At 44.6% G+C, this 67,131-nt stretch overlaps 1 long non-coding RNA gene across 1 annotated transcript; it reads right to left on the bottom strand.

The window, feature by feature from the left end:
• Nucleotides 1–20,702: 20,702 nt before the first annotated feature.
• On the bottom strand, nucleotides 20,703–51,703 carry LOC137519612 (uncharacterized). The gene is made up of 3 exons (XR_011021032.1): nucleotides 51,594–51,703; nucleotides 23,086–23,186; nucleotides 20,703–20,866 (listed from the first exon to the last, which is right to left on the bottom strand). It is a non-coding gene; the product is annotated as an uncharacterized lncRNA (long non-coding RNA).
• Nucleotides 51,704–67,131: the final 15,428 nt, after the last annotated feature.

The raw sequence follows: 67,131 nt of genomic DNA, 5'->3' as shown, positions 1-67,131 counted from the left end.
AGTTAGCCAGCTAAACGTGCCCTAGTATAGGTAAGTAAGCTATAAGTTCTCCAGTATAGGTTAGCCAGGTATAGGTTGTCCCAGTATAGGTAAGCCAGCTATAGGTGCCATGCCGCAGTATAGGTTAGCTAGGTATAGGTGTCCCCATTATAGTTACCAAGAGGTGCACCTAAGTTTTTTGTGGCCCCAGGAAGCCCATATGTTGAGGCCCCCCCCCCAAGGGAGCATTGCACCATGGCAAAATATGGGCATGGCCCCGCCACTGAAGAAAGCGGTGTGCAAAAAAGGGAGTGGCAATGATATGATGTGGGTGGAGCTGCATGATATAGGTGGTGCCCCAGTATAGGTATCCAGGTATGGGTGCCCCAGTATAGGTATCCAGGTGTACAGTATAGGTAGCCAAGTATAGGTGGTGCCCAGCATAGGTAGTCTGGTATAAGTGGTGCCGCAGTATAGGTAGCCAGATATTGGTGGAGCCCCAGTATAGGTAGTCTGGAATAGCTGGTGCCCCACTAGAAACGTACATGTCACCAGTGGCATTGCTGACTCCTCACACTGCGCTCCTACCGCCATGGTTACTTCAGGCTCGCACCACTGACGTCATGAGAGGCGTCGTCTTGTGACCATGGCAACAGGACGTGAAGCCAGGCGACAGGAGAGAGCGCGGTGAGAGGAGTCGGCGATGGAACAGAGGTATGTAAGCGCTAAGGGTGGTGCCAAGCACAGGGCAGGACGCCAGCAGAAAACAAGCACTCCTCCAAAGCGAGGCCCGAAGCAGGGACGTGCCTAGCTTGTACGCTGGTGGCACCACTGATGGGTGCAACAGTATAGGTTTGCCAGGTATTAGAGTCCCCAGTCATAGGTGCAACAGTATATGTAGGAGTGTCCCCAGTATAGTTAGCCAGCTATAGGTGCCTTCACCATCCCTTCAGATCCCCTGGCAGCACTGTGAGTAGAGCACGAGGAGTATTAATCACCGTGCCTCTTGCCATCAATGATCGCACATCCTCCTTCGCATCCAGCTCCGGGCTACTGTTCACAGTACCAGGAATGCAGCTTGATGATGTCATCAAGCCACATCCCCAGTACTGTTCACAGTACCCTGGAGCTGGGAGTAATACTCCTCATGCTCTACTCACATTGCCACCAGGGGATCTGGAGGGAGGGAGGGGGGATCAAGAATCCTGCCGGCCCGCAGCCCCGCTGGAAGTAACTGCTCTGCTCCACTGGCTCCATGTGGGCTTCCCTAGGCCTCATGTATGTATGTTGGCACACTGTGGGTAGCACAGATTGCTACCCAATGTACTGACAGGCATCAGTCCTAGGGAAGTCCATACAAGCAGAAAAGGTGGAGCCGGCGGCGCAAAGCAGCTAGAAATCTCCCTGGCAGCATGGACGAGCATGACTCGTCCATACCACTTTCAGCAACTTTTAGCTGGAAGAGTCAGGCTCGTCCTTAACGCTAGTGAAGTTAATGATTACCACTATTCAAAGTGGGTATAGAGGAGATCAATATCGGCATGGCACTAATGAAGAGAAGAGCTAATACTTATGTTAGCTAAAAACTTTGTAATTTATTGTACAAATTACTTTTTCCCTCAACTAAAGTGAAGTGAACAAATGTAAAATCTTGGTTTACTGTGGCCTCCTTCCCCATGATGCCTGACCAGAAGGCAGCCAATCTGTAAACCTAACATAATGTTTCCATCTTACAAGAAAAATGTAATTACCGGGATTATGATAATACGTTCTCTGATTGCAGACATGAAATAAGCTCGATATAGAGTAGATAAAAACAATGACAGAAGGAGACTCTTGGAAAAAAACCGAGATGTAATTACCTGATCTGAAAAGCATATGGGGTGTTCAGCTAAAACAAGCCCACCAAGTATCCATTCTATAAGATAACAGTTCCAACACTCTTTACTATGGTTTGTTTATCAAAACTGTTGTACTGTATTTTTCGGAATATAAGACGCTCCAAACTATAAGACCCACCCACGTTTAGAGGGCAAAATCCAAGGAAAATTCATTCTACTAAACCTGGTGTGTCCATGGTCCAGAAGCGTCTTGTAAATGTTCTCTCCCCAAATATTGTGCCCCCCTTGTACCTCCTGTGTCCCCTTCTGTCCTCCTGTGTCCCCTTCTGTCCTCTGTCCCACTTATGTCATCCCAAGTTGGCGCCCCATGTCTTTCTCTGTCCCTCTTTGTGCCTTGTTTGTCCCCCTCTCTGCCCTCCTGTGTCTTCCTCTGTCCCTCTCTTTGCCCTCCTGTGCCCCCTCCACTCCCCGTGTATAGTTAAGTGCAGCGAGAGCGTGTCTTACCTAATCCATGGTTCCCGCAGTGAACTCAGACCTCTCCTCTCCTGCACGGCTCCCCTAGTGCTGGGTTCTGCTGATCAAGTCATCAGCAGAAGCTGGAACTAAAGGTACAGCAGAATAGGAGAGGTCTGCAATCGCTGTGGGAGCCGCTAGAGGAGGTGAGACATGCTACCTCTGCACTTAACTGTACATGGGGAGTGGAGGGAACACAGGAGCGCAGAGAGGGGAAAAATGCAGGGAGTCCCCGACATTGCGGCGGGTCGGTGGCTTGTATCGGCAGGCCTTTGTAAGTCGGGACTCACATTCTTTGGAATATAAGACGCAGGGACTTGTTCTCCTCATCTTTGGGGGAGAAAAAGTGTGTCATAAAGTCCGAAAAATGCAGTATTTTTAGCCCATGGATTTAGTCATACCATGTGCTTTTTTTAAAGTGAATGTGTACCGCTTTAAAAATAAAAAAGTCAGATCCTCACCTAAGGAGAGGGAAGGCTCGGTCCTAATGAGCCTTCCCTCTCCTCTCCCGGTGCCCGGGCCCGCACAGGATCCCCCGTGGCAGTATTCGACCAGTTCGGTCAAATACTGCCACTTCCGCAGCCGGAGGGAGGTTTCGGGAGCACTCGGGCTCCCGAAGACGGGCCGCTCCATACTACGCATGCGCAAGCGCCCTCTATGATGCAATCGCACGTGCGTAGTATGGAGCGGCCCGTCTTCGGAAGCCCGAGTGCTCCCGAAGACCTCCGAAGTCCCTGCGGCGGCGGACGCGAACGGGGGAGCCAGCTCAGCACCGAGGGCACCGGGAGAGGAGAGGGAAGGCTCATAAGGACCGAGCCTTCCCTCTCCTTAGGTGAGTATCTGACTTTTTTATTTTTACAGCGGTACCCATTGGCTTTAAGTTTTTCTGCAGTTTGAGACGTATTAGCACTAAGGATGATCAATGATATGCACATTTTTCTGAGTTGATGCAAATTATTCTGCAAATATTAGCAGCATCAAAATGGTTCAATTAATTTAAAACTGGGTTTAAATTGATTGGTGCATTTTCAACCTGCATATATTTGCATTGAAATTTGCATAAACTCAGAAACATTTGCATATCATTGATCATCCCTAATTAGGACTAATATCCCATGTTAATCAATGGCCTCACTCACATCTGATGCATTTCTGAGTTCCTGTTTAAAATGACAGCATGGTTCCTTTCTCCAGACTAGTGTTGGTCAAATTACTCATTGTTCGATTCAACACCTATTCAGTCAAGCCAAGATTTTCAAATTGATTGAAATACCACATTTGAATTGCTCTGAATTCAATAGCGTCACAATTTGCAGTTAATAGCAAAGCCCTCATACATGCTAGAATCACCAAATGTGCTGGGTTTGTTAAAGGGATACTGTCTGTAGGGGGGTCGGGGGAAAATGAGCTGAACTTACCCGGGGCTTCTAATGGTCCCCCGCAGACATCCTGTGTTGGCGCAGCCACTCACCAATGCTCCGGCCCCGCCTCCAGTTCACTTCTGGAATTTCTGACTTTAAAGTCAGAAAACCACTGCGCCTGCGTTGCCGTGTCCTCGCTTTCCCTGATGTCACTAGGAGCGTACTGCGCAGGCACAGACCATACTGGGCCTGCGCTGTGCGCTCTTGATGACATCAGCGGGAGCGAGGACACGGCAACGCAGGCGGAGTGGTTTTCTTACTTTAAAGTCAGAAATTCCAGAAGTGAACCGGAGGCGGGGCCGGAGCATTGGGGAGTGGCTGCTCCAACACAGGATGTCTGCGGGGGACCATTAGAAGCCCCGGGTAAGTTCAGCTCATTTTTCCCCGACCCCCCTACAGTATCCCTTTAAGGAAACCATTGGGAACAAGGGAAGACCTTGTTGTTTTGGAGAAAATCCATTTTGAAAATTAAAAGAAAAAATGTTTTTTAAAGGGAACCATAGATGAACATGAACAAGATGTTATACATACCTGGGGCTTCCTCCAGCCCCATACGCTCTGATCGATCCCACGCCGCCGTCCTCCGCTGCCGGCAGCTATGAGAACCGGGACCCCGCTTTGCCGTCAGTCGGAGCCAGTCTAAGCATAAGGGAAGTGCGCTGTTTGCGTATCTCTGCAGCAGCCACTGGTGAGATACGTAGAGGACGCACTTCTCCTGCGTAGCTGGCTCCGATGACGTCGGTGACGGGAGCCGGTTCTCGTAGATGCCGGCAGCGGAGGACGGCGGCGTGGGATCGATCGGAGCGTATGGGGCTGGAGGAAGCCCCAGGTATGTATAACATCTTTTTCATGTCCCCATCTCTGATTCCCTTTAAAGGCTGGAAAATTACATTTGCTGCAGTATAGTTTAATTTATTCTTTTTCATAGCTCTGTATAGACATTTGATACATTTTTAAGAAGTTTTGAATCAGGATGATACCATTTATTGGCTAACTTAGAGATGGATAAACAGTGAGCTTTCGACTTATAAAAAGCCTTCGTCGGACTGGGACAGTTTTGTGTCCCCGTTCCCAAGCTTCTATAATCCCTTACCGGCTGGGATAGCCAGAAGGCGGAGCCCAGACCATGTGGGGTTCCACAGCCTCTCCAGTCCATGGTATGTGGGGGGCTCTGGAAGCGAGGCGGAGTGAAGCCTCCCTACATCCAATCCATGGACAAGTGACTCATCCCCACCTCTGGTGCCCAGGAGGAGAGTTGGGGTAAGTACACTCATACCTGTGGATGAAGACCCTGGGTGGTCCATGGAGGCATCTGGGGATCCCCTTCAACCACTTTGCATCCAGACCTTTTTTCCCACTTATGAACCAGAGCAGTTTTGACAGTTTAGCTATGTCCTTATTTAATCAGAAATAACTTTATCCCTACTTACAACACAGAAATGAAATATACAGTATATTGGGTTTTTTTTCCAAGACAAACTAGGCTTTCATTGTATGCCATTTTCTTCCCTCAAACAAGTTTGTTTTCTATGAATTTTAACGGGAAAACAAAGAAAAAAAATAGAACATTTATTTCTCAGTTTTACCAATTCCAGTTTAAAAATAAAAAGTGCTACTGTAGATAAAAAACACAAATTTTGTTTGGCTATTCTTACTGCTTATCACAAAACTTAGATTATGTTACGGTCACAATTTAAGGTGAAGATATTTGATTCTGAAATAATGCTACAGAGTGTATTTTTCACTATAAAATGGGAAAATAAAAGTATTTTTAATGGTAAAAATCAATCTCATTAGCTCAGGAAACATATATTCATGTTCACCAATTAGTGCTGCAGCAGATAGTGCCAGAAATATGCACAGGATCCCAATCCTGCACAGCAGTGCTTCTGCTACAAGACGTATATCTACTGACTCGTGGCTTAGATGAAGTCACAGAGGACATATATATATCTACTGACTTATGGATAAAATGGTTAACAATGATGCCCGCCTACCCCCAGGTGAAATAAAAACACAACAACGAAAATGTCCTTTATTATTCCAATGAACCATAAATAACATAATCCTACGGCAGTATCCTCGGAAATGTGCGCCAACACCGCCCAACGTCGATCCCCAGCGCCGCCACTAAGAATAGCAAGTCCCAGAGCATCTTTGAAATTGCCTCCAGGGCTTCCCATTTAAAGTATACCGCAGCAAATTTAATTTTACCACCTTCAAAAAAACAAAACTTTTTTTCTTTGAATATTTAATTGCTCTGGGAGGAGAATTCCACACTAGTAAACAGCCTAGGCTGTGACATCACTGAGAGGGCGGGGGTTACATACAGATATATACATATACATACAGGGAGTGCAGAATTATTAGGCAAGTTGAATTTTTGACGAATAATTTTATTATTGAACAACAACCATGTTCTCAATGAACCCAAAAAACTCATTAATATCACAGCTGAATATTTTTGAAAGTAGTTTTTAGTTTGTTTTTAGTTTTTAGGAGGATATCTGTGTGTGCAGGTGACTATTACTGTGCATAATTATTAGGCAACTTAACAAAAAACAAATATATACCCATTTCAATTATTTATTTTTACCAGTGAAACCAATATAACATCTCAACATTCACAAATATACATTTCTGACATTCAAAAACAAATCAGTGACCAATATAGCCACCTTTCTTTGCAAGGACACTCAAAGGCCTGCCATCCATGGATTCTGTCAGTGTTTTGATCTGTTCACCATCAACATTGCGTGCAGCAGCAACCACAGCCTCCCAGACACTGTTCAGAGAGGTGTACTGTTTTCCCTCCTTGTAAATCTCACATTTTATGATGGACCACAGGTTCTCAATGGGGTTCAGATCCGGTGAACAAGGAGGCCATGTCATTAGTTTTTCTTCTTTTATACCCTTTCTTGTCAGCCACGCTGTGGAGTACTTGGACGCGTGTGATGGAGCATTGTCCTGCATGAAAATCATGTTTTTCTTGAAGGATGCAGACTTCTTCCTGTACCACTGCTTGAAGAAGATGTCTTCCAGAAACTGGCAGTAGGACTGGGAGTTGAGCTTGACTCCATCCTCAACCCGAAAAGGCCCCACAAGCTCATCTTTGATGATACCAGCCCAAACCAGTACTCCACCTTGCTGGCGTCTGAGTCGGACTGGAGCTCTCTGCCCTTTACCAATCCAGCCACGGACCCATCCATCTGGCCCATCAAGACTCACTCTCATTTCAACAATCCATAAAACCTTAGAAAAATCAATCTTGAGATATTTCTTGGCCCAGTCTTGACGTTTCAGCTTGTGTGTCTTGTTCAGTGGTGGTCGTCTTTCAGCCTTTCTTACCTTGGCCATGTCAAGTCAAATGAGTATTGCACACCTTGTGCTTTTGGGCACTCCAGTGATGTTGCAGCTCTGAAATATGGCCAAACTGGTGGCAAGTGGCATCTTGGCAGCTGCACGCATGACTTTTCTCAGTTCATGGGCAGTTATTTTGCGCCTTGGTTTTTCCACACGCTTCTTGCGACCCTGTTGACTATTTTGAATGAAACGCTTGATTGTTCGATGATCACGCTTCAGAAGCTTTGCAATTTTAAGAGTGCTGCATCCCTCTGCAAGATATCTCACTATTTTTTACTTTTCTGAGCCTGTCAAGTCCTTCTTTTGACCCATTTTGCCAAAGGAAAGGAAGTTGCCTAATAATTAATTATGCACACCTGATATAGGGTGTTGTCATTAGACCACACCCCTTCTCATTACAGAGATGCACATCACCAAATATGCTTAATTAGTAGTAGGCTTTCGAGCCTATACAGCTTGGAGTAAGACAACATGCATAAAGAGGATGATGTGGTCAAAATACTAATTTGCCTATTAATTCTGCACTCCCTGTATATATGTATATATATATCTATATCTATATCTATCTATCTGTATATATATATATATATATATATATATATATATATATAAAGTTGATCTGATTCAAATGCCCTAAGTATAGATGGACCAATGGGCCCTGGTAAATAATATTATCCAATGAAGTTACATATAGGTATGCCCATTTTAGTCCCGGTTCACATTAGCGTTTTTTTGCGGATCCGACCATACGGATCCGGTCAAACGGTCCATTTTTACACCCAGTGTGCTGTAAACTACCTTTTTCCATTGGTTCCTATTGCGCTTCAAAACCTTCTATTTCCGGTCCGCTGGGCACAACAGTCCAGAAAATTAGGGCCTGCAGCACTGACCCGTACGGCCAGATCCGCTGGTAAAAGCGAGTGTGAACGGGCCTTAGCCCTCATAAAATGCTAATCTTGATATGGGCAAATAGGGCTTTTGGGGACGACCAGCTTCTCAATGTATTCAGAGATATAGAGACGAGTTTTGAGTCAGATCTAATAATTAAAACATATATTTTATTATAAACACACAAAACAAGGAAATTCACATGTAGCTGGGACAGACACACGCGGATATAGACGTCACAGTAATCAGTGTTACACACTGGGGGCTTTTGAATGGAATTTGCTTCCAAGTAGTGACCCCCACTCTATAGAAGCTAAAGTGGGGTCACACTGGGATCAGAGTGTCCGTATGTACTCAAATAGCAACAGATATATAATGGCCAAGATATACTCGATGTCTCGACGCGTTTCGTGAATAAGACAGTTGCATAATTCACTTCTTCGGGAGTAGCGTATTATTCTCGGCTTAAAGTGAATGGGAACCGCATATTTTAAAAAATGAAGCAAATACTTACCTAAGGAGAGGGAAGGCTCTGGGTCGTATAGAGCCTTCCGTCTCCTCTCTCGGTGCTCTCTATCCTGTGCTGGCTCCTCCCCCCCCCCCCCCCCCGTTTCAATCCCCCGCCGAAAGGGTATTTGGAAGTCTTCAGGAGCCGTGTCCTCCCGAAGACGTGCGGCTCCATACTGCACAGGCGTGAGCGCGCGTGCTTGCACAGGTGCAGTACAGGGACGCCCTTCTTCAGGAGCACTCGGGATCCCTGAAGACTTCTGAAGCCTCCTTCAGCCGGGTAAAGCAGTATTTGACTAATTTAGTCAAATACTGCTACCGGGCGAGCCAACACCGGAACAAGGGGACCAGCAGAGAAGCCGGAGGGCTCTATAGGACCCAGAGCCTTCCCTCTCCTTGGGTAAGTATCTGTCGCATTTTTTTAAATGCGGTTCCCATTCACTTTAAAGGCACAAATACACAGTAGGCTGGTCTCCCGTAGATTCAAAAGTAGATCTAATATTTGTATGTCTCTCATTTATACTGCAAGCTCCCAGATGTCAAAACCATCACAATTGGAAGCAAGGTGTTACTTGTCTGTAGCTTTTAGATCAGGGAAACCAGCAGGTCCTGTCTGAGCAGTTATCTGACAAAACCATGTGGAATGGAGGCTTCAGCGTGCGTCTCGGTATATATAAGGAGTTGTTTTCTGGAAAGTTATGGTAGTTACAGTTTGAAGATTTTCAGCATTCAGTTATAAAATAGCTTGGCTGGTGATGACATCTCTGGCAACTCCTTAATCGTATGACCGTTACAGGTTCACTTTAAAGAGAACCTGAACTGAAAATAAAAAGTCAAAATAACGATACACAGGTCATACTTACCTCCTGTGTAGTCTGCTCATCAATCTCTTTCTCCTCTCCTGCATCCCATTTGTCCACTGTGATCAATGGAATTCTGTGTCCTCCATTTTGAAAATGGCCATTACCCCATAACAGCTTCCTGGTCAGCACACTGTTAAACTGTTATATCACCCACTTGAGCCATAGGGAAACATGGACACAGAGCCGGGACAAGGTCCTCCAGCACCCAAGGCTGAGACACCAAAGTGCGCCCCTCCATCCCTGCCACCCCAGCTGTCACACACTGATTGCTATTAGACTAAGAGGGCCACAGGGCCCACAACCTCCCCAACACCTTAATATCTAGTTATCTGGCTTGCAGTCACTGCTATGTATCCCCTTTTTTTATTTCTTTCTGCTTCATACACAATTAGGAATGACAGCTGAATGAATTGTGCGCCCCCTACTACACTGCGCCCTGAGGCTGGAGCCTCTCCAGCCTATGCCTCGGCCCGGCCCTGCATGGACATTACCTAGCACATTCAGTTGCAACTGACAGCTGCTGATATATAACTGACAGCAACTAGTATATTTCAGTTCTGACAAAATCTTGTCAGAACTGGAAGGGATCACTGTAAGAAGAAAATGGTGAGCTTCTGAGAGGAACTGCCGGTGAGGTAAGTATGTAATATTCATTTGCAGGTACAGCATGTGTTTATTTTAAATAATTTTACTCGCTTCAGGTTCCCTTTAAGGCTTATGAACCATCACGCTGTTGCTTCTGTATGGGAAGACTGCCTAATCCTGTCTTTATATATTCCATGTGCAATTATTGCTTTATTTGATGGCTGACCGCAGCCTCCATGACACATGGAAAATGTCACAAAACCTCCATGTGAATGAACTGAATCACAGCTGACGAGAAGTTTCCATAGCCGTCCTATGAACAGAAGACGCGACTCTGAAGCTCGCTGCAACTGACACTTTACATTTCTGTGCTTTATACGACAGCAGTCACAGCATAAATCATAGCTAACCCTTTGTGACCTCAGGTTAGAGAGGAACTTTACACAAAGATAGTAGTGGGGAGAAAAAAAATCAAGACTTCGCAAAGTGAGAAGTCAAAAAATAGAGGATGGATCAAAAAATTATTGATATTCGCCATGTAATTTGTTCAAGTTGTTTGATCCACGGTGAGCCTGTGGGTTACCATCATGGGCGTCCGCACATAGAGCCAGGGGAGGGCCACTGGGGACATATACCTCTGACTACATATACTGGGCACATATACCTCTGGCTACATATACTGGGGACATATACCCCTGACTACATATACTGGGGACATATACCCCTGACTACATATACTGGGGACATATACCTCTGGCTACATAAACTTGGCACATACAGTATACCCCTGACTACATATACTGGGCACATATACCTCTACCTACATATACTGGGGACATATACCCCTGACTACATATACTGGGCACATATACCCCTGACTACATATACTGGGGACATATACCCCTGACTACATATACTGGGCACATATACCCCTGCCTACATATACTGGGCACATATACCGCTGCCTACATATACTGGGCACATACACCCCTGCCTACATATACTGGGCACATATACACCTGACTACATATACTGGGCACATATAGCCCTTACTACATATACTGGGCACATATACCTCTGGCTACATATACTGGGGACATATACCTCTGACTACATATACTGGGCACATATACCTCTGGCTACATATACTGGGGACATATACCCCTGACTACATATACTGGGGACATATACCTCTGGCTACATAAACTTGGCACATACAGTATACCCCTGACTACATATACTGGGCACATATACCCCTGACTACATATACTGGGGACATATACCCCTGACTACATATACTGGGCACATATACCCCTGCCTACATATACTGGGCACATATACCCCTGCCTACATATACTGGGAACATATACACTTTCCTACATATACCCCTGGCTACATGTACTGGGGACATATACCCCTGATTACATAAACTGGGCACATATACCTCTGGCTACATATACTGGGGACATATACCCTGACTACATATAATGGGCACATATACCACTGGCTACCTGTTCTGGGGACATCTCTACCCCTGGCTACCTGTTCTGGGGACATCTATACCGCTGGCCACCTATTCTGGGGGCATCTATACCGCTGGCCACCTATTCTGGGGACATCTATACTACTGGCCACCTATTCTGGGGACATCTATACCCCTGGCCACCTATTCTGGGGACACCTATAGACCTGGGGCTACCTATTTTTAGGGAACCACTGCTGTCAGATTGAGTGTATTTTGGAGAACTGCTGCCAGGTGAGAGGTGTCTACCATATTAAGGGGGCATTCTGCCTATTTATGTGAAATGCTGTCTATTTATGTGCCTCATGGTTACTGAATTTGTCTTGTTGGGCGCCTCATGATTTGTTAGGGCCTAAAGATCGCTGAATTTGTCTTGTTGGGGGCCTCATGATTGCTGAGTTGGTCATGTTGGGGGCCTCATGATTGCTGAATTTGTCTTGTTGGGGGTCACATGATTGCTAACTGCGAGACTATGGAAAAAGCTGAATCATCATCATATGAGACAATAGCATCAAACCTACTTTTTCAGCTTTTTAAAACAGAAAATGAAACTGGGAGGTTCTAAAAAAAATGAATACATTTTTCAGGAGTAGGATGGATGAAATTGTTTATTTTCACAGTTTATTTTCAACTTGGATTTTCCATAATGTTCATGTATGAGTTAAAACATTTGTATTTAGTTTAAATTGCTGTTGCCACTTTGCGATAGATAGATAAAGTGACTTTTGGGTTGCAGTTTGGGCACTCTACCTCCAAAAGGTTCGCCACCACTGTCCTAATCTAATGTCCCACCATTGCTAAATTCATGTAATCTTGTCTCCACCTGCGACCACACCCACATTCTGGTCCATGACCACACCCATTTTTCGGCGCAGCGCGCTTATTACGTAGCCCCATTTTTCAATACCACGCCAAATTATCGGCGCGGCACGCGGCCCCACTCCTTCCTCCCCCCCTTTTTGCCCCCCCCCCCCCCCCCCTTCCTGAAAAAATTTCTGCGGACGCCCATGGTTACCATCTTTACTACTGGACATGAAAAAATGAATGGATAGCATCGACTGCCATTACCGTGTTTCCCATAAAGTAGGACATCCCCTGAGAATAAGCCCTAGCAGGAATTCCTAGCATGCTTGGAATGTAAGACATCCCCCGAATATAAGCCCTAGGAGCAGCCCACATGACACCAGCAAGTCACGCTGAATACAAAGCCTGGATACAGGAGAGCAGTAGTATAATGGGCGTTCTACAGTCCTGTATATGTGTCAGGCAATTTGTGTTTTTGTTGAAGCCAGCCCTCCTGATCTGTCGTGAAAGGGTCAGCAGCACATCACCTCTTCCCAGGACACACAGCTTATCCTATCATAGCTCTGGGGAGCCTAACAGGGTTTATCTGCCTGCAAGAAATAGACTCTAAGGGCTGGTGCACACCGAGCTTTGTCAGCGTTTCTGCAGCCGCTTGCGGCTGCGGATACGCTTAGTCAATGTATCTCAATGGGGTGGTTCACACCAAAGCGGGAGGCGTTTTGCAGAAACGCATACTCCCGGGGTGAGGCATTTTTTGGATTGTGGATGCGTTTCTGCCTCAATGTTAAGTATAGGAAAAACGCAAACCGCTCTGAAAAATGGCAGTTCAGAGCGGTTTTGCAGGCGTTTTTGTTACAGAAGCTGTTCAGTAACAGCTTTACTGTAACAATATCTGAAATCTACTACACCAAAACTGCTACACAAAACCGCGACATGCTAGCTGAAACACTACAGAAAATTAACAACAAGCGTTTTAAAATCTGCTAGCATTTTGCGGATCTGCTTGCGTTTTTTGGTGTGCACCAGGCCTTAAAGTGAACCTCCAGACTAAAATTCTACTCAGCAGCACTGAAAAGGCTTGGTGTTTCTTTAACAGCAAAGCATGATGGGATTGCTGATATTGTTGTTCTCGTTCTGCTGTTTTGGTGCAATTTTCTTTTTTTTTTTAATTTGAGATTTGAAGCCTAGCGTATGCAGCTGGGAAGGGTGATCAGGACACAGGATAGTTGGAACTGTGTCTTATGCTCCCTGTCGCCTTCTTTCAACCAAAAAGATGTCTGCACCCATGAACAAGATGTCTGCCCCCATGAACAAGATGGCTGCCCCCATGAAATCACAAACATTTGCCTGTTCTTTTAGATTATATTACCTATCTATTTTAATTAATAAGGCTAATGTAACTTAATGACAGTATGTTTGTTTAGGCTGAAGTTCCCCTTTAAGGCGCATACACACGCTCAACAAAAGTCTTTTAAATGCACAATTATCAAACAAATTTTGTTGCTGAAACAACCAAGAAAAGTTGTTTGTTATTGTTCAAACAACTGATAAGACGCAGCTCAAGTTAATCCAACTGTTGTCAACAACAACAACTTATCAGTTGTTTGAACAATAGCAAACAACTTTTTTTGGTTGTTTTAACAACAAAACTTGTTTGATAATTGTGCATTTAAAAGACTTTTGTTGAGCGTGTGTATGAGGCTTTACCCACATTATCAGCAGAATTAATTTCTTGTAAGTGAGAGCCAATATCTGGAAACCACAAGCTCGGTGCATGCTGCTTGTGTTTCATCATGGCATGCAGTATATACATTTTGTATAGGAAAACTACCAGTGTTTTCCCCCAAAATAAGACATCCTCTGAAAATAAGCCCTAGCACATCCTTTGGAGCAAAAGGGACGCAGGCGGGGTGCGGCAACACAAAGGTAAACAGCCAGCTAGCGACAAGCTGCATGTTGCTAGCATGGCGTTTTTTTTCTGGGGGGACAGCAGAGCGCAGGGGGTGCCTGTGGGGCACAGTATAGACACGGAGGCTGGTGATAGTATGCAGACCCAACCTCTTTGTCCTAATAGCATTCTTTAAACCCACCTCCTGTTCTCCTTTGAACCACCAGAAAGCAATAAAATACCCTAAATAATTTGAAAGTACTTTTTTTTTACCTACTTTTTGTTTGTTTGTTCTTCTGTTGCAAAGTGCTGAAAAGTTATTTTAAAGAGAAGATGAAAAATTATCTCTTAGTTGAAAAAGTTAATTGCATATGGGACCTTGTATCTATAGTGTCCCGCCCCCCACCGAGGCCTCAATGGTCTCTGTGAATGGACTATTGTCACGATTTGTGAATAAAAAAGGATTGATCCTGCATTGTTTGATTTAATATTTTGGTCCAACATCACAGGAATGGTGTGCTTTCTCTGCTACTTCCTAACCCTAAATAGGATTTTCCAGGATTCCCATAGCCTTATTTTGATTTTAAAGGTTAAAGTAGATCCGAGATGAACCTTTCATATTGTTTATAGGGCATTCCTCAAACCAAATACTTTTTTGTTTTTGTTTTAATACTCTAATTCCCTATAAACTAAACAAGCCTCGCTCACAGTTTTTCAGAGAGCCTTGGCAGTAGCAAGGGCTCATGGGAGCTCAGTCTGGACAGAAGGAGGGGGAGGTATTACTAGCCAGAGATTTCAGAGGCAGAGGGGAGGAGGGAGGAGGAGGGGGGATTTGTTTTTTTTTCACAGTAGTTGCAGATAAGCTTGCCTGTTTGTAATGTTTATAAACAACATGGCTGCTGTCATTGTATCACAGGAAGAAAGAATCATATTCTATTGAAGCTGTTTGCAGCTAGATTTGCTGTGTAAACTATCTAAACTTTAGATAAGATATATAGACAAGTTACTTGTTATAGTTAGTTTTTCATCTCGGATCCGCTTTAAAAAAACGCCACGCACCTCATGGGGCTGGAGGAAGCCCCAGGTAAGTATAAATAAGGCACAGTGTACAATTTCCGGTACACTTTAACCCATACAGTGAAGGTTCCCATCAGTCTTGAAAGAGGGGCGAATGAAGAAAATGGGACAGAGACATTTGGTTTTCAAAGAAGGACTGTCCCTCTAAAAAAGGGACAGTTGGGAGCTATGATGTTGGCACTATATAACTCAGTAACAATAATAATACTTTTTTTTTTTTTAATGGATTTTTTTTTTTGGATCGGAACTGGAGCTTTCAAAGTGCACCATGACTGCTCCAGTACTCAGAGATTAATGTATGAATGACTGAAAGTGCTTGCGAACATCACCAGCGGGTTGTACTAGAACAGTGTCGTGAGCGAGGTCACGTGTGACGTTATTGGTTCCCTGTAAGTATTGCCATGGAATGCGAAGATTGTACGGTCTAGAGGTCACGTGTGACGTGATTGGTCCGCTGTAAGTATTACCTTGGCTCAGGAACAATTATTTGGTCTATAGAAATGTGTACTATGAAAACGCGCTGTGTTCTTTTCAGTTCAGCGATGTGGTGAGCGGTGACTCACTGAGCTCTTCCTCGTCTTTGTCACAACACGGTGCGCTTTTGATGATAAGTACATGAGAAGGTTCCTAAACTCAGCGCAAACGGCATAAAACAAAGGCAAGCGATTTCCGTAATGTGCTGTAATATGTCTCAGCGGTGACTTTCAGCCTCCCTAAAGAGAGAAAAGTGAGGCGGGATGGGAAGCAGAGCGCAATACGGAGAGATGGCGTCACGTGCGTCGCATGGAGTGCGGGAAGAGAAGAGACGTTGGCGATGATAAGATGAACCTGCTGTGATGTATGTTAAAAAGGAACGAGTCTTCGTAAAGCTCAGCGGCTTCCTCTAGCTATCTGCTGCCAGCAGACAATTGGCAATAAACGGCAATTTCAAGAGAAGAAGCCGCCGAAATACCACAATGGAAAAAAGTAATAAAGCTATTTGGAAGTAACATTTAACACAGCTGTATCAAATCAGAACGCATAACTGAAGCAGACACTATGGAAGTGCATAAACTGGAGATCATTCCGGCTTAGACCAAACTGTGTCATATTTGCTAAGTGTGATGCTGCACTGTATTCAGCCTTAGGGCCCGTTTCCACTAGAAGCGGTGCAATGCGGCTACATAGCCGCACCGCGGGTGACCTGAACCCAACGCACGGCAATGGAACAGTTTCCATTGTGTGCGGAGTGGTGCGGAGCATGCTGCAGATTCTTGCACAGCCGTATCTGCACGCTTCCGCCCGCCGTCCCCTCCATACACTTCCGCACCGGGAGATGCGGAAGTGATGCGGACATCAGCAGAAGTGATACCATGCGGCTAGGTAGCCTCACTCATATCACTTGTTAGTGGAAATGGACCCTACTGCCTGTCTACGGATCCAAACAGGAAGTCTGGGAGCCGCCATAGCACCCATGTTAATTGCTGCAATTCGTGGCAATAACAGGAAATTTCGGCCGGGGGGCACCTGCTATTAGCCACTACTCAGGGCTATTATTATGGGCACCAATGGCGGGGGCCATACTTCCCTGATGCCTGATAAAATTCAAACTGTGGTAAAGGCAGTGAGGAATACGGGGAAGGGGTGGTTATGGTTAGGCATTAGTTGGAGGGGGGACATTGGTTAGGGTTAAGCATAGGTTGGGGGGACGGTTAAGAATAATGTGGGGAAGGTTGGTTAATGTTATGCCTTGTTTGTGGATTGGTTAGAGATAGGCATTGATAGAGGAAGGGTTCAAGTGACAGTGGGGTCAGGTCAGGTGATAGCAATATATTGATAAGAATAAGGCTGGGTGCACACATAACAGAGCGGGAAAGGTTGCGTTTTCTGTCATGTGCGTTTATTTTTGTGTGTGTGCGCATTTTCAGTGCATTTGTACTGTGTTTGCGTTTTTTTCCTGCAGATACGTTTTTCAAGCATTTTGCGTGCGTTTTTACACGTTTGTGTTTTGCATATACAAAACACATATGCGTTTTGTATGCGTTTTTCAATTAGCATTTTATGCTAATCACTAGGAAGACAACAGGAAGTGGAAATACATCAGAAAAAAAAAATCCATATAAAAATGCATACCATTGCGTTCCCATTGAATTTCATTATGTGCGTTTTTGAATATTATGCAACAAAAAATGCATAGAAAACGCATATGCGTTTTTTTTTCTTGCGGCTCATAGACTTCTATTAGCGACAAAAATGCAGCGTTTTCCGCAACGCTTGCGTTTCTGCTATGTGTGCACCTAGCCTAACAGATATAATATGCATATAATATCTAATAATATAGTAATTATAAAGAGCATCTACTAGCGGCTATCTTCGGCACCCATTGTTCCAGGTAACATCTGAGGAGAGAAGGTAGGTGGCGGCGGGTTTTAGACTCCAAAAAAGGGGCAGTTGTGAGCTATATGCATGGCTATGATGGGGGGAGGGAAATAAGTTGGCCCCACCCTATGACATCATCAATATCACTGCAAAGGGGTCAGTTTTCTCTGGGCAGGAGTAGGAGGGAGAGCAGGTTGTAGTATACATAGGCTTTCTAATGGACCAGCACATCTGCTCAAAATATCTTCTTCATTACTACGTCAGATAAAAGCTCCTAATAAAGAATAAAACACTGGCTTCTTCACCATATTACAGCTCTCTGTAGAACAGTTCAGTTAGTATTGAAGTAACTTCAAAGCGGGTAGGGCGGGGACAATGTGCCGCTTTAGAAAGCATTTCTTTGTCAAACCGCCCAGCTGGGGTTTCTTCAGTACTAACTCAGCTATTCTGCTAAGATCGCCAATACGCCAATGAAGACAGTATTTTATTCTTTATAAGGCGCTTTTATCTGATGCTACAATAAAAAAAAAGATATTTTAAGCAGATTGCGTTGGACCATTTGGAAGCTATTTCAGTGAATTAACCCCGAAGGTGCTGAAGGGATTGGACTTGAACGCCTCTTGTCTCTGTATTCCACGTGTGCTGTCAGCTACCAATGTTCTCGATCCGCACAGCGGCCTTGGAGATTGCTGGCAGCTTCCAGTCAAAACTTTTTTTTTACAACTGTATTTCAGTGACATACTTAAAAGGACCTTGAGCAGAGGCTGTGGGTATGCATTTAAGCATACCCACATCTATATAGTAATGAGGATACACTCCCTGGCCCCTTTGGTAATCTTTCCTCCTGACGGTTTGCCCGCTATAAGTTACATTGAATTGACAACTCTGAAAGAAAGTCGCTCTGTGGCTCGGAACAGGAAGTATGCGGGTCCTCTATGCACATGTGCAGGCTTCTTTTTCTTCCAGGGGCATAACAATAGACCCTGCGAGGGATGCAGCTGTCAGGGGGCCCAGAAGCCAAAGGGGACCCCATTCTGAGAGACTGACAAGTAAGGGCGCAGAGAGAAAAAATGTTCTGCTCTCTGCACAATTGTTCTAATGACTGCATCTGCTCAGCCACTGATAAATCATACAATGTTTTGTAGACAAACATTTGTAGACAGTCCATATTCAGTGTGCAGCGGGCTCTTCTGTACAGCACCCTGCCCCCAGCCTCTCTACCCCTCCCCATGTACTCTGTACTGTAGTGATGCTGGAGAAGTCTGCAGAGCCAGTTGTGCTTCATTAGAGGTGGACAGAGTGAGTGTTCTGCGCACCTAGGGCTCGATTCACTAAAGTGTAATAACTGCTATCACAGCAGGTATCACGCGAGCTGCCACACGCAAAGGTTTGTGTGCGAACAGCGTTACTTTGCGTGATAAGCGAAGGTTTGCACGTGATCATGTGCACTTTTCATGTGAAACCTTTGCGCGCGGCAGCTCGCATGATAACTGCTGTGATAGCAGTTATCACACTTTAATGAATGGAGCCCCATGTGTGTGTGTATATGTGTGAAAACATGCACGTTTTATCACAGAAACTAATGCAATTGATAGAGAAAATGCATGGAGTGCTTCACTGCTGTCAGTTTTTATCTGCATGGGGAAAACACATTGGAGTACAATAGCCAAATGAATAACATTGGTACATGTCACTTTACCTGTGCAAGGGGGGGGGGGGGCAGTATTGGCGTGAAGGGGCCCCATCCAAAGTTTTGTAGGGGGGGTTCCAGTGATTTCTTGTTACGCCCAGGGCCGGATTTACCATTAGGCACTGTAGGCACGTGCCTGCAGGCGCCTGATGAGGAAAAGGCGGCTCACTCCTCCCTGGTGCCTCCCTTCCTCCTTCCCTACGCAGAGTCCTGAGCAGAGAATAAATGAGAGGTTACTCATCCAGCTCTCGACATTCCACTGATGAGATCTCCTTTCAGTCAAGGACACCATTAGCTACTTAATAAGTAGGGTTCCTCTGGCTACCTAATGCTAAGGGACACCTCTTGCCATGACGAGTAAAACTGGGCTAGTCATCACACTTGTGGTGCAGTTTGGTGGGGGGTTTGTAGGTTCATGGAGGGCGATGTTCAGGGTGCCAGGACATCTGTGCCTATAGGCTCCTGTGATGTAAATCCAGGCCTGGTTACGCCCCTGTCCTCCTCTAATGCCCCCTCTCCTTCTGCCACACGTCATATTGCCGTGCGCACGTGCAGGGGGGAGGAGGAAGCCTGCGCATGCGCATAGAGAACCCGCCGGCTTCCTGTTCCGGGTCACAGCGCACTGCTCCAATGTAATTTATAGTGGGCGGACCAGGAGGAGTAAAGATTACCAAAGGGGCTGGAGAGTGTTTGCTCATTACCAAATAGACGGCGACCAGCCTAGTGGGAACGGACACCGCATCCATTGAGTCTGGCTTGCGGCATTTGTGGCGCAGTTTTGATATGGTGGCGGAACAATGCAGCAGGTCAGGATTTTTCTTTTGGCTGGTCCAGTCCGTGCGTTGGTGTTCTGACTGATAGCATACATGCATGTGTTCTTTGCTTTCTGGAAAATGCTGAGTTTTGTTACTGTGTGTGAATGGCCCCCTACTGTCCCCAAATCGCCGCTCCCAGTTCAGGTTTTTCAATGGCTTTTATAAATCCACCAGGAAAGAGGGGGGGGGGGGCAGTAATCGGAGGAATCTGGATGGATGCTTTATTGCAGACTGGCCAGGGATGAACTACTTAGCTATAGCTCGACCTACAAGTTTTGGACTAGTCCATCTTTTCATGGGGGATTCTCAGCAAGGCTTTTATGCTTTATAAATACATTCCCTGAAAAGGATTTAAACAATGAAGCTGGCCAGCCTCCCTGCTCATTGCACCATTTTTTGGCAGTTGGACAGAGCAACTCCCATTCACTAAGTGCTTTTGAAAATAAACAAAACCCTGAGAATCCTCCATGGGGAGATGGGCTAGTCCAAAACCTGTCGCTTCTGTCAGATTTCTACTATCTACTGTAAGTGACAGCAACATAGGAGAAAAGTAATTTATGGCTCATTTTACTTTGGAAAAAACGCACTTCTTATTTGTATATGTTTGCACATATTTTACATTTTACAATTTTTTCGCCATTGTGCCCCTTTAATACTTCAAAAGAGGGAGGAGGATGACCGGGTCAAGTGATCTACAACATGTGGGTAAGGAACTTCCGCTTTCCTGCCAGTTAGGAGCTACAAAATGCAGCCTGCAAGGTAAAAGAGAAGAGGTGTTAATTAATGCATATTCAGTGCCATTATTTGAAAATGGAGTTAAACTAAGTCTTCAACACTATGGAAATGGAGATGACTTGTGTTATCATTCTGTTATACATCAGACTAGTTCCAAGGTGTAGAGACCACGGACCTCACACCCAGACTACGGAACTTGTTATTCATCAGACTAGTTCCAGGGTGTAGAGACCACGGACCTCACACCCAGACTAGGGAACTTGTTATTTATCAGACTAGTTCCAGGGTGTGGAGACCACGGACCTCACACCCAGACTAGGCATTGTTTGATATCTGTTATGACTTATTGCTTTCCTGACTATTCCTCTGATCACTGATTCGGTACCTTGCATATCTGATAAGAATCTAATAAGAATTCCATAATGCAGTGTGCTGAGAATAGCTATGTGGTCCCCCCTCCTGCAGGTGTCACTCCAGGCATCTGCCTGGTTTGTCTATGCCTAAAAACAGCCCTGCATGCTGGTTTCATCCATGTTTTTTTAAGAATATTGCCATAGCAATAATTTCATTTTATGGAATCCCTTAACTGAGGTGCCTTAAAGCTGGATCGTTGGCCACAAAATCAAATTCCATTTATCTACTGCCCTGTGTTTGTTATGCTGTCTACAACCTGACCCTGCATTGCAAGCATCCCAATTTAATCAGAACATTTTCTGCTGTAATAAATCTTATCTCAGTCAGCCTGGCTCTATTTGGTACATTGCTGACGAGAAGGAAGCTTGTCATCTCCCCTCCTCACTGATTTGCTGAGAGCAGTTCAGTGAGCTGCTGAAATACGATCTATGCTGTGCTCACGTGTTTACAAAGCAAGCTAGAGGCCACAGTGAAGTTTCTAGGAGAAAAAACAGTAAAGGAGGACATGACATCAGGATTGGCTTCAGTTAGAGGGAATGCCTGAAACAGAATTCTCTGTATTTACTATATAAAATCCACTGAAATCAAAACATGGACAGTACAATACATATGTTATGTAAGTAGAGCACAAATTAATCTACTTATATATGTGTTGTATTTCCTGGGATAGTATGGCTGTCCCTGCTGCTTTAATACTTCAAAAAATTACAGATCGCTAAACAAAACCAAGGTCGGGCACCTATACCCATGATAGATTCTCAGTCCAGATGGCGCCAAATGATCGCCTTGGCTGAACATTACCTAGCATGCATATAAAGCTTTATCTCAGCGTCCTAAAGGCCCATAAACACGTTCAACAAAACTGCCCGATTGTCGTCAGACTTTAATCCGTTTTAGACTGTTGGACGACAATCAGGCATGTGTACCCGTGCAAACGGCTTGACGAGCGACTGATAACAGGCGTTGCGCCCAATCCAACTGTCGGATCTATGTTGGCCTACGGTCATCTGATATTGTGCAGTTGATCCGTGTGTACAAGTTGAACGGCTGTTAAATGACTTGTACTTGTTTTCAATGTGTAGTCCGTCGTTCCACTATCGTGCGCAGTATGTAAATGAGTTGGTCGTTTATCCGACTGGACGTGTGGACATACAGGTCGTGCGGTATGTCAGGTCGTGTGGTTCATCGTGGTGTGCGGGTGGTCGTTTGCACGGTGTGCGCTTGTTGAACGTGTGTATGTAGCTAAAGTCAATCCAAAACTATCACCTTTATGAATAGCACCATACATCTTAGTAATTACAGCATCTATAGCTATAGATCCATTCCAGTAGCAATGGTCTTGCTGAAGCCGTACTGCGGATTATAGAGATAAGGTATTCATTGGTTGTTCCATCTATAAAGTCTGGCCAGGCTTTCGGGTAGCCTTGAGTCCAAACAGAAATTCCGCGGCTGCAGCCTGGCGTCGCATAAAGCACGTTCGTCAATTCCGTTTTGTGCGGACACAAGCAGAAAGCAGAGCTACATGTCAGAGGCAGGAACAGTAAACTCCCCCCGTCATTATTTACAGTGCTGTGCCGGAGACTTGGTGCCAGCAATACTGATTTCTAGGCCGCCCGGTAATAAATTGCACGCGGGAGCAGGAAAGCATTGATTACTGCACATCTAGGTAAAGTCATTTTCATTAGTTAGCAATCCCAGGAAAAGACAATGGGAATCCTGGCCTGCATTGCTGCTGGCTAATCTACATTAAGCTGATCAATATTTTATTATCAATATCTTACACATGTAGAAAATAACTGTATTACGGCTCTAACAAGGTTACCGTGTCCAGTGACAAATGGCGCTGTGACCCGCTCTTCTCTTGCAGAGTCCTTTATGAGACATCTCCTCTTATAGCCGTGCTTGGCTGCCGGTCCTCGGCATCTAGGTAAATATAAAAGATTGTTATATACAATATTCACTAAAAAATACGTATTAAAGAGGAACTGTAGTGAAAATAACAATGAATAAAATTGCTTATTGTTTACAATATTCATTTATAGATTATTTAGTCAGTGTTTGCCCATTGTAAGATCTTTCCACTCTCTGATTTACTATCTGAAATTTATCACTGGTGGTGACATCTTTAGTTCTGTCAGGTGATCTGTACGGAATGTTTGTTACTGAGAGTTCTATGCACAGAGGGAGATATTGCTTGTTTGGTAGTTTGAAAAGGCTATTATTTTCCACAATGCAACAAGGTTCACAGACAGCAAACTGTCAGGGCCATGGTCATGACATCATACTGTGGGAGGGGTTTCACCACATAGCAGCCATACAGACCCCCCTGATGATCTATATGAGAAAAGGTAAAGATTTCTCATGGAAAAGGGGGTATCAGCTACGGATTGGGATGAAGTTTAAAACTAGTTTAAAGTTACTCTTTAAATACATTTAGTAACTCAATTGAAACTAAAACTCCCTAAAACACCCAGCACTGCAAATAGACACCCCTCTGTCACCTAGCACAAAAACACAAATGGATAAATGGATTCACAAAAATCAGCACTGAGAAGGTCTAAAGGTGGCTAGACAAGGTACAATCAAATCAATTAATTTCCTGATTTTTCGATAAAAACAATCAAGATGTCAGTGTAAGCTTAGCAAGATGGCTTCTACTTACATAACCGATGTATTGTGCTGTCCACATAATGATTCCTGTGAATTTTATAAAGGAAAAGACAGAAAATCCTTTTCTAGGCAGTGGCCATCTTGCTAAGCTTACACTGACATCATATCCTCCCTGACTCTTGTTTCCCCCCTCCCTTCTCTTGCTCATTGTGTATTTATTAGCTGCCCTCCTCCCAGAGTTTTCAGACACTCCCACTGAGGTGTATACTAGGAACTGCAGTTTTTTTTATCTTTTCTCCTCCAATCGCTGAGTCACCTCAGCTTTGCTTGTAAACACAAGTGAGCAGGGGATCATGTTTCAGATAGGCTAGGCAGGGAAATAAATGGAAGAGGAGGAATATATTTTAGATAAAAAAAAGAACTCCCAGCATGCAACTGAATGGCAATGGCTATTAAAGGGCCAGTGCTCCTAAAGTAGGTGATAACTCCAAACCACAACAGCAGAAAAAAGTTTTGCAAGTTTTGAATGCAGGATTAGCATCTTTATCACTTAATACACTCAGACCAGTTGCTGTTGAAATTTGATTTTTATGATGACAATACAGCTTTAAAGAGGAATTTCAGCCTAAACAAACATACTGTCATTAAGTTACATTAGTTATGTTAATTAAAATAGATAGGTAATATAATCTCTTACCCACCCCGTTTTAAAAGAACAGGCAAATGTTTGTGATTTCATGACGGCAGTTATCTTTTTGGTTGAAAGGAGGTGACAGGGAGCATGAGACACAGTTCCAACTATCCTGTGTCCTGATCACCCCTCACAGTTGCTAGGCAATGAGAACAACATCATCAGAAATCCCGTCAAGCTTTGCACAGCATCAGGGGAAAAATGCCCGGGCAGGAGCTTAGCTTCTGTTCAGCTAAAAATGAGGCTTTGGTAAGAAAAACAAAGTTCTGGTGCTGTGAAAACTGTTAAAGAAACACCAAGCCTTTTCAATGCTGCTGAGTAGATTTTTAGTCTGGAGGTTCACTTTAAGCCTGGTACACACTTTCAATTGTAATTGGCCAATCACTGACCAATTTTACCATCTCCACATAATAGGAGAGTCAACAGATTTTGAATGCTATGAACAGATTGTTTATGCAGTCTCAAATACTACATAAAGGCGGTAAAAATGGCAAATTATAATTGAAAGTATGTACCAGGCTTTAGGACATGGAAAACCTAGAATGACAGCCTAAGGGTGAACACAAACTAGGGGCGTCGCTAGGGCCTTTGATCCTTGTGATGACATCACAGGGGGCGCTGTTACCAATGCAAGGGATGCCGCGGGGAGGAAGTCGGAAGCACATAGAAGCTGTGCCTGCAGTGATCTGAAGACAGGTGAGTTTTTAACTGCCCGCTCCTCCACGACACTCCGCCCAGTGCCCCCTCCTACACTAGGGGAAGCTGCCTATCTAATCTACAATGGGGGAACCTACCTATCTAATCTATACTGGGGGACGCTGCCTATCTAACCTATACTGAGGGAACCTACCTATCTAATCTTTACTGGGGGAACCTACCTTTCTAATCTATACTGGGGAAGCTGCCTATATAATTTATACTGGGGGAAGCTGCCGATCTAACCTACACTGGGGTACGCTCTCTATATAATCTATACTGGGGGAAGCTGCCTATCTAACCTATGCTGGGGGAAGCTACCTATCTACAGCCACGCAAAGACCCATGGCCCCAGCCCAGCAAAGTAGAGCCCTCAGCAAAGCAAACCTCCCAGCCTAGCAAAGCCTCCTGGTCCCAGCCCAGCAAAGTATACAGCCAAGCAAAGCCTAGTAAACCCCACAGCCCAGCAAAGCCCCCCAAAATGCCCCTAGCAGATTGCCCAGCAAAGCCCCCCAAAATGCCCCTAGCAGATTGCCCAGCCCAGCAAAGCCCCAGCAAGTCACTTAGCAAAGCCAGGCCAGCTCAACATCACAGCATCACAGTCACCTAGGTCGCCACAGCATCACCGTCAGCCAGGCCGCCACAGCATCACTGTCAGCCAGGCCGCCACAGCATCACTGTCAGCCAGGCCGCCACAGCATCACCGTCAGCCAGACCGGCACAGTGACACCACCAGTCAGGCCAGCACAGCATCACCACCAGCCGAGTACAGCACACAGGCCAGCCAGCCGAAGGCAAGACAGAAGCCAGGTGAGGGGCTTAAATATGTGAAATACTGCCTATTGAATAAAATTTAAGTTACAACGCTGCTATGTTCAAGTGCATTTGGCCCCACCTATGACCACGCCCAGTTTGCACGGCATGACCACGCCCGTTTTCCGCACACTCGTTCCCTCTTGGTGCCCAGGGGTGCCCCGGATCTCCCAGGAACCTAGAAACGCCCCTGACACAAACATCCCATTTTGACTGGTCACTGATTGGACAATTTTCCATGTAGTATGAGGGCGGACAATGTTGAATACTATGATGGTGCTGGTAAGCTTACACACTACATGAAGATGGTAAAAATAGCCAGTTATTGGCCAGTCAGAACTGGATGTGTGTACCAGGCTTAATTCATGACATTTTATCACTTTCTTCTCTGTGTGTGTGTTTTCTAAACACAATGTAAGCGGGTTTATTAATTGCACCTGGTGAATACCAGATATTCCGTTGTTTCACATGGTGAAGAGTAATTGAGATGTTAAAGGCACCTGATGAGGAAGCAGTGAAGTCAGTTTGGTAGCTGCACATCTCGTCTATAAGTAGCTATTTAGATGACAAGATATAGTAATTACCTAAGTCTGTTGCACAAAAGTCTGTTATTATTGGGACTTTTTCACAAACGAAGCGGAGAGGCTCAGAACAGCGAAACACAATGGCGCTGACATAACAAACACAACAGGCGGCTTAGTTACAAAGAAGCCTTCCTTGCATCCCACCTTTTCACGCTGCAACTTTTGTCTCCTGTTCAAAGAGGGGGATTGTAAGCTGAACGAAGATGACACAAAGGCAAGAGACTGGCGTGCCAGCGGTACTCGCCCTCTCCTGCCTCTTCCTCATGCTAACGGCTGCTCTAATCACATGGACCCCGCTGGAGAAATGGATTATGGCTGCAACGTTTAATTGAAAGCGATTTTTTTGACGTGACTTTCTTTTTTTTTTAGAATATTGTGGAAGGAGCCCAGGAGTAAAATAAATAAAAATAAACAACATATAATAATTGCCTTCAAATATACATAAATGAATACACAAATGCTGTATCAGTACAAATGTCTTTATTAGAACATAGAAGGGTTACAATACTCTATTGGAAACGTGGGGCAGATGGATGTAATGCTTATACAGTAGCAAAAAGTATGTGAACCCTTTGGAATTATATGGATTTCTGCACAAATTGATCATAAAATGTGAGCCGATCTTCATCTAAAGCCCAATCTACACGATACGATTCTTTATACAATTCGATTACGATTCTATTTACGATCCGATTAAATCCGACATGTCCGATCGGGATTCGATTAGATTCAATTCAATTTGCAGTTGTTTTGCAATGGCAAATCGAATTGAATCGAATCAAATCCCGATCAGACATGTCGGATTTAATCGGATAGTAAATAGAATCGTAATCGAATCGTATAAAGAATCGTATCGTGTAGATTGGGCTTAAGTCACAACGATAGACAATCACAGTCTGCTTAAACTAATACCACACAAATAGTTAAATGTTTCCATGTTTTTATTGAGCACACCATGTAAACATTCACAGTGCAGGTAGAAAAGGTATCTGAACCCCTAGACTAATGACATCTCCAAGAGCTTATTGGAGTGAGGTGTCAGCCAGCTGGTGTCCAATCAATGAGATGAGATTAGAGGAGTTGGTTACAGCTGCCCTACCCTATAAAAAACACACATCAGCTTTGGGTTTGCTTTTCCCAAGAAGCATTGCCTGATGTAAATGATGCCTCGCACAAAAGAGCTCTCAGAAGACGTAAAGTTAACAATTGTTGACTTGCATAAAGCTTGTAAGAATTGGGCTGTTTGAAATTCACAGCTTGCTTTGAGCAGCCATTCCACATGTTTCTGTGACAAAAGACTTCACTTCCTGCTAACTGACCTTAAAGAGAACCCGAGGTGGGTTTGAAGAATATTATCTGCATACAGAGGCTGGATCTGCCTATACAGCCCAGCCTCTGTTGCTATCCCAAACCCCCCTAAGGTCCCCCTGCACTCTGCAATCCCTCATAAATCACAACCATGCTGCTGACAAACAGCTTGTCAGAGCTGGCTGTGTTTATCTCTATAGTGTCAGTCTGCTGCTCTTCCCGCCTCCTGTAGAACTCCAGTCCCCGCCTGCATCCCTTCCCTCCCTGCTGATTGGAGGGAAGGGATGGGGGCAGGGACCGGAGCTATGCAGGAGGCGGGGGAGCAGCTGACACTGACACTACAGATGTAAACACAGCCTCACAGCATGGCTGTGATTTATGATGGATTGCAGAGTGCAGGGGGACCTTAGTGGGGTTTGGGATAGCAACAGAGGCTGGGCTGTATAGGCAGATCCAGCCTCTGTATGCAGATAACAATCTTTAAACACACCTCGGGTTCTCTTTAAGGTGGAGATAAAGTTTAAATCTGCTGAAATTGCATTATTTCAGCCAATGACACTGAGGCTACTCAAAGGGAAGTGATGTGTGGTGAGGGGGTGGAGTGAGGGAGAATATAGGCTTTGAGCATGTGGCTTGAAGGGGCTTCTGGGGTCTGCTGCTGAGGTTGCTAGCTGGAATCATGGATGGGTAAGATTGTGTATCTGTAATATGGTATGTACTTTATAAGACCTTGGGAAGCTGCATTCAGCCTAAATATTAATGTATTAATTGTGAGGAGTGTAATCACTCAGTGGTTAATACTTTATACTGGTGAATTGCTCTGTAAATCTTGCTTTTTGTAGCTCATCAATGTCTGTACCTGTATCGCAAATATCACATGCAATATAAACGTTATTTATACTGTTGTTGATGTGTATTCCTTTGCCAAACGACCACCTAGAACTTACGAGAAATAGATATTGTTGTCTTTATTAATATCCCATTGTTGATACAATATTTTCAGCAATATCGGATTTCTTACAAGCTGGAAAGGGGTATGAGGGCCCATTCACACTAGAAGAGCTTTTCTGAGCGTTTTGCAATTGATTAGCGTTTTTAAAATCGCTCCCATTCAGTTCAATTAAAATTGCGGAAAAATTGCTGTGATTTTGCAATCGCGTACGTGAAAATTGCAGTGATTTTTCCGCAATTTTAATGAAGGTGAATGGGAGCGATTTTAAAAAATACTAATCAATCGCAAAACACTCAGAAAAGCGCTTCTATTGTGAATGGCCCCTAAAAGTATCTCCAAAAGCCTTGCTATTCATCAGTCCTCAGTAAGGCAAATTGTCTTGAAATGGAGAAAGTTCAGCACTGCTGCTACTCTCCCCAGGTGTGGCCATCCTGTAAAGATGACTGCAAGAGCACAGCTCAGAATGCTCAATGAGGTGAAGAATCCTAGAGTGTCAGCTAAAGACTTACAAAAGTCTCTGGCATATGCTAACATCTCTGTTAGCATATGCCATGATACGTAAAACACTAAACAAGAATGGAGTTCATGGGAGGATACCACAGAGGAAGCCACTGCTGTACAAAAAAAACCCATTGCTGCACGTTTAAATTTTGCAAAGAGCACCTGGATGTTCCACAGCAGTACTGGCAAAATATTCTGTGGACAGACGAAATCAAAGTTAAGTTGTTTGGAAGAAACACACAACACTATGTGTGGAGAAAACAAGGCACAGCACACCAACATCAAACCCTCATCCCAACTGTGAAGTATGGTGGTGGGGGCTGAGTTGATGCCTGGACAGATTGCTATCATCGGAGGGAAAATTAATTATCAAGACATTTTGCAGGGAAACTTAAGGCCATCTGTCCACCAGCTGAAGCTCAGCAGAAGATGGGTGTTGCAACAGGACAACGACCCAAAGCAAAGAAGAAAATACGCCTTCTCGAGTGGCCCAGTCCTGACCTCAACCCTATTTAGATGCTGTGGCATGACCTCAAGAAAGCGATTTACACCAGAAATCCCAAGAATATTGCTGAACTGAAACAGTTCTCTAAAGAGGAATGGTCAAAAATTACTCCTGACAGTTGTGCACGTCTGATCTGCAACTACAGGAAATGTTTGGTTGAAGTTATTGCTGCCAAAAGAGGTTCAACCAGTCATTAAATCCAAAGGTTCACATACCTTTTCCACCTGCACTGGGAATGTTTACATGGTGTGTTCAATAAAAACATGGAAACATTTAATTACTTTAAGCAGACTGTGATTGTCTATTGTTGTGACTTAGATGAAGATCAGATCACATTTTATGACCAATTTGTGCAGAAATCCATATAATTCCAAAGGGTTCACATACTTTTTATTGCTACGGTACTTTATAAAAGCATATTAGCCTGACAAAATCTTTTTTTCTTGTCAACTCCATTTCTTTGCCTTCTCTCTTTGTTAGGCACCCTGCAGTTTCCTGCTTCACCTGCTGGCAGCATCGAGTTCTGGGACATCCCTCTGGATGGGTACGTATTGTGGTGCGGACACATGAGTTGGGCGCCGTGTGGTGCCTATTTTCACTTTAACCCTCCCCTGTAAGTGCCAAGACAAGAACCTCCCACCTAATGACTAACCCTAACCCCCATCATCAGCTTCCCTTTTTCATGTGTTGCTCCCCATTTTCAGCTTCCTCTTTCATATGTAGCAACCCCACTTTTATATCCAGGTGTCCTCTTGGGCTGCAGCCACCCAAGGCTCAAGCCTTTGTGGCCTGTCCAGAAATCCAGCCATGCTTTTAATATGGAGAGTTTGAATCAAGCAGTTGAAAATAAAAAGTTAAATCTCTTGAACTCAAGCAATTAAACCCTCTAGTGCTGCCCTAGCCTCATCGTGCGAATGGCAGGGTGTCATAGGCTTCAGCCTATGAGAGCCGATCGCTCTCTGGTGCCCCAGGGGGACAGCGGTGTCACACGGCTGTCCCCAGTACAGCACTGCTGCAGATCACAGCGCTGTACTATGTAAATAGACGGCGGTTACGTCGTCTAACAGTCTCCCGAGCGGCGATCACTGCTCTGAGACTGAAGGTGGAGCTTCGCTCCGCCCACCAAGCAGGAGACGCGTGCGCAGCCTGCATGTGATCTGCTGCAAAACAGAGCCCCAGGACTTGACGCCAAATGGCGTTAGGCGGTTCTGGGGCTGCCGTCGCGGCCTCACCCATTGGCGTGGGGCGGTCGGCAGGCTTAATACTCACCTGAAGATAGATTGGGGAACAGCAAAACGACGCCACCTGACAAAGAGCGTTCCCTGATTCATCTTCTTGCCCACAGGAACACGTGATGGCGCACGACGGGTGCGAACGAGAGGTTACACAATTGAGGTACTTTTCGTGGGAGTCATCAAGTATCTTAAAAGATCCATTGTGATGGTTGTAATCACCGTGGGCAGCAAAACATCGTCCATGTAATGGCGCGCATGTACTCTCATTGCAAGATCCTGGAAAAGATCGATTAACACGCAAAAAAATTGCTGGTCGTGGGAAAAATCATGCAAAAGATCGCACTGTGGGTACAATGCTTTAGACTTAGCAACGGTTATCAGTTTGCTAAAGTTGATTAAAGGACATCCAAGGTGAAAATAATCTGATGAGAAAAACAATCGTATCTGTCCTCCTTCTCCTAAAAAATGACTTTTTTAGATATTTCACAATTTTATTTTATATTTAAATCTAGTTTTTAAGTTTTTACGGTTTCATTGTCTCTGCTCAATGACACTTTCATTGAAGTATGCCAGAGCTAAAATCTATGAATTATTGACCCTTTTTATCTCTTTCCTGCTCTCAGAAGCCATTTACTGACAGGAAAGTGTTTTATGGCTGTAATTACTTATCAGTGAGGATTATGCTATAATCTGACCCGGTCCCGACCCGGACAGAAAATATCACTTGCATACCTGATATTTAACTCATTCGGGCAGAGAAAGAAAAAAGAAACACAGCCTAGTTATTTGTGTGTTTGGCAACGTACATACACATGTCTATCTCAGTATGTCACGTCACCTCGGTTGTCTTTTAATGGACGCAGTTAGGGAGGACAGAGGGACACAAGCACTACATCACGGTACAGTGGGAACCTGCCAGACTGTATAAGTTATTCTTGTTCTGCTGCGAGTGACAGCGAATGCTGCGCATACTACATTCCATCGAACCTCCCCTGGCGATGGAATGGTTAATGCTATTAATAATGCACTAGGAAGCCTGCATATTACCGCAATGCTAAGAGTAGCAGTGTCTTCACAGCATGTTATTAATGTAAAACCTCCTGTCATAGGAGATGATGACTATTGTATTCAGGTGCCTCGTATCACATTAGATATTCCTCCTCGCTGCTCTTCCTACAGACTGTGATTATACTGTTCCACTATGCTGAAAGCTGCCGCAGCCCTTGTGGGCATTGCTGCATCTTTTGTATGCAGTACCTGGATGCTGTTTAACCTGTATGCATCCATGTAGTGCTGGCAAGCCACTGATATTGCTATTCTTTACCTAGGTCAGTAGGGAAGATACAGACTCTAGCAGCCTGATTGTCCAGATTGTAACATTAAGAAGCATTTGCTGACTACCCTCTGAGGAAGCAAGGTGGCACCTCACGAAACATGTCAGGTTTACTAATAAGCCCTTGCCATGTTATATATTCATAAATAAATAACAATATCTAAGTCCTGCAGAATGAGTCTTGTCTCATATTCACCAACACCAGTGTGACATTGCATAATTGATCTACAGTGTTGAAAGTTGAACTGACAGCTGACGAATGGTGATCTGCAACCTATTTGGTGCTGAGCAGCAACAAAGCTCTATTCGATGATTTTTTTGTCATATGGAATTATTCGACCATCGGAGAGGTGAGCCGGTCAATAGCTCAGTACAACAGTCACACACAGGGAATGCTTCTTTTTCTTCACCTCCCCTCTTTTGTTTTAAGATTGTAGTATGGTTGGGCCATAGCTTCCATAGAATGGAATGCCCCTCCAGCTATGGTGACCCATGAGAGTGGGGATGCTGTGTGTTTTACTCTATATAGGAAAAGGAGGTGAATAATGGGAAACTCAAAAACCTTTTTTTAGGGGGCATATAACTAATAGCACCTAATGATATTGTGTGACGGGGAGGGATGGATTGGATCGGGCCTTACAGCTAGTTCAGGGGTCCTGGGGGTGATTTCGTTGCAAGGGGGGCATCAGAGGGCCCCCCACATTACTTTTGCCCAAGGGCCCCATTGTATCTAGAACCAGCCCTGAGCATGGTAGTCTTATAGTGCTGGGGTCTTGGCTTCCCCTGGGGGGTACTCACCTGGGGTGGGGGAAGCCTCCGGATCCGATCGAAGCTTCCCCATTCCTCCTCGGTCCCACGGTGGTGGCAAAAAATGCTCCCGGAAGGGCAGGGATGTAAATATTTACCTTCCCGGCTCCAGCGCAGGCGCAGTATCGGCTCTCTGCTTGGAGATAGGCGGAAATAGCCGATCGCTGTCGGGCCGCTCTACTGCGCAGGCGCAAGTCTCCTGTGCCTGCACAGTAGAGCGGACCCGACACAGATTGGCTATTTTTGTCTATCGCCATGCAGAGAGCCGCAACAGCGCCCCCGCTGGAGTCAGGAAAGGTAAATAAATCAGCGCTTATCAGGCTTGTCGAGGGAGGATTCAAGGACACTTCGGAGGAGCCAGCGCTGGACTGCCTGCAGCTACAGCGGAGGGGGAAGCCTCATTGGGACCCTGAGGCTTCCCCCTACCGAGGTGGGTACCCCCCAAGGGATGTTTTTTTTTTGTTACAGGTTCTCTTTAAACAACATTACAGCTATGTTTTTTGAATAATCTCCCTGAGATATGCAGGTTCCCGTTCATAATAATTAGTACTGATAAAATATAATAAAAACTGAACTCAAGGGTTGCAGATCAAAAGTGATGTTTAAAACAGCCCATGCTGAAAGTTTGGTAACTTAACTCAATCAAGTTCATACATTTGCATCACTGGAGTAACCATAGGGGGCAAGGCCCCCCTCCTGTGCTCCCATGGCTCTGCCACTCAGACCTACAGATCGACGAAGTGGCAGTGATGGAGCTTACTTATTCCCCATTGGATCTCTGCTGCCACTAGATATCACTGTACTCTCTGCTCTCTGCCTAATTTCTTTGCACTGCATGTGATGTATGTCAGACCGATGGGGAGGCAGAGAGGACAGTGACACCTAGTGGCTTCAGTGGGAGTGCTGGATAGACCCAACAGGTAAGCTCTGGGCCCCTCCTCCCCACTGGTGACAGGGGTAAGGGTGGGGGGAGGGTCTTGTAGGAAGCTCTTAGGGTGGCCTCGTCGGGTGCAGTTACACTCCTGGTTTGCATATGTAGATCTGATATCAGCAACACAGCGCAAAAGAGACCACGGCAGAACCCACATGATGCCAGCATATATATTGTATATAAACACAGCACCTCCAAATCCATATTAATGGTTGTGAATGTTAGACCAGGAGCCAACATCGGGACCAGTCTTATTTGGGAGTCCTTATGCTGGCAGTGGAGGTGATTTCTTCTTTTGGCACTAGCAGAGCCGGATCATCCACAAGGCAATCCTAGGCAGCTGCTAGGGTATGGAGAGAGTCCAGGGGCCTGGTTGATCTCCCGCAAATCTTACTAAAAAATAAGCCAGGTGGGCAAAAACTGCTATCTTGCCTATGGCCATATTTCATCCATTTTCTAGAGCCCTGTGAGAGCTTTGGCCCCCTCTACAATTTGCCTCCATCCATCTCGAGCTCTCGCTCTAATTCACCATTCTCTTATCCTCATCTTGGATAGGTCTGCCGGTTTTTCATCCAACCACATTGCACATGGTCTTCCTTTCCTCCTTGTTGATTACAACCTTACATTTTTTATAGGCATATTTGCGTCTTCCATTCTGTCCATGTGTAGGATTTGAGCCTTTGACCAAGGTTTGAATCCCGACTCAAGCCAGTGCGTAAAACAGTCTTTGGGTAGGGCACCCTAATGATCCTGGTCCTCCATGGAGTGCAGCCCTGAAGTTCACCAGGAGAAAAGAGCAATATAAATGTTATGTATTTTTGGCTTGTCTATGAGATTGGCATTGATGCTGGCAGAATGGCTCAGCCCACATACCTAAAGGATATGTGGAATCAACCATCTGGATTCTTGGGATGTTGTGCAATCTGCTGGCTTTCTGTGAGTGTGAGCCAAGGCCTCTTTAAAATTCTCCTCTTAACTCATTAGCAGCTTCAATAGAGTTATCAATAGAGTTAGAGATAAGTGCACTGCTTTTGACTTCAGTCGGCAGAACTGGTTGTGCTGTAAATTCTTGGAATGCTTTGATGTGTCTCTTCTAGCAGGAGATGTAGAAACTGAAAGCAGAAGTCCTCTGTTATTGTCTCACACTGCCCTCTAGTGACAAGTGGCCATAAATACACATTGCAGCAGTACTAATTAGTAGCAAACAAATGCAACAAATAAGAAAGAATGTGCAAAAATAAATTGGCCTGGAGCACTTGTAAGCCTCTAAATAAATTGGCTGCTAAAGGGTTAATGCAGTAGCAGATTTCCTCTGTGCTTTTATAATGCTATCCTATGTTTGAACGTTTACCAGTATTTTCCAATTCTTGATGCGCTGGCTTGCCTGGTCAGTTATAGCAGTAAACTCTGTTATAGAACTTTGGCTTCTGACGGACAGACAAACATTATAAACATTTATGAAAATGTTTTATGGTCTTGGTGTGGGAAATAAAGACGCTCTCACTGGCAGTATCCAGGTCCGGCGTGTAAAAAGAAGTCTTGGAGTGGAACTTCTTCACACGTCCTCTGCCAGCTCCTCCATCGCTGATCCCAGGATGGCTCTTAAGAGACCTCTCATATGGAGTTGTATCAGCAGCTGGCTGTCAGGCCCGGTGAAATGCCAGCGTAATGGAGGTGTCCTGATGTGAGCCGTTCTCTGCCAGGTTCCCTCTTCTGAAAGGTGATCTTGTGTTTCATTTCAAAGCAAATTAACATGATCCTCTGCCATATCCAAAATGTACCATATTGCCTGGAAACTTTGGTTAAGTCCTGAGCAATGTAACAGAAGCGCCAACACAGCATAAAATAAGTTCAAACCAGGTTAAAAGGAGGTTGTGGTGGACTTACCTCCAGGAAGTCTAATTGCAACGCGTTTCACGGGCAAACCCGCTTCCTCAGGCAATGGTTTGAGTACCTGGAGGTAAGTTCACCCTGGCCTCCTTTTAACTTCAGCTTATTTTATGCTGCTTTGGCACCTTTGTTACATTGCACAGTTTCTATTTGAGATATACCTTTTTACACTACAGAGAGCGACTTCTTAAACCTGAGTGGAGTCAGGTCTAATCTCCCCACCTGCCTACACAGTGTTTACCTTGTAAGTAACCCATCTTTTGACAGATAGGTGCCCGCAGTATAGGTTAGATAGGTAGGAGCCCCTAGTATAGGTTAGATAGGTAGGTGCCCCCAATATAGATTATATAGGTAGGAGCCCCCAGTGTGTGTTGGATAGGTAGGAGCCCCCAGTATGTGTTGGATAGGTAGGAGCCCCCAGTATGTGTTGGATAGGTAGGCCCCCCCCCCCCCATACGTGATTGAGAGGGGAGCCGTGGCCTCACTGGGACTCAGCCATGGGGAGGGCAGCCCAACCTCTCCCTCCCTCTCCCCGGGGCTGCCCTCTGTGCTCCCCTCTGCTGCAGAGTAAGCGCAGGGAAACCTGGTATTGAGCAACTCACCTCCTTCCCACTCCAATCGGTGCTCACTTTCCAATGGTCTCCTCTGCATAGCCGCATATACACGCTCTACTTCCTGCTAATCAGTAAGTAGAGTGTATACGTGGCTATGCAGAGGAGACCAGCGGTAAGAGAGCAGCGATTGGAGTGTGAAGGAGATGAGTTCCTCTTACCAGGCTTCCCTGCGCTTACTCGGCAGCGGTGAGGGGACCACGGAAGGCAGCCCCGGGGAGTGGAAGGGAGGGAGAAGTCGGGCCGCCCTCCCCGCGGCTGAGTCCCAGTGAGGCCATGGATTTCGGAGCTGGGAAAAAAGGGCGCAGGCGCCGCCATTCACTCCCATAATAAATAACGTTTAATGGGCGCCGAGCAGGAAAAAAGGGCGCCGGAGCTAAATAAACTTTACAAACGGCGCCCGGAGATGTTTAATGATTTATAACTGAGCTTGTGGTGATTTACGTTTATAAAATGCACTAGTGCCAAATAACGTTTATAAAAATACTAAACATGTTTATCTTATTTAACTAATTAAAACATTATTTAAAGTTTTATACCTTACTGTTTTTAAAACATTATTCACAAAATAAAGCGATCAGTACGTAATGTAAATTGCAATATATTTTTTGGAGTCACAATTTGTAAAACATTATTATCCACATAATAAAGCGATGACTAAGGGGGGTGGTTAGGCATCACCAGGGGGGTCTTAGGTTTAGGAACCACCAGGGGGGTCTTAGGTTTAGGCACCACCAGGGGGGTCTTAGGTTTAGGCACCACCAGGGGGGTCTTAGGTTTAGGCACCACCAGGGGGGTCTTAGGTTTAGGCACCACCAGGGGAGTCTTAGGTTTAGGCACCACCAGGGGAGTCTTAGGTTTAGGCACCACCAGGGGAGTCTTAGGTTTAGGCACCAACAGGGGGGTCTTAGGTTTAGGCACCACCAGGGGGGTCTTAGGTTTAGGCACCAACAGGGGGGTCTAGGGGTTAGGGATAGGTACAGGGAGGGTTCTGTGTGAGAGTAGGCTTAGGTATAGTTTTACTACAATTTTAGTAATATTTACTAATGTTTTACAACACTTTTTTACGAACGTAGTTATATTTATATCATCGTTATAAAGAATATTTTCAGGTTTTATTATAAGAACAAACCATAAATGAAGGTTATTCACAATAATATACAATTATAACAATTAATCATAGATTATCGTTATTTTAATAAACGTAATTCTAAGTTTCACGTAATTCTAAGTTTTCACAATTGCCGATTTCATAAACATTATTTAATGATTTATAACTTTGTTAAACATTATTTGTAAACGAAATATAGCACACTATTTTTATAAACGCTATTAATGATTAATTGTTAACTAGCGTTTACACCCCGCGCCCTTTTTGTCTGGGCGCCCTTTTTGTACGTACGCATGGATTTCCCCCTCCATCACGGCGCTCCCTCTCCCTCAGCATTCAGGGCGGTCGCATGGCTGGCATGCCCCTAGAAATTGGGGCTGCATTTAGCATCCAAGATGAGACAGATGATGGGATCTACTACAACGTTTACATAAATGACGCCAACTGCTGTTACAGTCGTTTAACAAAGGCTTCGATTTAACTGAATGGAATGGCAGGACATCCCTTTTGAATGACGCCGGTGAAAATGACGCATTTACCGCCTGTGTGAACCAGCCCTTACATTTCTTTTGAGCAAGGACTAATTTTAATTAGTCCTTTTATAAATGATTCCACATAGTTACAAACAGGAGTCTTTCGCTTTGAAATGTGGTGGTTGGGGGAAGGGGGGGGGGGGGGTATATGCTGGCTGAAGGAACTATCTGTGACATTCAAACAAGTCAGATGGTAATTAATTTAATCACTGCGTTATTGTCATCCAGGGGGTCTTTATTGTACACCCTGATTTATCATGTATTGTGACCTACGTTTGTGCGTAATTGTGCTGAGAATTATGAATAAAATGTCACGCTATCAGTTCCCGCTGGGGACCTGCAATCATGGGTGTGACAAAACGCTGCAATTAAATTACGAGGTATTAGTAAAGCAAAACACATTTTCCATGTTAGGGGACAGAGAATACACATTTCTACATTCAGATAATCATACACTTACTAATGATGGGAGGTGAGAAAAACTCAGACTTCATTTACTGCCTATTTCACCTAATATCAGTTGTTATTAAGTGGGGAGGCATAGAATTTTTTTAATCAGTTTTACTAATTATTTACTTTTGCGTCTATTTTATGTATTCCTTGTTTTTAGCACTATTTCTACTTTTTTACATTTATTATTAGAAATGTATCCACCAATGAAAGAAACCAAAAAAAAACCCAATCCTTTTTCACTGGTAAATATTTTGCAAACAGAAGTGATGCTCGGCAAGAAAATATCCAACCTGACTGACTGAGTTTTCATCCGGGAATGGGCCATTTTTCGGGCTATATGAATAATGGCCATCACCATACCATGTAATCGCTTAGAGAACAGAAAGCTCAAAGTTACCTTTTTGTGTGTGTGTGTGTAAAATGAGTGTGTAAAATGAGGCATCTGCAGTTGAAAGTCCTATCTCAAAGGATACCTTAGCTCTTGTTAATTTTCAAAACGTCATGACTACATAGTACCGCATGCACACTTTCAGTGGCTCACAGCGCAGGAACGGAGCATTGGGGAAGCCTCTGGACTATCTGCTGAGGTAGATATCTAGTTTTTTTTTTAATCAGTTCAGGTACCCTTTACAATTTTGATCACGTGACCAGAAGCAACAGGCTGCAGGGTTTAAAGGTGCGCACACACACAATTACTGTATGACACCCCCCCCCCCCCCCCCGCTGCCTAGTCACAATTGCTGCCCATCTAACATGTAGACCGCACCAATGCTCTGCAGAAGATTCCCAGGACGGATCTACAACACTTGAAAAGTAACCTGGGGGGCACCTGTCACTACCTAAACTGGGGGGCACCCATGTCGGAGGCACTCTCAATCTAATTCCTACTTTAGTCCTATTCTAATGTCCCACCATTGCTAAGTTCATGTACATTTGGCTCCACCCACGACCACACCCACATTCTGATCCATGACCACACCCATTTTTGGCACGGCGCGCTGAGCGCACCGCACATGCCCCCCCCCAATTTTCGCCCCCCCCGAAAAATGTTCAGCGGACGCCCATGACTGTCACCTGCAAGGATCGGGACTTGATCCCTCGAGCAGCAGTGTGGGGCCAAATTCTTTATAGATGCCTTCTGTTGCTATGGGGGGGGGGGGGGGGGAAGTAGGAAGGAAGAATATACTAATAACGAACAATTGGATTTATTGGCACTCAGCTGAGACGATCCACTGTTTAGAAATTCTTGGCGGAGCATTGCAGTGGATCAGGGGCTACCATCCACACACTAGACCTGTTAGAAGTCTTTGTGGGTGCTGCTCTGATTTCATCATCCTATTGTTCACAATGTAACAACAAGAGTAGTGGGCAGGCACACGAAAACAACACACGTGGAGAGGACTACTCAGATTGCGATGTGCAGTCTGTCAATAAGTGACATTCAAGAAGATACTTATTGTGCATATGATGGAGGGGGTGCGCGATGGGCAGTGGGTGCCGACTGGTGCACGGCCTGACTACCGTTTCGCTGCAATAGCTTCTTCTGAGGCTTAGATGTGCACTTATGTGAATATGAACAGCATTTTTTTGACAAGAATTGAATTCAAGTGCATCAGCAATAAATCAATGATAGCAATGCCAAGCTTTTCACTGTCTTTTTTTATACTATTGTTCAGACTGCAAGGGGGAAGGCACAGACTGGATTTCTCTGAGAAAACTGCAGTCTATAGCACAATCAGTCAGTGGTACAGGATGTGTCTAGTGTTTGGGATTCTGACCAGGACCTGTGCAATTTGACATCAGCTGATCAGAGAGTTTCTCGGCAGGCAAAAAAAACAAGCTCTGCAACTAAATGTCAACAGTGACGTAGTGGTTAGCACTCTCGCCTTGTAGAGCTGGGTCCCCGGTTTCAATCCCAACTAGGGCGATATCTGCACGGAGTTTATATGTTCTCCCGTGTCTGTGTGGGTTTCCTCTGTGCACTCCAAATTCCTCCCACATCCCAAAAACATACAAATATGTTAGTTGGCTTCCCCCTAAAAATTGGCCCAAGACTATGATACATACAGTACACAACATGATACATACATACATACAGGGAGTGCAGAATTATTAGGCAAATGAGTATTTTGACCACATCATCCTCTTTATGCATGTTGTCTTACTCCAAGCTGTATAGGCTCGAAAAAGCCTACTACCAATTAAGCATATTAGGTAATGTGCATCTCTGTAATGAGAAGGGGTGTGGTCTAATGACACCAACACCCTATATCAGGTGTACATAATTATTAGGCAACTTCCTTTCCTTTGGCAAAATGGGTCAAAAGAAGGACTTGACAGGCTCAGAAAAGTCAAAAATAGTGCGATATCTTGCAGAGGGATGCAGCACTCTTAAAATTGCAAAGCTTCTGAAGCGTGATCATCGAACAATCAAGCGTTTCATTCAAAATAGTCAACAGGGTCGCAAGAAGTGTGTGATAAAACCAAGGCGCAAAATAACTGCCCATGAACTGAGAAAAGTCAAGCGTGCAGATGCCACTTGCCACCAGTTTGGCCATATTTCAGAGCTGCAACATCACTGGAGTGCCCAAAAGCACAAGGTGTGCAATGCTCAGAGACATGGCCAAGGTAAGAAAGGCTGAAAGACGACCACCACTGAACAAGACACACAAGCTGAAACGTCAAGACTGGGCCAAGAAATATCTCAAGACTGATTTTTCTAAGGTTTTATGGACTGATGAAATGAGAGTGAGTCTTGATGGGCCAGATGGATGGGCCCGTGGCTGGATTGGTAAAGGGCAGAGAGCTCCAGTCCGACTCAGACGCCAGCAAGGTGGAGGTGGAGTACTGGTTTGGGCTGGTATCATCAAAGATGAGCTTGTGGGGCCTTTTCGGGTTGAGGATGGAGTCAAGCTCAACTCCTAGTCCTACTGCCAGTTTCTGGAAGAAACCTTCTTCAAGCAGTGGTACAGGAAGAAGTCTGCATCCTTCAAGAAAAACATGATTTTCATGCAGGACAATGCTCCATCACACGCGTCCAAGTACTCCATAGCGTGGCTGGCAAGAAAGGGTATAAAACAAGAAAAACTAATGACATAGCTTCCTTGTTCACCTGATCTGAACCCCATTGGGAACCTGTGGTACATCATAAAATGTGAGATTTACAAGGAGGGAAAACAGTACACCTCTCTGAACAGTGTCTGGGAGGCTGTGGTTGCTGCTGCACACAATGTTGATAGTGAACAGATCAAAACACTGACAGAATTCATGGATGGCAGGCTTTTGAGTGTCCTTGCAAAGAAAGGTGGCTATATTGGTCACTGATTTGTTTTTGTTTTGTTTTTGAATGTCAGAAATGTATATTTGTGAATGTTGAGATGTTATATAGGTTTCACTGGTAAAAATAAATAATTGAAATGGGTATATATTTGTTTTTTGTTAAGTTGCCCAATAATTATGCACAGTAATAGTCACCTGCACACACAGATATCCCCCTAAAATAGCTAAAACTAAAAACTACTTTCAAAAATATTCAGCTTTGATATTAATGAGTTTTTTGGGTTCATTGAGAACATGGTTCTTGTTGTTCAATAATAAAATTATTCCTCAAAAATACAACTTGCCTAATAATTCTGCACTCCTTGTAGACATATGACTACGGTAGGGATTAGATTGTGAGCCAAGACAATATACACAGTATAGCGCTGCGGAAGATATCGGTGCTATATAAATACTAAATAATAATAATAACATAGATCCAGAGCTTTATCCGTCTGATGACCGTTCAGCTTTATGTCACAGTTTTCTGCTGAATTTCTTCATTTGGAAAGTTCTGTCATACGCGGTTCCGCGCTCCGCTCCATCGTAGGAGGCTCACACTCACAGAACTATGGGGTATTATTCCTGACACAAACCACAAAGAAAAACAAACAATGCCTGAAACGCGTAAACAGCTGCCGTAATTACGGAAATTCAGCCAGGGATAATTTTCAGCGCTGATTCTTCCATTTTAACACCTGGAAATTTTAATTGCCATCTTTTGTCTAGGTGAGTGCTTTATTTTATTAAGAAAACCATGGAAACATGCGGCGGCAAGCTGTGAAACGATCGCACCTCGCACATCCGCACCGCGTGCGCACACCTCCTTTTATCTGCTCGCCATGTGCGGCCTGTCATGTCAGGAGGCGTCTGTGGCTGCTCTGTGAGGAAGTGGCGGTACAGGGACAGTGCAGAGCATTACCAGAGAGCAGGCGGGAGGCACAGCATACACGGTATGTGGAACACGGTGGTGTGGCTGGAAGGTACCTGCCAGTTGTGCAGAACAATGCTTTATGGACCTGTTAATGGTGGCAATTCCTGAACCAATGCCTATAAAGAGACCCCAGCTCTCTCTCTCTCACACACACAACCAAATTCATTCAGGTGTGCGTGACAGGACACAAGTCCCTTCTTAATGTCAATTCACTCACATTCACATAGCAAACCGGTGAGAAAACTACGCAGAATGGGCTGTCATGTTGTAAGTAAGCTCTTTTGTTTCATAGACCTGGCATATTCATGATGTGTCTTCCTTTATTTGTACCATTTACCTCATGTTCACAGCCCTCAAAAGGCTTGTTCTGATTTTATATTAAACTACTTAGATAGAACTACTGAAACAGAAAAAAGTGATTTAATAAGTTTAATGCATGTACAGAGAATTACTTTATTTACTTTTTCTCCAACGTTTTCTCTTAGGTGATATTTCCACACCTTATCAATAAAATGCCCCAGTGCGAGTTTTACATTGGGCCCCCTCAAGTATATGCAGAACATCTGATATATAGCACCAAACCTGCCAAGGACAGCCGCAGTGGCAGAGAGGTGTAAGCAGGGGAGGGGAACAGTCTATTAACCTCTTGAAGACCGTTGGCTTACACCCCCTGCAGCTTTAAAGAGAATCTGTACTCTAAAATTCTTACAATAAAAAGCATACCATTCTCTTCATTATGTTCTCCTGGGCCCCTCTGTGCTGTTTCTGCCACTCCCCGCTGCAATCCTGGCTTGTAATGAACAGTTTTAGGCAGTGTTTACAAACAAAATACTGGCTTCTAACCAGAGTATCATAGGCTGAGAACAGCTTACTGTGTGACTCATGCAGAGCTTGGAGAGGGTGTGTAAAGCTTCTGCCAATGACAAGCAGTGCTGCACATTCCACACATTCCAGCCTGTGCCAGACAGAGGAAAGAAGATAAGATTTATTACAGAGACAGTGCAACTACAAAAGGCTGCTGTTAGACAGACCACATTAGAACAGGTATATGAACTTATAGGATAGAAGAAATAAGGCTCAAAATTTTGTTAGAGTCTCTTTAAGGCATAGCTGCAGGGCCGTACAAATCAGCACACAAGTGACCCCCTCCCCCCCGCCCCTTTTCTGCCCACCAACAGAGCTTTCTGTTGGTGGGCTCTGATCGCTTCCAGGATGTTTTTTTTTTATAAATATGTATTTTTTTTATTTTTTTTACAATAAATATTACTAATTTTTTTTCCTATCCTCCTCCCCCCCTTCCCCCGCTAGCCAATCACAGCGATCGGCTGTCACAAGCATCAGCCAATGACAGCGGATTTGTTCTCTGCTTCCAGAGGGGACCGCTAAGTGACACGGCTGTCCCCTGTATAGCACTGCCTTAGGTCGCAGTGCTGTACAGTATAAATGGATGTCGGTTTTGCCGTCTAACAGTCTCCTAGCAGCAAATGCCGCTGGGAGACTGATGATGGATGGAGCAGAGCTCCATGATTCAAGCGGAGATGCGCTCGCATCGGCGTGCGCGATCTCCAGCAAAACCCCGCCCCAGGACTTCACGCCGATTGGTGTTAGGAGGTCCTGGGCTGCCGCTGCGTTGGCGTGACGCTGTCATTAGGTAGTTATTGGTTACAAAAGATCAGTGGTGATCATTACTAGCATAGCACCAATAAAGAGCTAATAAAGCAGTTAAAGAAGGGCCCCTAATGGGCCCTCTGGTCCAGGGGCCCTGGTAGGGTCGCTACCTCTGCACCCCCTATAGCTATGCCATTGCTTTTAAGCAAATACCTTCTGTTTTAAGAAGGAAAATTACACTAAGCATTGCATTTTAGCAGGAGAACTTTTACTCTTCTAGTCCCCTATACTTTCCTAGTGGTTCTAGAACACGTGTCCAACTCCAGGCCTGGAGGGCCAGATCCATGCCAGTGTTTAGGATGGAGTGAGAAAGAGAAAAATGTGTTCTACCTGATGGACCACACCTTTCCTCATTCAGACCCATCAATTCATTTGAGCTGTGTCAAAAATGTGTGAGGATCTCGGCCCTCGTAGGACCGTTTTGACATACCTGTTCTAGAATCACCCTGAGCCATTCGGTTATTCTGTTGTACTGGCCCAAGCCTTATCCCACAGAGCCATATCAATCCCTGCCATGCATTGATGAGAACCAACATGTTGGGTTGATGTGGCTCTGCAAAGCCTCTTTCATACCGGCAGCGACGGGCAGCTGACAGGCGGTGAATTCAGCTCCTCTCCTGCATTTGGTACCAGTGCTAGACAGGCGGCCCCCCATGGAGTCAGATCTGGACTCTACTCTGCCACCCTGTAACACCAGCGCTTGACACAGATGGTGTTACTACCGCTCATAACCGGCCTTTGACCTGTGCGACCGGAGCGGTCGCTCAGGGCGCCGGCTTCCAAGGGGGCGCCCATAGCTGGTTATCTATACTGAGGGAACAGGGGTGTAACAATAGGGGGTGCAGAGGTTGCAACCGCATCGGGGCCATTGGGCCAGAGGGGCCCTGAGGGGCTCTCCCCCAACTGCAGTATTAGCTCTCTATTGGTCCTGTGCTGGTAATAATCACTTCTATAGATACTTTGAATAGCCAGGGGCGTAGCAATAGGGGTTGCAGAGGTTGCGACCGCATCGGGGCCCTTGGGCCAGAGGGGCCCCGAAGGGCCCTCCCTCAACTGCAGTATTAGCTCTCTATTGCTCCTGTGCTCATAATAATCACTTCTGTAGATACTTTGAATAGTGGTAATCATTAACAAACTGTTCCCCATCCCATTCTTGCACCTCTGACACTGTAGTTGCCATTGGCAGGTTTTGGTGCGCCATATCAATTGTTATATATAGAGTGTTTGGGGGGGCCCCATTATAAACTTGCATCGGGGCCCACAGCTCCTTGGCTACGCCACTGTGAATAGCAATTATCATTTACAAACTGTTCACCATGCTATCTTGCACCTCTGACACTGCGGTTGTCCTTGGCAGATTATCAATAGTTATGTAAAGAGTGCTTGGGGGCACCATTGTAGAACTTGCAGAGGGGCCCATAGCTCATTAGCTACGCAACTGATCATCTACACCTGATTTCCTATACTGGGGACATCAATACCTGGCTACCTATACTGGAGGCACCTACGCCTGGCTACCTATGGGGCGATGGAAACCTTCAACTGACTACCTATACTGGGGGCACCTGTGATTGGCAACCTATATTAGAGGGCACTTGCACATGAGATGTAATACTGGGGGCACCTATACCTGGCTACCTACCTATACTGACTCTGAGGGCATTTTTTTTTGGGGGGGCGAACCGCGGCTATAACACGTGGTGCAAATTGTCGGTGCTGTGCTATCATTCTATATGGGGGAGAGGCAGGGGGCGGCTAACTATCCCACTGATTGTTTTTAATAATATTCCTGAAAGGTTCTAGCCTTCATTTTTAAGTATATTCAGGACTAGCCACACTATCTCTGAACCCGCCCCCCCCCCAAAAACCCACATATATAAGTAGATAAATACTTGCTCTACTTACATAACATACTAGCTGATTGCCAGGTGTTGCCCGGGTATGTATCTGGCTGGTGTCGGCTCCACCTACTTTTTCTAACCCTAACACACAATTACTCAATGACCAAGTTTGTGAGCTTTGCCGTCTTTGGTATCAATAATTTGCATTGAAATGAAAAAAAAACTGATTGGCTGTTTGTGGCTCCACCCCTTTTCTGAATTTGAACCCCAGTCACCCAATAACCAACTGTACCAGGTTTGAGGCCTGTGCCATTAACAGTGCAAGAATGGTAGCAATTAAATATTCCCCTTGAAAAGCAATAGGTGAAGTTTGATCCACTTTTGTAGGCTCCACCCACTTTTCTGAATATTAATCCCAGTCACCCAGTGACCAACTGTGCAAAGTTTAAAAACCCTGCCATTAACACTGTAGGAATGGCTGCAGTTTACATTTTCCCAGTGAAATTTATATTTGTCTCCACCCACTGATGACCTGGCGTTGCCTGTGTATGCATTTGACTGGTGTTGCCTCCGCCCACTTTTTAACCCTAACACACATACACTCAATGACCAAGTTTGTGAGCTGTGGGGTCCTTGGCAACAATAATTTGTATATTCCCATAGAAATTAAACAAATCAGATTGGCTGTTTGTGGCTTCACCCCCTCTCCAGCATTTGAACCCCAGTCACCCAGTGACCAACTGTAGCAGGTTTGAGGCATCTGCAGTGTAACAATGGCAGCAATTTAAATATTCCACTTAAAAACCAACAGGTGAATTTTGATTGGCTATTATAGGCTCCACCCACTTCCCTGAATATTAATCTCAGTCACTCAGTGACCATCTGGGCAAAGTTTGGGAACCCTGCCATAAACAGTGTAAGAAGGGCTGCAGTTTACACTTTCCCAGTGAAATTTGTTTTTGGCTCCGCCCACTTTTTGTAACCTGGACACAAAGTCACTACTCAATGCCCAAGTTTGTGAGCTTTGGGGTCCTTGTCATCAATAATTTGTATTTTCCCATGAAATGAAACAAATCTGATTCACGGTTTGTGGCTCTGTCCCCTTTTCTGAATTTGAACCCCAGTGACCCAATGACCAACTAACTGTACCAGGTTTGAGGCTTGTTCCATTAACAGGGCAAGAATGACAGCAATTTTAATATTCTCCTTGAAAAGCTACATGTGATTTTTGATTGGCATTTTTAGGCTCCACCCACTTTTGTGAATATTAATCCCAGTCACCCAGTAACCAGCTATGCTAAGTTTGAGAACCCTGCCATTAAAAGTGAAAAAGGGCTGCAGTTTACAATTTCCCTGAAAAATCTGTTTTTAACTCCACCCATTTTTTGTAACCTGGACACACAGTCACTACTCAATGACCAAGTTTGTGAGCTTTTGGGTTCCTGGCATCAAAATTGTGCTAATGGAAGCAGTTTATCCAGCAAAGAAATCTGGCTGTTTTTAGCTCAGCCCCTTTACTGAATTTGAACCGCAGACACTTAACGACCGACTGTAGCAGGTTTGAGGCCTCTGCTATTAACAGTGTAAGAATGGCTGCAGTTTCAATATTCCCCTTGAAAATCAATAGGTGAATTCTGATTGGCTCTTGTAGGCTTCACCCCCTTTTCCGAATATTAATCCTAGTCACCCAGTGACCAACTGTGTGAAATTTGAGAACCCTGCCATTAACAGTGTAAGAAAAGCTGCAGTTTACATTTTCCCATGTAAAAAGTGAGTTGTTTTTGGCTCCGCCCACTATTTCTAACCTTGACATACAGTCACTTAATGACCAAGTTTATGAGCTTTGGGGTCCTTGGCATCAATAAGTTGCATTTTACCATTGAAATTAAACAAATCTGATTGGCTGTTTTTGGCCCGCACCCTTCAGAATTTAAATCCCAGTCTCCCAGTGACTGACTGTAGCAGATTTTAGACCTCTGCCATTTAGTTTAAGAATAGCAGCAATGTAAATATTCCCCTTGAAAATCAAAAGGTGAATTTTGATTGGCTGCTGTAGGCTCCACCCACTTTCCTGAATATTAGTCCCAGTCACCCAGTGGCCAACTGTGTAACATTTGAGAACCCTGCCAATAACAGAATGGCTGAAATCAATCTAACAAATCTGATTGGCTGTTTGTGGCTCTACCCCTTTAGCGAATTTGTACCCCAGTCACCCACTGACTGACTGTATCAGGTTTGAGGCCTCTGCCATTAACAGTGTAAGAATGGTAGCAATGTGAATATTCCCATTTAAAAAATCAATAGGTAAATTTTGATTGGCTGTTGTAGGCTCCACCCACATTTCTGAATATTCATCCAAGTCACCCAGTGGCCAATTGTGTAAAGTTTGGGAACCCTGCCATGTAAAAAATTTAGTTGTTGGCACCGCCCACTTTTTCTACCTTTGACATGCAGTCACTCAATTATCAAGTTTATCAGCTTTGGGGTCCTTGGTATCAATACTTTGTATATTCCCATTGAAAAATAAACAAATCTGGCTGTTTGTGGCTCCGCCCCCTTTCTGAATTTGGACCCTAGTCACCCAGTGACCAACTGTACCAGATTTGAGGCATCTGCTTTTAACAGTATAAGAGAATGGTAGCAGATGAAATATTCCCTTTGAAAATCAAAAGGTGATTTTTTATTGGCTGTTGTAGGCTCCACCCACCTTCCAAAATCTTAATCTCAGTCACCCAATGACCAAGTGTGCAAAGTTTGAGAACTCTACCATTAACGGTGTAAGAATGGCTGCAGTTTATATTTTCCCAGTAAAAATTGTTTTTGGCTCCGCCCACTTTTTGTAACCTTGACACACAGTCACTCAATGACCAAGTTTGTTATCTTTCAGGTTCCTGGCATAAAAAAATGTGTGAATGGAAGCAGTTTATCCACCAAGGAAATCTGATTGGCTGTATGTGGCCCCGCCCCTTTAGTGAATTTGGACCCCAGTCACCCAATGACCGACTGTAGCAAGTTTAAAGCCTCTGCCATTAAAAGTGTATGAATAGCAGTAGTTTCAATATTCCCCCTTGAAAATCAATAGGTGAATTTTGATTGGATGTTGGAGGCTCCACCCATTTTCTTGAATCTTAATCTCATTCACCCAGTGACCAACTGTGGCAAGTTTGAGAACCCTGCATTTAACAGTCTAAGAATGGCTGCAGTTTACATTTTCCCATTTAAAATGAACGACTGAAATTTGATTGGTTGTTTTATGCTCCGCCCACTTTTCCTGGATTTGTAACCTCGGTCACCAAGTGACCAACTGTGCCAAGTGTGGGGACTCTGGCTTGATTACTGTGAGAATGGCAGAATTTTTCATTTTTTCCATTGACTTGAATGGGTGAAATCTGATTTGCTGTTTGTAGCTTCGCCCACGTATGCAGGGGGGACCCGAGACCCCCAGAACATATCATCCCAGGTAGTAAGTGATCTGTATACCAAGTTTCGTTCAAATCGGTCAAGCCGTTTTCACGTGATCGCGGCACACACACACACACACACACACACACACACACACACACACACACACACACACACACACACACACACACACACACACACACACACACACACACACACACACACACACACACGATTTTATATATATAGATAAAGCACTCTTTCCATCCATTTGTGGTTATTAACAGTATTTTTTTAAGTTATACATATGTGATGTTTCACAGAGATCTGAGCATTTGGCGTGATGTGTCACAACGTCAAAAAGGTTGAGAACCACTGTTCTAGGAGATATCTTAGGAGAAAAGGTGAATTGCATATGGGCGTGTGTGTGTGTGTGTGTGTGTGTGTGTGTGTGTGTGTGGGGGGGGGGGGGGGGCACAAAAATCAGGTTTCGCTCAGGGCGCTGTGAAACCTAAGGTCGGCCCTTCGGCTGCATTTAATTGCACTGGCGGGTGGCAAGTGTGCAGTTCAGCCTCCCATCTGAAAAGGCCTGAAAGTCAAAAGCTATAGGTTTGCAATATACACCAGCGGGTCTGAATGTAAGCCTGGCTTCAGGGGCATAAATAGATAATGTGCATATTCAGGAGTGATGCATTGTGGGAAACCACAGTTGTTCACTTACAGCTTAATTATCACAAATATCTTCTGTTTTAAGAAAGCAAACTACATTCAGCAAGCAAGAAAATACACATTTTGACAGTACTTTTTCAACTACTTTTTCAATTGCAGAGTGTTGAAAAGTTAACCCCCCAGGGGCAATTTTCTTTCCTTCAGGCACACGTTTAATCATCAATTACAAAACCTACAAGCCACAAAAGGGAAGCCAGGCAGTGAGAAACCCCCAAGTTACCACTCATGGCCATTATTCAATTCACTTTTTCTCATAGGTGATAATTTTTCATTTTTTTTACAATATTTATTTATAGATTAGTTAGTTAGTGCTTGCTCATTGTAAAATCTTTCCTCTCCCTGATTTACATTCTGAAATGTATCACTGGTGGTGACATCTTTAGTTCTGCAAGGTTATCTGCACGGAATGTTCGTTACCCAGAGTTCATTGCTTGCTTCTCCGTTGGAAAAAGCAGTTGTTTCCCACAATGCAATGAGGTTCATAGACAGGGAACTGTCAGAACCATGGTCATGACATCACACTGTGGGAGGGGTTTCACCACAACATCAGCCATACAGACCCTTCCCCCTGATCTAATCGAGAAAAGGTAAAGATTTCTCATGGGAAAGGGGGTATCAGCTACTGATTGGGATGAAGTTCAATCCTTGGTTACAGTTTCTCTTTAAGAAGCCTTTTCCCCTCATATGCTTGTGCTGGTTACTTAGATGTGAAGAACACAGTTACAGAAATCCTCCCCCCTCTATTTGTGAGCAGGACCAGCTATGTGGGTGACATTCATTTCCAGTGCTCATTGTTTCAGCACTTAGACAGTGCCTCATGCCAGCTGCCTTATTATTACTGACACATTTAAAATATTTGGACGTTATTACTTACAGGAAACTCTAATAGACATTGCAGAGGTTAATGACTAAATTACAAAGTCATATAACAGGAGCCGCGCTGACATTTCACTTCAGTCCTATAAAGGAAATGAAAGATGCTGCCTTCTGAATCTGAAGCAAAAGAAGAAAAAAAAGGTATAAAATAATATAATACAGATTAGAATGTATTACATATTGTAAATTAGCAAGTATAAAATCTCTGTAAGCTGAAAGGGTCTTCAGTGAAAGAGTATTGATGCTTTTACTTCTTACATACGTTTAAATAGAAGAGTGGGATTAATGGACAACTAAAGAGAACATTTTGACATTCTGCTATTCCTATAGTCATTTATGTTAAAGCAACAGAATAAAATCCTCAATAATGATGTGTCAATCATATATTATATATAAAGGAAACCTGAGATGTAACTAGTCAGCGTATGCATACTTATCTGGGGCTTCCTCCAGCCACATGAGGTGTGTGGGCTCCTTCACCATCCTCTCCATTCTTTAGATACCTCCCCCCCCCTCCCCCTTCTGCTCGGCCACGCTTGCCATTACTTTAGAAAGAACTCTAGGCATCGGAGATCAGATTTACTTACCTGGAGCTTTTTCCAGCCCCTAGCAGTCTATCTGGATTCTCTGTGTAGTTCAGCTGTTGTCCGGTGCACCACTAGCACCTCAGAAAGATCCCTGACCACAGCTGTGATCAAAGGCTGTTGTGCATGCGCAGGCACAACCGCAGCATACGTATGTAATTGGCGCGGGAGACTTGGGCGCAGGATTCAGCCGGTATACAGCTTATCCTGCTCCTGCACAACTGCACCGCGTCCACAAGCCTCTCTATCACACTCCGGTGGCCTGGAGCATTCTGAGCTTGCTCATTTAAAGTCTTCGTGAACAGTGCACTTTCAGAACGCAGCGTACTGCGGACTTCCAGGATTCTGCAGCTATGGGAGTGCAATCGAGAGAGACGTGCATGCGCAATAGCTTGCAAAGAGAAAGAGTTAAATGTTTCATTACACACTGAGCAGGGAGGAGCTGCAGTACTGTCCACAGAGAGTTAATCTCTCTCAGCAGTAGGTGGAGGTGGGCTGGGTCAGATGATCTGCTTTGTGTTGGGGAGGGAACGCCCACTCTACTGGCCAGAAGGGGAAACATAAGGGGATGCTGCTAGACAGGATCCTTCAATATATTTATTGTAGCAAGAACAGACTTGCAGTGCACAAAACACTGTGCATTAGTGACTGATGCAAATTTACCGCACATTAAAGCAACAGGAGGTGGAGCTACTTGCATATAATGAGAACTTAATTTACTTATACAGTGATGGTGATTTTCATCGCTCTGCATTCTAATCTCAGATTGCAGACTTGACCCTTTACTGACTAGGTTAGACGGGATCAGTGAATAATGGCACACAGCGCCTATGCATAAAAATGGCGCCGCATTAAAAAGATACGCTTAACGCTATTTATCGTTAGTACTGCATAATAATGGCGCACAGGGAAAAAAGAAGAAAAACGGCACACACTAACGTTATTTATCAATAGTGGCACACACTAACGTTATTTATCAATAGTGGCACACACTAACATTATTTATCAATAGTGGCACACACTAACGTTATTTATCAATAGTGGCACACACTAACGTTATTTATCACTAGCGCCCTACATAAGCCAAACTGCAGACGTTATTTAACTACAAAACGGTGAATGGATTTAATGTAACACGGTCAAGGTTAGGGTAAGGCACCACTGGGGGGGGGGGGGGGTCTTACGGTTAGGCACCACCAGGGGGGTCTCAGGGTTAGGCACCACCAGGGGGGTCTCAGGGTTAGGCACCACCAGGGGGGTCTCAGGGTTAGGCACTACCAGGGGGTTCTTAGGGTTAGGCACCACTGGGGGGGGGGGGTCTTACGGTTAGGCACCACCAGGGGGGTCTCAGGGTTAGGCACCACCAGGGGGGTCTCAGAGTTAGGCACCACCAGGGGGGTCTCAGTGTTAGGCACCACCAGGGGGGTGGTTAGGGTTAGGTACAGGGAAGGTTCTGTGTGAGAGTAGGGTTAGGTATAGTTACAGTACAATATACACCACCAGGGGGGTGGTTAGGGTTAGGCACCACCAAGGGGGTGGTTAGGGTTAGGCACCACCAGGGGGGTGGTTAGGGTTAGGCACCACCAGGGGGGGTGGTTAGGGGTTATGGATAGGTACAGAGAGGGTTCTGTGTGTTAACGCTAAATAACGATAAGGCTTTAACGCTAAATAACAATAAGGCTTTAATGTTAAATAGCGATAAGCGGCAAACGGATTAGCGGCAACACTGTGCGCTATTATTCACAGGCGCCATTTTAAGATGGATGCAGGTTAGACTTGTCCACGGCTGTTTACGCATCACACTAACTTGATATTTGTGACCTTTTCCTCGCTGTTCTCTAAGCTCTGCCCAGTAGTCTTAAATGCTGAAGGTAGATTCATCTTTCATGCGGTTACATCCTGTTTCTGGGCTCTGCACATTCTCCATATAATGACTCCCCGTAGAGTTACCTGCAGTCAGGGCTTGGTACATAAATCCACATTGTGTTCAGGGATGTGTCTAGGACGGAATCTAAGGAATGTCTTCTGCAGCAAACCACATAAAGTGCCAAGAGGAATGTCATCAATAAGAAATATAATGTTCAGAGAGGAAAAATACAAACTATTCCTGGTGGAGGCCAGCCCCAAATATTAAGTTGAGGGATAAGCACGCTTCATAAAAAATAACTGGCAGGTCATTTGATGCCAGAGTCTCTAAACAGAACATGGTACATTTTCTTCCTTTTGATGTTTCTTTGCTGAAATCTGGAGTGTGTGCAGGAGTTTCCCAGATCACTGAGGTGGTGACTCTCTTGTTCTTGCAGGAGCTTCTACTAAAGGGAAGCTTTAGGGACGCTACAAAAACAAAATCCACTTACCTGGGGCTTCCTCCAGCCCGTGGCAGGCAGGAGGTGCCCTCGGCGCCGCTCCGCAGGCTCCCGGTGGTCTCCGGTGGCCGACCCGACCTGGCCAGGCCGGCGGACAGGTCGGGCCTCTTCTGCGCTCCATTGTGCGTTTCACGCCGGCGCACTGACATCATCGGACGTCCTCCGGGTTGTACTGCGCAGGCTCATTTTAAAAGGAAAAATCCATATCCGCAGTTTAGGTTCCCTTTAAATGCTGTCATGTGTTTAAGTGGGCATTGCCACAAGGTACTGTAGAAATTTGGTAATTTTATATAACCGATATTCTACCTACTTGCTTAAAGAGGAACTTCAGCTTAAACAAACATACTTGTATTAAGTTACATTAGTTATGTTAATTAAAATAGATGGGTAATATAATCTCTTACCCACCCTGTTTTAAAAGAACAGGCAAATGTGTTCATTTCATGGGTGCATTGAAAGGTTTGAAAGGAGGTGACAGGGAGCATGAGACACAGTTCCAACCGTCCTGTGTCCTGATCACCCCTCCTAGATGCGGGTGCTAGACAACGAGAACAACATCAGAAATCCCATCATGCTTTGCACAGCATCAGGGGGAAAATGCCCGGGTAGATTTCTTTGATGGGCAGAGCTTAGCTTCTATGCAGCTAAAAATGAGTCTTGGGTAAGAAAAACAAAGTTCTGATGCTGTGAAACTGTTAAAGAAACACCAAGCCTTTTCAGTGCTACTGAGTAGATTTTTGGTCTGGAGGTTCACTTTAACCGGTTTGGGACTGCAGAAGTGAGAATCTACACCGCATCTGCAGCTCTCTAAGGCTCAACACACACCATACAATCTTGGTTGTTCAATCTTACCACTTTCATGTAGTATAAGAGCTTATCCAATCAATCATTCAAGGTATTTTCAATCTGTTGGCCCTTATATTACATAGATTTGGTAGATCTGTACAACCAAGATTGTATGGTGTGTGTTGAGCTTAAGTCTGATGTGACAGTCGAGCTTGGTTCTATGGGTCAGCAGCCAGTTTCATTGGCTCCTTAGCAGGTGATCACTCTGTGCCAATCAAGATTATAAACATATGAGGTTGAAAGAGCCCTGATTGTAAAGCTCAGTATTAAAACTGCAAGGATTGGCGGGTGTCAGTGGCAGTAACTCGCTTGTTCACCTGTAAATGATTAGAGGTCTGAAACTTCCATCAGCAAGACTGCCGCAGCCAAAGCTGTGGCCACTGGCCACACCCACCTGTGTTGCTGTGCTCCAGCTCAGCAGCTACCTAGTAGGTTGCCACTTCTGAGCAGGGGGTGGCCACAGCTGATTTTGCCGATGGAGGAGGCGGTATTTCAGACCTCTAGTCATTTTTGGGGAGGTGCAGAGGAGTTATTGCCACTGACACCTGCTGATCCTGGCTGCATTAACAGAGCCTTACAGATTCTCTGCTTTTTTCTTTCTTGGTACTCTTTAATGCCTAACACTACTTCTCTCCCCCCTTCCCCAACCAAAACCCTATCTAATTGCTAATAACCTCCACTCCCTGACTATTATCTCTATCCTCACCCTATCCTATCATCTCACTCTACCCTATTCACAAACACTACTAGCTCTTCTAACACTAATGCTAACCTATACCCTGTTGCAGCATCTGGAGTTCAGCTATATAATACATGGGCCCTGGCACTCTGAAATGTAGCTATTGCCCATATCTGGAGCTGAGTTATACAATATCCAAGCCCCAAGACCAATATCTGGATCTTGGTTATGCTGTAGCCAATCCTGTATGTCTGTTAATTTCGTTATTGCCAGTACCCAGAGATTAGGTATTTATTAACTGAGCCCCGTCATCAATATCTGGAGCTTGATTCTATAAAAAACAAACCCCAGCACCCACATATCGCAGGTGTCCGGCGCCCATATTAACCTCACTGAAACTGACTTGCTTCAGGATACCTCTGATTGGCCAGTTCTGGAGCACAAAGGTGCCCATTGGTCAGGTCAAGAGCCATGTAGCCATGTTCTGGTTGGCTAGTACAATCTGGTGGCCACCCACTGTCTCCCTTTGCAGCTTGAAATCATGAGCTTAATTTTAAACCATTGGAAGAGGCCAATTACATTCTCTGTCTTTAAATTATTTTGAACAATAACTCCATAAACTGTTGGAATCAGAACTTATTTTTTCAATTAAATGAAAATGGCCAGCCTATCCCCATTACTAAACATCTGGACTCATTCTTCTAATATTAAACAATGCTGGAGAATATTAAACATTTCCCTGGTCTGTTAGTTTGATAAAAAAAAAAAAACAAATGCAAAAATATAAATGATGCCTCAACAAAACAAAAATGAACAATGGTGAAGGGAAGATTCAGATTCTTCGCTGGTTTCCCCTTAATGCAAATAGAAAGGATGAATAATGTAGGTTAATTTATGCAAAGCACACATATACATGCGTTCTGCATATCCTTCATTCGTGTCCCAAGGACATGTCATGGTAATTCTCTTAACATGCTCTGTTTAATTAACATGACTTGTAAAAAAGGTGATAATTCCCCTTTAGGGTTACCGCAAATAACCGTTGCGCGGTTAATCCAAGATTACCTGCGTTTGTCCTTTTCCTGGAAGGAAGCCAAGCCTCAGATCACCGGAACCGAGTCCAGAACTGCCAATTACTTAGCCACCGATTGGAACAAAGAAGAAAAATATCACAAGCGAGGGGGGGAAAAAATGTCACCGATGCAGTTTTTTATACTCGGAGAAATTTAATACTGGATTAGCCGCGCTGAAACTAATTTTCTAAAAGACGGAGAGGAATCTCCGAATCATTGTGCGCTGGCAAATTAGATTTACATTAAATACAATTAGCTTAATGGAATGAAGTTGCAAAGTGACAATCGTGCTCCAGCTTAGCTGCCTCGGGAGTCACCTGTCTTGGCAAGAGCACGGAAGAGCCATTAGTGTGTTTAGCCTACTGCTCGGATAATCAGGCTTAGAGAAGAGCTAAGAAGTCAACTGAAAAAAAAAATATGCAGCGTGAGAGATGGAAAGGGCATGCATGCTCTCCGCTGGCAGGGCTGCCACAGGTGCTGGAACTGCACCTGGATCTCTGAGGTTGGATGGAGGCCAAGTCTTGAGCAGTAAAGTGTAGAGACTCAGAGGGCAGGAGGATTCTATTCTATTCCACAAAATGTGTCGCTAGCCTGCAGGCTGGTGATGCATCTATATAGCGTCGGCACTGCTCATACACTGTCCATACACTGCACACTGATTTCCAATAGATTTCAGCATGATATCTATTGGAAATTGTCCTGGGGCCGCCCCCAAATGTATATTCCCCCCACCCCATGCAGTGTTGAAGATTCACCTGGTATGCCGATGTGAATCCTGGCGTCCTCCAGTGTCATGTGATCCCACATGTCACGTGGTATAGGCGATGTGTGCTGGCGTGACAGGTGAACCCTCAACACCACACAGTACACACACAGACACACACATATTATATACACATATATATGGAAGGTAATTGAAAATCTATATACCACCAGATAAAATCGTACAACACATTTATGACCCATTCCAGTCTGGCTTCAGGAAACATCACAGCACTGAAATGCCCTCATCCAAATCTGCAACCACCTGCTCGTGGCAAGAGACAGAGGAGAGTGCTCTATCCTGATACTGCTTGACCTTTGATACAGTTGACCATGACGTCTTGATAAGCAGGCTACAGGAATACTGCATTTATGTCATAGTTCTCCAGAGGTCCCAAAGTGCTGAAAAAGCACTCTGTTAACTAGCCCTCAGAGCTAGTCCTATGGGAGAAATGCGCTATAGAAATGTTATTGGTATACTATGCAGAACAATAGCCAGAGGTCTGTCAATTGTTACCATATCGAACGATGAACGCCCTTTCCGCCATGCATCCAGTTGAGCCCTTGCAACTAAGATTTTCCTGCATTCTCCATTGGTGCTTTTGACCAAATTCATCTGGAAATGAATTGAAAGATTGGGCGACCATGTTGTGGTATCTTCTGATTTGATAAAATTACCAAACCAGAAGGTTGATTGGCCCGTAAGATAGAACAACGTATGGGTACCCTTAAAATCAGGTTAATGTCGAGGATGATTCTGAGGATGGGGGAAGAAAATATGATTCTTTCAGCTTTGATTAGTGTCTTTTAGGTACCTGTTGGGCATTGTACACTAAATGCAGCAAGACAAGCTATACACAGTATACAAAGTGGATCCGAGATAAACTTTTCCTCATTGCATAATTGTGTTCCTTTCATATAGTTTATAGGGCATTCCTCAAGCCAAATACTTTTTTTGTTTTGTTTTAATACTTGAATTCCCTATAATTAAACAAGCGTTTTGCCCACTTCAGAGAGCCTTGGCATTCTCAGACTCATGTAGCAAGGGCTTATGGGAGCTCAGTCTGGGCAGGAGGAGGAGGAGGTTACTAGCCAGAGATTTCAGAGCCAGGAGGGAGGAGGGTAGTTAAGGTTTCACAGGCTGAGGGCTGGAGATGCCATCAGCTTGCCTGTGTGTAATGCGACATAACATGGCTGCTGTCATTGTATCACAGGAATAATCAATCATATTCTATTAAAGCTGTTTGCAGCTAGATTTGCTGTGTAAACTATCTAAACTTTAGATAAGACATATAGACAAGTTACTTGTTATAGTTAGTTTTTCATCTCGGATCCGCATTAATCCTCCTGTAGGGTAGTGGAGTGCTGAAATGTGTTTACCCTTCTGCCTTTTATCTTCCCGCAGACATGAACAGCACGTCTTCTTTATTGTGTTATCAATAGTTTAATCACAATTAATCAACAATCCTTCCAGCCCGACGTGGACAGCAGAACCTGCAATTTCCATGTAAATATGGGTAAGAAGCAAAGCAGGAAATTACTTCCAATGACACACGTGGTGGGCTTGATAGGATCAGTAATAAGCCCTACATGGCGCTGTTATCAGCGGCATCTGATCTCATCTTCTAGCAACACTCATAAGGTTAAGTGAAGGGTGAGGGTTGGCGGTGATGTGCGGCACGGATGACAGCTGGGCTCACTTCTATCACCCTTTATGCTGTGTTGTCACCGTGTGCCATGTGTGTAGTGATGATCATAATCTGCTACTTAGGATTACGCAACATTTTGTGTACATTTTTGGCATTATGGCCATACATAATTATGATTTAGAAGTTCAATTGATTCGATTTTAATCCATTTTTAAGTTGAGTAATTTTTGTGTATTTTTTTTTACGATTTTAGCAGTCAATAGCAAAGCCCCCATACATGCTATCGTCATTAAAGCTGTATTGTCACCATAAAAATGGTGGCGTAGGGCAGCACGGTGGCGTAGTGGTTAGCTCTCTCGCCTTGCAGCGCTGGGTCCCTGGTTCAATTCCCAGCCAGGGCACTATCTGCAAAGAGTTTGTATGTTCTCTCCGTGTCTGCGTGGGTTTCCTCCGGGCACTCCGGTTTCCTCCCACATTCCAAAAACATAGGGATAAGTTAATTGGCTCCCCCTAAAAATTGGCCCTAGACTACAGTACTTACACTACATAATATAGACATATGGCAATGGTAGGGAATAGATTGTGAGCTCCTTTGAGGGACAGTTAGTGACAAGATATATATACACTGTACAGCGCTGCGTAATATGTCGGCGCTATATAAATACTAAATAATAATAATAATAATAAAAATCAAATGTCAACAGCAACTGGTCTGAGTGTATTAAGTGATAAAGATGCTAATCCTGCATTCAAAACTTGCAAAACTTTTTCTGCTGTTATGGTTTGGAGTTATCACATACTTTAGGAGCACTGGCCCTAGTGCCAAAGAGTTGAATGCTGGGAGTTATTTTTATCTATAATATATTCCTCCTCCTACCATTTATTTCCCATCATAGCTTTCTTATCAGAAACACCCTCTGATTACTTGTATTTACAAGCAAGGCTGAGGTGACTCAGGGATTGGAGGATAAGACAGTGCAGTTCCTAGTATACACCTCAGTGGGAGTTTCTGAAGACTCTGGGAGGAGGGCAGCTAATGAATACACAATGAGCAAGAGAAGGGAGGGGTAAAAACAAGAGTCAGGGATGATATGATGTCAGCATTAGCTTGGCAAGATGGCCACTGCCTAGAATAGGATTTTCTGCTTTTCCTTTATAAAATTCACAGGAATCAGTACGTGGATAGCACAATGCATCTGTTATGTAAGTAGAACTAGTATTTATCTACTTATATATGTGTGTTTTTTATTTCTAGGTTAGCATGGGTGTCGCTTGTTCTTTAAAATCACCACAATAGAACAGTGGGAACAAGACAAAAAAAAAAAAAGATTTGTTCAAAAAGAAAAAAAGAGAAAATAGATTTTAAAAAACGGAAAGGAAGAAAACCATTCTTTCTCGCATTTTTAAAGTCAAGACACTGGCCTGTGCCAGCAGTATTCCCCATGTCATCCTCTTGACACCCTGTGCCCTCTCCAATCTTTCAGTGGTCCCTCCCTCACAGTCACTGCTACCTAATCTCCCTATGTTCAATTTGTACAGCGTGAGACATGGCAGCGCTTTCAAACAAAAGTTAAACCTGAATGATCTAGCTGCATGGATGTGCGGAGCTCCAGCAACTTGACAATATTACACACCTAGCTCTCAAAACAGACAAAGGAGGGTGTTAGCTTCAGTGATAATGTGTGCATAGATTATTACCTAATATACTTCCCCGTGGCGATGACGGACCCTCTCGGGGAAGGCCTAACACTAGTCTAGCAATAAAAACATAATGTTCCTTGTGCTGCTAATCATAAATGGTACACACATTTCATCAAGCAGACAGACAGACAAATGACAGCGCTCAAGGCTGCACCTGAAATGAAAACCAACAGAGGCAACGCAGAGCCCCACTGGGGCGAAATACATGCCTTAAATGCAAAACAGATGCAAATTATGTACTAATTCAATTAGTTTGCAAAATAATCAAAGACACTGGCACTAAATGCCGCAGGGACGGATACAACCACACAGGGCTTACCTGCAGCGCGCTCCTTTATAGTGATCCACAGTTCAGTTAGATAGAGATGAAAAGAGATGGGCACAGCTGCTAAAATACTCTTTATTTGTGGCGGGGTAGACACATATGGATTACAGCAGTGGGGGGAAGGCGAAGTCTGACAGCTGTTTCGCAAGGACTAGCCCTGCTTCATCAGAGACATGGGCCTCGATTCATAAAGCATTCCCGCATGCGGAAATGCTGAAAACAGCTCACTTTACCGACCACATAGCAAAACTTGTATTCATAAAGGCTTTTTCCGCATGAAAAGCCGACATTCCTGAGAAGAACGATAAATCACCGCCTTGTGCGGTGATTATCTTAACAAAAGTAACAAAATGTCAATTCATAAAGATTAGAGGAAGCGGTATGCGGACGGGGATTACCGCTACCTCTGATGTGGCGAGAAGCGTGCGGAATACATTGCAGTGAATAGGACAGACCTCCCAAGCAGCAGCAGAGAGAACACCGCATGGAGGGACTCAGCCAGCTCCTGTGTTTCTGCAAGGCTCCCGACAGCCTACCGCCTGCCTACAGCGGGAAATCTCCGCTCAGATATCGCAACTAGCAACATTTTATGAATGCCCACCCTGGAGTCAGAAATACCGTGCGTGGAGTTTCCCCGCACTGATTTACATCACCTAACACTTTTTTATGAATCGAGGCAATGGTCTCTGATGAAGCAGGGCTAGTCCCTGCGAAACAGCTGTCAGACTTCGCCTTCCCCCCACTGCTGTAATCCATATGTGTCTACCCAGCCACAAATAAAGGGTATTTTAGCAGCTGTGCCCATCTCTTTTCATCTCTATCTGACTGAACTATGTACTAATTCTAATCTAAAAAATTTTAATGTAGATTTGAAGCAATGAATGTAGCTAGCCACTAGTTTTGCCTGTTTTGAGTACTAGGTGTGTAATATTGTCCAGTTACTGGAGCTCTGCACATCCATGCTGGCCATCACAATGGAGTAATTGCTGTATTTCATAAGTAAGGTTATTACTGAATGAGGGATAATTGTTGCATTTCATTTGTGGGGTAATTGCTACATTTAATTGTAGTGTTGGGACTCTATGATAAGTTAGTGGATTTGGGGCTGCAGTTTGGGCATCACTGCACTAGGGTGGTACACTGCATGCAGTAAAGATATTTTATATTTCATAATAATAAATACTGAAATATATAATGCAACACAAAGGAGAGGTAGCAGGTGCTTCTAGGACTGACATAGATGGAAGCAGGTCTGGAGAGTTGTGGTTTAACAGCACCAAACTTTGTGTTGTACACATTACAGAAAATAAGCATAATTAAACGTTGCCACTTAAAGAGAGTCTGAAGCGAGAATAAATCTCGCTTCAGAGCTCATAGTTAGCAGGGGCATGTGTGCCCCTGCTAAACCGCCGCTAAACGGGGGTCCCTTCACCCCCAAATCCCCTCGGTGCAGCGGGGGAGCGCTTCCTGGTTGGGGCAGGGCTAACCGCCGCAGTCCTGCCCCACGCGCGTCTGCCAGCGCGTATCTCCGCCTCTCCCCCGCCCCTCTCAGTCTTCCTTCACTGAGAGGGGCGGGGGAGAGGCGGCGATGCACCGCTGATAGACGCAACTGGAGGCAGGGCTGCAGCCGTTAGCCCTGCCTCCAGGAACAACCACGTCTGCGACCAAGTCTTGCGGGGGTGGGTTTGGGGGTGAAGGGACCCCCGTTTAGCGGCGCGATAGTGGCGGTTTAGCAGGGGCACACATGCCCCTGCTAACTATGAGCTCTTAAGCGAGATTTATTCTCGCTTCAGAGTCTCTTTAAACACTGAGGGCTCTTTCACATCAGAGCTTGCGTTGGAGAACGCTCAAAGCATGCGTTTTGTTGTATGTCTTTTAATGCGTTTTGATATGCGTTGCACTGCAGTGAGTGTGCGTTTTTAATCCGTTTTCAATGCGTTACAGCACATAGAAAAACGCAGGTAATTTTTTTTTTCTTTTAGTTTTCAACTTTCTACATTGTTCCTCTGTTGCATTCTGGGACTGATTGCCTGCGTTAACGGATTAAAAACGCGCATAGTGTGCGTTTTACATTGACTAACATTGTAACGCATAAAGCTAGCGTTGGCCGAAAAACTGCGCCTGGGTGCAGTGTAACGCAACGCACAAAAAGGCTGCGTTATATGTGAAAGCTAAAATGAAAGTCTATGGACTTTCATTTCACCTTGGGTAACGCAAACTTTACCCTTTGCGTTGAAACGCAGAAAATCTGCCCTAATGTGAAAGAGCCCTGAAAAACATTTTCTATACAAGACAAAGCCCGATTCTTGTCTTGGTACAAACAACTTAAACATACAATTTTTTACCACACAAATCACAATACTTTTGCAACCTAACTCATAGCCTGAGTGGTCTCCCAGATCAGGGTAAACCATGCTGGGATAATTTTATTTCCCAGCTGAGAAGTCCTCACAGGAGAAAACCGCTAAATCCAGGTTTAGGTCCTTTTGCTCACCTGAGCACACATCTCAGGGAGGAGACTAAGGCCTCAATTCACAGAGCTTTATCAAACACTTTATCAAACATTTGATAATTTTCCTCATGGGTAAAATCTAATTTTGAATTCACTAAGGTGTTATAGATTTATCGAATGTTTTATCGATGAAATGATCAATAAATCTATAACACCTTAGTGAATTCAAAATTAAATTTTACCCATGAGGAAAATTATCAAACGTTTGATAAAGTGTTTGGTAAAGCTCTGTGAATTGAGGCCTAAATCTTGGAGTGGATTAAAAGTCAGTGCAGATGAGTGAAATATGGGACGTACATGTATATTGCATTCACTTTCCTAGACTCTCTCTTTCTGCAATTGCCACAATATTAGTATCTATGTATTCTGGCAGGTGCCACACTCCATTTTAGATCAGAGAATGTCTGTGCTGAAAAAAATTAGCCAACACCCTCATAGGCAAGCACCGGGGTGTGGGGGGATTGGAGATTACAGCTGCCCACACTCTGGGGACAGGCACAAGTTACCGGATACAGTTGACTTTAGATGTACAGAGCATGGATGGAGCCACTCTGGGGCACTTAACAGAGTTGGGTATGAGAACAGCCCTGTGCCCTGCTGTGTGAATGCTTCACTTTCCCCTTCATTACTAATGTCGGCTGTCCTCATCCAAACTGCTCCTAACCGATCCCATTGTCGATCGGGAGCAGATCACACATTTATGAAATAATTGTCAGATCCTGTCAGTCAGACGGGAAATTGAATTATGTGTACCCAGCATGATGTCCTACCATATTTATTATACTGTATGGTGTGTGGCTAAGGGAGACCTTTCAGGAATCCTGCCCCCCTTTAAAAATCCTGGGTTTGCCCCTGACCCTACCTACTTAGCTTATGTTACCATTATACTCAAGGACATGGATAACAACCGTTAATTAAACCAGTCATTGACGCTCCAGGCACACCTGTAAGCCAGAAAGCATAACTCTATAGTATGGAGCCAGGAAGAGCTACAGCAGCAGGGAACTGGACAATCTCTACCTCCTAACACTAGAGCGAGGAGACAACACGGCATCAGGCGAGAGGGTGGGTTCAGTGCCGCCTCACGCACTCTAGCTCTGGTCATTGCACGCTACCAGCCAGCATAATTGCAAAATTACACGGCACAGTGTGGTGCAAGAGGAGGTCAAAGTGTCGGACGTTTTGATCATCATAGGGTGATGTTGTGGCGGACTAGATCCGGCAGATGCGCTCCTAGTGATAGGCTCAAATGCACCCAAATTAATGTATCTCATATTTAAAAATTAAGCTACACAGAATTAGAGGATGGGGCCAGTGGTGATCAAAGCATCAGACTTCATTCGACACCATCTGAGGGGGCCGATGCTGTGCTGGATTTTATCCAGCAACAGTGCCACCCAGTGTTGGCCATTGTTCCCTATACCAGACTAAGGCCTCAATTCACAAAGCTTATCTCCTGTCTTTAATAACTCTTCTGGAGTTGTTACCATGGTGATAAGGCATGTAGTATTCAGGAAACATTTTACCTCAGGCAAACCTAAAGTTAACTCTTCTGTCTTTAAGTTAACTCTTCAATCCTTAAAATAACTCCAGAGTTAAAGACAGGCTTTATTAACTGTGTGTGAAAATAACTACAGAGGAGGTAAAATAACTACAGAGGAGGTAAAATAACTACAGAGGAGGTACATTAACTACAGAGGAGGTAAATTAACTACAGAGGAGGTAACTTAAGGAATGAAGAGATAAGATAACTCTCTCTTATGTGGAGGTACGTTTTCTCTTGCCTTATTATCTCCAGCATGATCTTAGTGAATTGAGGCCTATGTCCAACATTGGATCTATGGTGGAAAAGGCCAGTGTCAGTTATGGGCCGACATAGGATTGGAAAGGGTTAACAAGGAGGTAGAAAGCAGTATCCCTGAATGTGAGAATAGTCTCCTTCTATACGGGGTCATCTGCATTTTATTACTTTTGATGTCACTTCAGGTTCAATTAAAGCTATGTGCAGAGTAGAAGGTGCTCTTCTGTAGCTTGAAGCAGGATAGATTTACCCCTGGTACCAGGACACTGAGTGGAGCGCCTATCAGCCTGGAGAATAAGCCAGCCCATTGCGAATCCTGGGTGAATAAAGGTGGCCATACATCCGGCGATGATGGGCCGATTCGACCCAGTGACAAATCTCTCTCTATGATCGGATCTGATTAGAAAGAGATCTGCCGGCTGCCCATACACTGCAGGCCAATTCCCGATCAATTTCAGCATCAAATCTCTCGGTAATTGGCTGAGATGGTCCCAACTGGCTCAACCCTGTTCACATGTGCATTTATACATTACCTGTCTTGTGTTGGGGTGCCCATCAGTCTTCCAAATCCGCCGCTCTTCTATTAGTCGCCCTATACGCGCCGCCAGCATGGCGCATGACACCACACACTATGCGCCGGCGGCGTGTAGTGGAATAGCAGCGGATTCAGAAGATGGATGGGCACCGCGACACAGGACAGGTGATGTGTTAATGCCCATGTGCATTTATACACTGGGGGAACAGCGCCGGGGATTTCCTCGTGTTCGTCTCTCATCCAGATATCGCTCACGTTACAGCCGTGCACCCAGTCAACCACAACGGCCCAACATCCTGCAGCACGTCTGATCGACATGCTCGGCTTGAAAATCAGCCACATCCAGTGGCGTAGCAATAGGGGTTGCACAGGTTGCGACCGCATCGGGGCCCTTGGGCCAGAGGGGCCCTCCCTCAACTACAGTATTAGCTCTCTATTGGTCCAGTGCTCATAATAATCACTTCTATAGATACTGTGAATAGTGGTAATCATTAACAAACTGTTCCCCATCCCCCTTCTTGCACCTCTGACACTGTAATTGCCAGTGGCAGGTTTTGGTGCATCATATCAATTGTAACGTATAGAGTGTTTGGGGGGCCCCCAATGTAAAACTTGCATCAGGGCCTACAGCTCCTTAGCTACGCCACTAGCCACATCATCGATACACATGATGGCAGCACTGATCATCATCAAATTTGATAAT

This window comes from Hyperolius riggenbachi, chromosome 5, assembly GCF_040937935.1.
Source record: "Hyperolius riggenbachi isolate aHypRig1 chromosome 5, aHypRig1.pri, whole genome shotgun sequence".
NCBI lineage: Eukaryota > Metazoa > Chordata > Amphibia > Anura > Hyperoliidae > Hyperolius > Hyperolius riggenbachi.
Note: the sequence above shows the minus strand (reverse complement) of the source record. Positions and strands in the feature narration are given on the sequence as shown.